Raw genomic sequence first — 70,898 nt, forward strand, 5'->3', positions numbered from 1 at the left:
CCGTTTTGAGCACCCAGGAAATGAGGTTATGGTATGGGCAGGCATAAACTAGGGACAATGAACATGTTATTACTCCAACTTAGTGAAAGTGATACACGTTTTCATTTTCGTCAAAAACAACTATCTCGAATGCGTGGCTTTGATTTGACGGCATGACCTTCAGACCCTGCCGTGTTTGAACGCATGGGGCTCAGCTAGCCCATTTCGCAATGGAATCCCCCAGTGTGATGGGCAGAAACTGCTTCTCCAATAGAAATCCCCCCCCATCTTCATAGGGAACAGATGAGTCATAGTGGGTAGAATAAGCAAGGAGGTGGGGCAGAGATAGGGAGATCCAATTGTCCCGTTGTAGAAAAGATCTGCATATTTCCATTATAATTCAATTCGACTTTGAACTCCTAAATAACGCGCTTTAAAAAAAAACTTAGACAAAGGGGGAAGTTTGGACTTTTATTAAGATTTATTTAACTAGGCAAGTCAGTTAAGAACAAATTCTTATTTTCAATGACGGCCTCGGAACAGTTAACTGCCTTGTTCAGATTTGTACATTGTCAGCTCGGAGACTCGAACTTGCAACCTTTCGGTTACTAGACCAACGCTCTAACCACTAGGCTACCCTGTCGCCACAAATCTTAGTCCACTATATTCATAACAGATTATAGTTTGGGAAACAGAACTGTATTGCGATCAAATGTTTCATCGATGAGAAAATGTGCATAATGTAGGATAAAATCCATCTTCTACCATATTTGGTAGTGAGTGGAAACGCCAAACGGATGCTTCATATTTATACATCCAGTGAAATCTGTCTCATTGTACTGTCTTTGGCCTACTTGCTTGCTGACCAGTCACAACAGGGGTGTATTCATTACGCCAATTATGTTACAAAACGTTCCGTTTACTTCAAAGTGAAAACATTTTCCAACGGGGAAAAAAAAAAAGGTAGGTCTCTCCCCGTTTTACTTTCTTGCTGTTTGGTTCTTACGATAAACGGTTTCCGTTGCAAGACGTAATGAATACACCCCAGATAGCAGGAGAAATTAATACACCCCAGATAGCAGGAAAAATGGCCAATTTCTCCGGAGCGCCACCGCCCTTATGACGGTTGTCAGGGCACTTTGTTGCTAGGGAAAATTGTACAGGAGATGAGGATGAAAGCGGAGGTTAGAAAGGATACAGGTTTTGTCAGATTTAACGTCAGGTGTGACTTTTCGCAGCAGGTTAGAATTTACGCAGCAGGTTAGGAGAATTAAGGTAAGGAAAAGGGTTAAAGTTAGCTAAATTTAAAAACAATAATACCATTTTGCTGTTCATTTGACAAAAGATGGATCCCTTCTAGCCATGACCAGGTTAAGGGGCTTGGCCTTGCTTAATGAGTCAATCCGGAAGTAGTATGGAGCGTGTAAAAATCAGTGGTGTCAAATGAAAAATACCGTCAAGAGCCAGTAAAACACATACTGGCTTGGACGGATTGGTAGGAGAACAGTGGTGAAAAGGACGATGCATAACGCAAGTCTCGGTGAATTCCTATGTTGATAAATAAATCAATTGAACACATCTAGCTAAATGTCGGATCCAAGTAAAAGGTGAGGAAATGTGGACTGGACATGCAGTGAGGCACTGACACCGGTGGGCAAGACGGAGAGGAATTAAAGTGAGAGTGAAGGCGATCAACTGAAACCATTTTTCGACATCCAAGCTGGCTTTCCAGATAGCAAGCAACACGTCCTACCCGGGCAAATTACAAAAGGTGAGGTGGAAATTGTACTCTTGCTTAGCTAACGTTAGCTGTCTGAAGCTAGCTTGATCAATTTGACTTGATTTACCTAGCCGGGAGCTAGGTCGTTATGGAACTAGCTAGCTAACATTTGATTTATGAAAAGCTCAATTGCTTGCTTGGCTAGCTAGGATGTAAACTAACTAACGTCATTACTATGGAGATGTTCAAGTATTGCAATTTCCAAACATTTAACTCAAATTGCAATGGTGTGCAGACAGTCTTGGTCATGCAACAAAATGGTAAAATAGTTGGGTAAGTTGGTCACAACGTTTGTTGTTCAAACTATTGTAGTCATTTTCTAATATTACATTGTTAATTTTGAAATTACATTCGCCAAGGTGCTGTGTAGTTGGCTAAAATGGCTCTTACAGGCAAACGAGAGTCGAACTACAATGTAGCTGTCAAAACAATAGTAGGGTTGTGACACGGATACAGTTCAGTTGTCTTGACTGGCTTCAACTTGCTTTTCTTAAAATACTGATGACCAGTTTTGTTTAGTAGGCAACTCTTCTCTAAGACACATATTTACTTTAATAACAAACCTGATTCCAGCTGGGCTAGTCTTTAGTTGACCTTCGACCTTGTAATTTTAGAGTTTTAACCTACCAGGTAGTTACACGTATCAGTGAGACAGAGGGAGGTTGGCGTTTCAAATGGCTCTGTTCGTGACGGTGAGCAACAACTCCCTGCTTTTCTCCCACCCCGTTAGTCATCTTTTAAACTTTCTGATGTGTTGAAAGAGATACTGGGAGAACTAGACAGCTCTGTTTCAGGTACCGTAGAACAATACTTTTTACACCCTTTGGCACCTCCTTTCAAACCTGACTTTCTGCTTTGGCTTTTGTGTAACTTGTCTCTTACAATGCTACCATAGATTGTCAAGTTACTGCCCTCCATCTTAACTGTTTGTCTACTCATCTGTCCTCGAACCCCAAAACCTCTGGTGCAGTACCTACTTTTTTCTCTTTTGCGTTTTTCCCTAAACTGCTGAATTGCGTCGTTCACTCACCCTATAACTGTGTAGTGTTGCAATCCTACCATGTCTAGACTACGTGTTTAAAGCCATGTGTTTCTGATGTAATGTTAACATTGTTTGTGTGTTCTAGTGAGGATCAACTGGAATAGATTTACTGTAGTTCTTGGTGTCCCATGGTGAGATGGGTAGATTAGCCTCTAACTGTTGAATTTGTTGCCGTTTTGAGCACCCAGGAAATGAGGGGCTCTCCGGTATACATTTCTTTAAAGTCAAAAGTAAATATAGTCCAATTAGCCTAGCTTTTCAACCATGAACATATGGACTACAGATTTAAAGTTGGTGTAGGATTCAGTAACACATTACTCAACCAGATCAGGACATCCACTCAAAGATAGTTTGTACATAGTCTGATTGCAATGCTTACAAGATTATTGTTATCACCGTTAGACACCTTGAAAGGCTCCTGTTAGGATATACAGTGAACTCAACCGACCCCCTTATTCAAGTGGATACCTTTCTCCCCGTGTCTGTCTGATAGACACACGGTTACATTTACATTTTAGTCATTTAGCAGACGCTCTTATCCAGAGCGACTTACAGTAGTGAATGCATACATTTCATACATTTTTTGTTGTTGTTGTCCGTACTGGTCCCCCGTGGGAATCGAACCCACAACCCTGGCGTTGCAAACACCATGCTCTACCAACTGAGCCACACGGGACTGTTCTCGGTAATTGTTCCACGTCATTTCTATCCACGCCAAATTTGGTGTAAAACCACGCCCACGGGTAACCTAGCAACATTCAAAGCCGCGCTGATTGGTCAGAGTTCGGGACGTTCGCTGTGACGAGGTAAATGCGCGTGAACAACGCTAGAGAGAGAAATCCCCGCGAACGGGGCGTTTTCTGTCGCCCGCCGTTCCCTGTTTCATGGACTCGTTTTGAATTGAGTTTACATTTAAAAAGGCAAGTAACTCTGTAGATTAGCTCCATTGAGTCACTATTACTGAGAATCAATGTAACCTTAGCTATATCTTTGCCCATTCATTCAGCTAAAGCTAGTTATACAGCATCTCATTTAGTTACCAGCTACCACAAATGTCATGTAGGTAAGTATCTCAAATCGCTTTAGATAACCACACTAGGCTAACGTTAGACTGCTTCAACTGACACTTTATATATTACACAACTATCCATCTGGTTAGGCTGGCTGAAATTAATTTTATATTTTATTTAACCTTTATTTAATCAGTCACTAAAAAGCGACACAGTTTAATGCAACTTCATAGCGTTTTCCTGAATTTGGTTAAGTATGTATGACAATGTTTTGTTTTGGTGGGGATTCCCTCTGGCCTTCTTCCTCCTCAATCTGACCAATCAGCACGGATTTCAAGGTTGCTAGGTTACCGTGGGCGTGATTTAGCACCAAGTTTGACGTGAATAAAAAAAGGACGCACCTGTTCCCCATGTCTCTCTGTCTGCTAGATGCAGTGTTCTCTGTACCTGTTCCCCATGTCTCTGTCTGCTAGATGCAGTGTTCTCTGTACCTGTTCCCCCATGTCTCTGTCTGCTAGATGCAGTGTTCTCTGTACCTGTTCCCCCATGTCTCTCTGTCTGCTAGATGCAGTGTTCTCTGTACCTGTTCCCCATGTCTCTCTGTCTGCTAGATGCAGTGTTCTCTGTACCTGTTCCCCATGTCTCTGTCTGCTAGATGCAGTGTTCTCTGTACCTGTTCCCCCATGTCTCTGTGTCTGCTAGATGCAGTGTTCTCTGTACCTGTTCCCCCATGTCTGTGTCTGCTAGATGCAGTGTTCTCTGTACCTGTTCCCCCATGTCTCTGTCTGCTAGATGCAGTGTTCTCTGTACCTGTTCCCCCATGTCTCTGTCTGCTAGATGCAGTGTTCTCTGTACCTGTTCCCCCATGTCTCTCTGTCTGCTAGATACAGTGTTCTCAGCACCTGTTCCCCCATGTCTCTCTGTCTGCTAGATACAGTGTTCTCTGTACCTGTTCCCCATGTCTCTGTGTCTGCTAGATGCAGTGTTCTCAATGTCTCTCTGCACTCCAACTGTAGGCCTAGAGCTTGTTGTAAAATATCAGGGCATTTCAGGATGTGGCCTAGGCTAGTCTGATGATCTGGTCAGGACCTAGACCTGTTGAAAGGATTCTCTTAGATGCACTAAATAGTAAAATGTTGTCTGTGATATATCTAGGCCTTATTTGATTGGATTTGACTTTTCAGTCATTGAAAGCTGTCCAAATATGATCCCGGACCTGGTTATGAGGCTTGGATATTATTTGGACAGCTTGTTGCCATTAAAATGCTCACTCCGCAAGTATTTACAACTTTCTAAAACCAAATACAAATGGTGCCATGTTTGTTTGTCTCTTTAAATCTATAGCATATTGATTTTGTGCAATGCTCTTCTCACATTTTTATTAGGTTGATTGTCATAATATTTGACTGAATAATAGTGAATCATGAATCGCCTGTTTCTTCACTTCAATTTATTGAACCTTTTATTTAACTAGGCAAGTCAGTTAAGAACAAATTCTTATTTGCAATGACGGCCTACCCCAGCCATACCCTAACCGGGATGATGTTTGGCCAATTGTACACCGCCCCTTGGGACTCCCAATGATGGCCGGGTTGTGATACAGCCTGGAATCGAACCAGGGTCTGTAGTGACGCATCTCAGTGCCGGAGGCAGTGCCTTAGACCGCTGCGCCACTCAGGAGCCCCCAATAATCTCAGTACCTTTTTTTTATAACAGCTAATATGTACCAGGGGTACGACACATTCTCTGCCTATCATCATTGGTTTATGACCTCATGTGATCAGTTATTGACAACAAACCCTGTTCAAACATAAATACTTTTAAAAAATCTATCTGAATAAAACTTAAAAGTTTTTTTTTTAAATCTATTCCAATAATCTGTGTGATATAGACCCAGTCATCCAGGAGCTCGGTGTTGGTATTTACCATGCTGGGTATTGGGATTCACCATGCTACCTAAGCCTATTGAAATCAATCAAATGTATTTATAAAGCCCTTTTTACATCAGCACATGTCACAACGTGATGTACAGAAACCCAGCCTAAAAGAGATGCACCTCAAGTTGATCTGCTGAAATAGTGCTGATTCTGTCCTGAACTCTGACCCCGCAGACTGACTGCATACGTACGTTTAATATATTGTTAGGGGGATTCTTAGGCAGGAAACTGCTTCCATTTTTGGGGGGGGGAAAATTGGGTGTGCATCCCAAATTGCACCCTATTCCCTATATAATGCACTACTTTTGACCGGAGACCATAGGACTGTGGTCAAAAGCAGTGCCACCTGGGAAATGCACCATCTGGGACCCACACAGTGTTTTTTTTGTCTTTCCCAGAAGGCTGAAACTGCCATCTCTTTCATGTTGTTTGTTTCCAGCAACAAAGACAACATGAGAGGGACCAAAGTGATATTTATTAAGAGCTGTGTATTAGCTTAGAGTGATCTAATGAAATATTATGTCACATGCGCCGAATACAACAGGTGAAGACCTTACGGAGAAAAGCTTTGTCAGCTCCTCAGTCAGGACTACTGTTGCTACGGATGCTGGCTGGTATACACTATATGACTAAAAGTATGTGGACACCTGCTTGTGGAACGTGTCATTGTAAAATCATGGGCATTCATATGGAGTTGGTCCCCCCCCCCCCTTTGCTGCTATAACAGCCTCAATTCTTCTGGGAAGGCTTTCCACTAGATGTTGGAACATTGCTGAGGGGACTTGCTTCTATTCAGCCACATTAGTGAGGTGGGGCACTGATGTTGCCCGATTAGGCCCGCAGTCGGGGTTCCAATTCAACCCAAAGGTGTTCGATGGGGTTGAGGTCAGGGCTCTGTGCAGGCCAGTCAAGTTCTTCCACACCGATCTCAACAAACCATTTTATTTATGGACCTCGCTTTGTGCACAGGGGCATTTGTCATGCTGAAATGGGAAATGGGGATGCCTTGTCAGTTGTACAATTGAAATGTGTCTTCAGCATTTAACCCAACCTCAGAGGTGTGGGGGGCTGCCTTAATCGACATCCACGTCTTCGGCGCCCGGGGAACAGTGGGTTAACTGCCTTGCTCAGGGGCAGAATGACAGATTTTTTTTACCTTGTCAGCTCGGGGATTCGATCCAGAAACCTTTCAGTTACTGGCCCAACGCTCTAACCACTAGGGCCTTCCCCAAACTGTTGCCACAAAGTTGGAAGCTTAGAATCGTCTAGACTGTCATTGTATGATGTAGATTTCCCTTCACTGGAACTAAGAGGCCTGAACCATGAAAAACAGCCCCAGACCATTAGTCCTCCTCCATCAACCTTCACAGTTGGCGCTTTGCATTCGGGCAGATAGTTCTCCTGGCATCCGCCAAACCCAGATTAGTTTATTGGACTGCTAGATGGTGAAACGTGATTCATCACTCCAGAGAACGTGTTTCCACTGCTCCAGAGTCCAACGGCTGCGAGCTTTACACCGCTCCAGCCAACGCTTGGCATTGCGCATGCTTATCTTAGGCTTGTGTGTGGCTGCTTGGCCATGGAAACCCATTTCGTGACGCTCCCGACGAACAGTTCTTGTGCTGACTTTGCTTTCAGAGGCAGTTTGGATTTCAGTAGTGAGTGTTGCTTCAGCAATCGGCATTCCAGTTCATTGAGCTTGTGTGTCCTACCACTTCTCACAGCTGAGCCGTTGTTTCCACTTCACAATAACAGCCCTTTCAGTTGACCGGGGCAGCTCTAGCAAGGCAGAAATTTGACAAACTGACTTGTTGGAAAGGCGGCATCCTATGACGGTGCCACGTTGAAAGTCACTGAGCTCTTCAGTAAGACCATTCTACTGCCAGTGTTTGTCTATGGAGATTGCATGGCTGTGTGCCCGATTTTTATACACCTTCAGCCACACCTGTTTCTGACAATCGCTGAATCCACTTATTTGAGGGGTGTCCATACTTTTGTGTATGTCTGTCCTATATATTTGTGTGTGTGTGTCCTATATATTAGTGTGTGTGTGTGTGTGTGTGTTATCCCATGTTAAAATATTTGAAGAGAAATCCTCTGGTTACTGTTAACAGGCTTTTAAAATCTCCATTGAATAGAAAAGGATGGTATAAGCCTTGGTTTCTGGACATTAGGCTAACAGTTGGGTTCAACACCAAACGCCACGACGACAGTCTGCAGAAGTACTTCAGCTTGAATTTGTGCTGACAGGATGTCCTGTTTTCCCTGTGATACTCGGGCCGACGGGGTCCTGTGATACTCGGGCCGACGGGGTCCTGTGATACTCGGGCCGACGGGGTCCTGTGATACTCGGGCCGACGGGGTCCTGTGATACTCGGGCCGACGGGTACATAATATGGTTAATATATTCAGCTGTGCAGGGATCTTAAGAAGGGTAGTGAAAATGAAGCTGTTCCCGTACTGAACCTCACAGCGTGATTCATTAGCACGGACCCTGAACACAGTTTTACAGCTTGATTCATAGGCTCAACACACCAAATAGTTTTATGGTGACACTGGTGAGAAATAATGAGGCAACAGCCACATGTGGTTGGACCATCCCCTACTGAACAGTTTGGGTCGTGTTCTGATTCTGCTCTATGACAGTCACTCATGTTTTGGATCATATAGTCCTCGTTTATTTCAGACTGTTTCACTGAGAGAAAATTGAAACGTACTGAATTGATGCTAACATATTTATTTCCTCTGTCCTCTGTTTCAGGATGATGGCTGAGGGATAACGTCAAGGCCACTCCACCCCAACGTGACCCTGGTTATCTTATCCAAACACCCCTTTCCTCTTCCCCTGTTTTTCTCAATTTCCTCTTGCCTCTACTCACTCTCCTGTCCCACTGTTTCATGGAGGAGAGCCAAACCGATACAACACCACACTGGGTTAATACTCACGTCTCTACAATAGAGGTTCTGGATCGTTCTCCTGTCATGTTATCGATCAGACTCAATGATTGGATGAGCAGTAAGGATCACGTGATCAGACCACTGTTCTCTCCACCCCTATTGGACGTCTTCTCTTTCTCATCTTTGTGATTGATTTGGACCCTATTGGCTGTTGTCATTTCAACTCTGTCCCCTCTCCACTGTTTTCTTTTCCTCACTGCAGTCTATCCTCTGATGTCATTGGGCCATGGTTCGCAAGAGAGGTTCCCTTATCTTGTGTGGAGCTTTCCTATTCGTCGCCTGCAATGGCTTGCTTCTCCTTTTCCTTTGGGGACGGCCTCCCATTGGTCGATTTGGGGAGGGGGGAGGGGCTGAGCCAGGGGGAAGGGAAGAGTGGGGAGTGGCCAAAAGAAAAGGGGGAGGGACTAATCTGGCTGGTGAGGTGATCCGATTGGCCGAGGAGGTAGAATCGGAACTGGAGACCCAGAAGGAACTTCTGAAGCAGATTCAGAGTCACAGGTCGCTATGGGAAAAGAGGAGAGGGATGGGAAGAAGACGGATGGATGGAGGGAAGGTAGAAAATCAAGAGGAACACAAACCGTCACTACAGTTGCCTCCAGGACCTCCAAAGGACGATTCAGAGAACAAGGACCAAAGTCAACAGGAATTTGTTGCAGCGGTCCCAGACCTTAAAGTAGACACACAACCGGACAATGACCTAAAAGAACTGAACTACACCAAACTGGAAGTAACTGTCACCAGTCCACAAGTTGTCATTCCCATATTGGTCATCGCCTGTGACAGGGTGACGGTGAAAAGGAGTCTTGACAAGTTGATCCAATACCGCCCATCTGCAGAACTCTACCCAATCATAGTTAGCCAGGACTGCGGCCATGCTGAGACAGCCCGTGTGATTGGCTCATATGGCAGTCAGGTGACTCACATTAGCCAACCAGACCTCTCGGACATCCGGGTACGGCCGGAGCACAGGAAGTTCCAGGGCTACTATAAGATTGCCAGACACTACCGCTGGGCCCTCAACCAGGTGTTCAACACACTCTCTCACTCCACCGTAGTGATCGTGGAAGATGACTTGGAGGTAAGTGAACAGTAACTGAAATCTATACACCACTGTCTGCATGCACTGTAATTGAGGAATGGATTTAAAGTGCAGCTTAGTCTGAATGTCTTGGACTCATTGATTTTAGAAATGTATGAGTTTCTGGTGACTTGCATGCAGCTCAATAGAAGTATCTAGTAGCCTTGCGGCTCATAGGAGTCTATGTCCTGTTTCTGTAACATGTACACCCCCTGGACAGAACACTAGTCTATGTCCTGTTTCTGTATGTACAGTACACCCCCTGGACAGAACACTAGTCTATGTCCTGTTTCTGTAACATGTACACCCCCTGGACAGAACACTAGTCTATCTCCTGTTTCTGTAACATGTACACCCCCTGGACAGAACACTAGTCTATGTCCTGTTTCTGTATGTACAGTACACCCCCTGGACAGAACACTAGTCTATGTCCTGTTTCTGTATGTACAGTACACCCCCTGGACAGAACACTAGTCTATGTCCTGTTTCTGTATGTACAGTACACCCCCTGGACAGAACACTAGTCTATGTCCTGTTTCTGTATGTACAGTACACCCCCTGGACAGAACACTAGTCTATGTCCTGTTTCTGTAACATGTACACCCCCTGGACAGAACACTAGTCTATCTCCTGTTTCTGTAACATGTACACCCCCTGGACAGAACACTAGTCTATCTCCTGTTTCTGTAACATGTACACCCCCTGGACAGAACACTAGTCTATGTCCTGTTTCTGTATGTACAGTACACCCCCTGGACAGAACACTAGTCTATCTCCTGTTTCTGTAACATGTACACCCCCTGGACAGAACACTAGTCTATGTCCTGTTTCTGTATGTACAGTACACCCCCTGGACAGAACACTAGTCTATGTCCTGTTTCTGTAACATGTACACCCCCTGGACAGAACACTAGTCTATCTCCTGTTTCTGTAACATGTACACCCCCTGGACAGAACACTAGTGTATCACAGGGCATTGGCTCCCATTTTTACAGCCTTTGGTATGACTCGGCTGGGATTCGAACTCCCAAACTCAGGTGCGGACACTCTAACCACAAAGCCTGTTTGGTCAGTTTAGTATTCGTATAAAGCAGCAGTGGATTAATCAACAAGGCCTAAGTGATGAATCCACTGCTGTATTTTAGTTACACGCCAACATCCAGCCCTGGTGTTATCCCAGAACCGTCATTTCTTTAAGGGAACTACAACCCTGTGGCCTACAACAAAACCCCAAGTGCTCCGTTTGCAGCACTGAGCTTTAAACCCCCCCCCCCCCCCCCCGCTCCCTGTAACAGGGGCATAATATGCCTTCTGTCTGCCTGCTCAGCATGTTCCATAGGTTTCCATGGGAAGGTATTTCATTCCATCTGGCTCACATTGACATTTGGGATGGTGATGATGATGAAAATTGATCCTAAAATGTCTCATTTGCATAACCTAAAACATAGCTTTTGCATTAAACATTTCATAACCTTTCTTTTTATGGCCTCACAACACTAGTTTATTGGTCTAGGGCATGTATTCCCAAACTGGGGTTATGCCAACTTAAAAATGTAAAAAAAAAATACATCTTCACATTTTCAAACAGTACATTTATATTTTCCCACGGAGCTATACATTTTTGGTGAGTTTTTTTTTTCCTCTCACCTGAGTAGCCTTGGTTCACTGCCAAAAATAAAATTAAACCATCTAGTGTTGAGTGAAATAACAACACAATGTAAAATAATTAACATATAAAAGCAACAGATACCATTAATAAGAAGGGGCTAGAAGTGTCTTATATGGTGAGCTACCGAGTGGCTAGGACAGGCAAGCCCCATACGATTGTGGAGGACTTATTTCTTCCTGCTGCCGCGGATATGGCTGGGACAATACTGGGGGGAAAGGCCAAAAATAAATAAAAACTATACAGACAATGACTTCATCAAACACTGTTTCACAACATATCAGTGACGTGGCAGGAGATGTGGAAGCAGTTGCTCCCGACGCCACTTGGGTCCACTGCAGCATCCACTGAGAGGCTCTTGCTGCCAAGGGAATGCCTGACAGCTTGAAAGACGTTTTGGACACTACAGTGAAAATGGTTCACTTTGTTAAACCCCTGAACTCTCGGGTATTTTCTGCACTATGCAATGATACAGTGCCTTGCATATGTATTCACCCCCTTTGCTATGAAGCCTCTGAATAAGATCTGGTGCAACCAATTACCTTCAGAAGTCACATCATTAGTTAGATTGCATGCAGGTGGACTTTAAGTGTCACATGATCTCAGTGTGTGTGCAATTGAGAATCTGTGGTATGACTGAAAGATCGCTGTACACCAGTGGAACCCATCCAACTTGAAGGAGTTGGAGCAGTTTTGCCTTGAAGAATGGGCAAAAATCCCAGTGGCTAGATGTGCCAAGTTTATAGAGACATATCCCAAGAGACTTGCAGCTGTAATTGCTGCAAAAGGTGGCTCTAAAAGTATTGACTTTGGGGGGGTTAATAGTTATGCACGCTCAAGTTCATTTTTTTTTTTTGTCTTATTTCTTGTCTGTTACAAAATATTTTTTAATTGTGAATCTTCAAAGTGGTAGGCATGTTGTGTAAATGAAATGATACAAACCCCTCAAACTATTTTAATTCCAGGTTGTAAGGCAACAAAATAGGAAATGCCAAGGGGGTGAATACTTTCGTAAGCCACTGTAAGAGCTCTTTGTCACTTCCCACGAGCCGGGTTGTGACAAACTCACACTCATTCTTATGTAATTTTTATTTTATTTTTTATCAGGCTTACAATGATGGCAAAAACAACATTTGAGAGTGCGCTGACCCTGGTGCTAGAGGGGGTATGTAGCTGGAGGTTGAATGTTTGAAGGGGTACAGGACTATAAAAGTTTGGGAACCACTGGTCTAGGCTAAGTATTGGTCTAGGGTAATTACTAGTGTGACCAGTGGTTAGCCACAGTAGGTTTGGTTCTGTTTAGGCCCAGTAAAGCCCATCATTAAGAGTCCTCTATAAGCATCTGTGGATCATTTAGCAGGCGCTTTTATCCAAAACTACTTAAGCATGAATACATTTTTTGTATGGCTGGCCTTAGTGGGAATCGAACCCGCAATCCTGGCCGTTTAGAAGTGCCATGCTCTACCATATTTACATCAGTAAACTGACCTCAAGCCAGTAGGTGAATCATGATGAACCAAGATGGACAGAGAATGGTGCACAGTAGGGACAGAGCGAGTGGACATTTGCATTCCCAGATTAGCAGATTTGAACTGATTTAGTGGATTAACTAGGTTGACACCCGGTAGAGTGGGGTGTGAAGACAGACCCCCTCCATCCCCCATCAAATCAGACCCAAGGCTGTGTCCCAAATGGCATCCTATATACTGCAGCACTATCCTTTAAACAGGACCATTAGAGCTCTAGTCAGAAGTAGTGCACTATATAGGGGATAAGGTTCTATTTGAGACGCTAGTCAAATGAAACTGCCAGCTGGCTGAACAAATGGTCTGGAAACAAACTGCATCGGCAGAATTCGTCATGAGTTACAGGAAATGACCAAAACAACAGAGTTGTTACCATGAAAGGGAAAGGGGGGGATACCTAGTTAGTTGTACAACTGAAATGTGTCTTCCACATTTAACCCAACCCCTCTGACTCAGAGGTGCGGGGGGGGCTGCTTTAACCCAACCCCTCTGACTCAGAGAGGTGCGGGGGGCTGCTTTAACCCAACCCCTGACTCAGAGAGGTGCGGGGGGGGCTGCTTTAACCCAACCCCTCTGACTCAGAGAGGTGCGGGGGGCTGCTTTAACCCAACCCCTCTGACTCAGAGAGGTGCGGGGGGGCTGCTTTAACCCAACCCTTCTGAATCAGAGGTGTGGAGGGCTGCTTTAACCCAACCCTTCTGAATCAGAGAGGTGTGGAGGGCTGCTTTAACCCAACCCCTCTGACTCAGAGAGGTGTGGAGGGCTGCTTTAACCCAACCCCTCTGACTCAGAGAGGTGTGGAGGGCTGCTTTAACCCAACCCTTCTGAATCAGAGAGGTGTGGAGGGCTGCTTTAACCCAACCCTTCTGAATCAGAGAGGTGTGGAGGGCTGCTTTAACCCAACCCCTCTGACTCAGAGAGGTGCGGGGGGGGCTGCTTTAACCCAACCCCTCTGACTCAGAGAGGTGCGGGGGGGGCTGCTTTAACCCAACCCCTCTGACTCAGAGAGGTGCGGGGGGGGCTGCTTTAACCCAACCCCTCTGACTCAGAGAGGTGCGGGGGGGCTGCTTTAACCCAACCCCTCTGACTCAGAGAGGTGCGGGGGGGCTGCTTTAACCCAACCCTTCTAAATCAGAGAGGTGCGGGGGGCTGCTTTAACCCAACCCCTCTGACTCAGAGGTGCGGGGGGGCTGCTTTAACCCAACCCCTCTGACTCAGAGAGGTGTGGAGGGCTGCTTTAACCCAACCCTTCTGAATCAGAGAGGTGTGGAGTTCTGCTTTAACCCAACCCTTCTGAATCAGAGAGGTGTGGAGGGCTGCTTTAACCCAACCCTTCTGAATCAGAGAGGTGTGGAGGGCTGCTTTAACCCAACCCTTCTGAATCAGAGAGGTGTGGAGGGCTGCTTTAACCCAACCCTTCTGAATCAGAGAGGTGTGGAGGGCTGCTTTAACCCAACCCTTCTGAATCAGAGAGGTGTGGAGGGCTGCTTTAACCCAACCCTTCTGAATCAGAGAGGTGCGGGGGGCTGCTTTAACCCAACCCTTCTGAATCAGAGAGGTGTGGAGGGCTGCTTTAACCCAACCCTTCTGAATCAGAGAGGTGTGGAGGGCTGCTTTAACCCAACCCTTCTGAATCAGAGAGGTGTGGAGGGCTGCTTTAACCCAACCCTTCTGAATCAGAGAGGTGTGGAGGGCTGCTTTAACCCAACCCTTCTGAATCAGAGAGGTGCGGGGGGGGCTGCTTTAACCCAACCCTTCTGACTCAGAGAGGTGTGGAGGGCTGCTTTAACCCAACCCCTCTGAATCAGAGAGGTGTGGAGGGCTGCTTTAACCCAACCCTTCTGAATCAGAGAGGTGTGGAGGGCTGCTTTAACCCAACCCTTCTGAATCAGAGAGGTGTGGAGGGCTGCTTTAACCCAACCCTTCTGACTCAGAGAGGTGCGGGGGGGGCTGCTTTAACCCAACCCTTCTGACTCAGAGAGGTGCGGGGGGGCTGCTTTAACCCAACCCCTCTGACTCAGAGAGGTGCGGGGGGGCTGCTTTAACCCAACCCTTCTAAATCAGAGAGGTGCGGGGGGCTGCTTTAACCCAACCCCTCTGAATCAGAGAGGTGTGGAGGGCTGCTTTAACCCAACCCCTCTGACTCAGAGAGGTGTGGAGGGCTGCTTTAACCCAACCCTTCTGAATCAGAGAGGTGTGGAGGGCTGCTTTAACCCAACCCTTCTGAATCAGAGAGGTGTGGAGGGCTGCTTTAACCCAACCCTTCTGAATCAGAGAGGTGTGGAGGGCTGCTTTAACCCAACCCTTCTGAATCAGAGAGGTGCGGGGGGGGCTGCTTTAATCCACGTCTTCGGCGCCCAGGGAACAGTGGGTCACCAGTTAAAAGCTTCTAGGCTAAACTTTGCTCCCCTAAATCAAACATTGAGAAACTGAGGGGGGAACTGTCCAATTATGTAACCGTTCCTGCAGTTGCTTTTCTACGTATTGTGACTAGCAACCTAAACACACATGTATCATGTTTGCTTTGGTTAGTCATTTCATGTTGACATACTATTGGCATTGTATTAAATCAGATAGCCCAACATTTTGAACTTCTCATTCATTGAGGCCCCTATTGGGTGTTTATCAAGCCTGCTCAAGTTCTCGTCCTTTTGTTGTCATTGGGCTTGTATTGCATGGATTCATACTGCAGATGCAGTTTCACAGCCAGTTGATTGTTGACGAGCAGAAACAAACATGTTTGGTCGTGTTGGCGTTACAATGAGTGACGCATAGTTGACATGGCAGAAACAGGTCTGGGACCAGACTACAGTTTTCATAATTCCGTAACAAATAGTGGTGCAGGATATATACTGAATAATTCCTTTTATAACTGGAAGGAAAAACATTACTAAGACAAGTTATCCTACTGTAGAACAGATGATCTGATCCAACGCTTCTCTGTCCCGTCCAGGTGGCCCCGGACTTCTTTGAGTACTTCCGCGCCTTGCACCCCATCTTGACCTCTGACCCCACCCTGTGGTGTGTGTCTGCCTGGAACGACAACGGCAGAGATGGCCTGGTGGACCCTGGGAAGGCTGACCTCCTCTACAGGACAGACTTCTTCCCTGGGCTGGGCTGGATGCTGCTGAAGGACGTCTGGGCAGAACTAGAACCCAAGTGGCCCACGGCCTTCTGGGACGATTGGATGCGTCACCCCGAGCAGCGTAAAGAGCGCTCTTGCATCCGCCCAGAGATCTCCAGAACTATGACCTTCGGACGTAAGGGTGTCAGCTTGGGTCAGTTCTTTGACCAGTATCTGCGTTATATTAAACTCAACACTGACTTTGTGCCTTTCACCAAACATGATCTGTCTTACTTGATGAAGGAGAACTTTGACGTGAACTTTGTGAAGGAGGTTTACAGCGCCCCCCTGGTTAAAATAGAAGAGCTACAACAAGGGGGAGGTTTGAAGGCACCGGGTCCATACCGGGTGCAATATTCCAGCCGGGAGAGTTTTAAAGTCATGGCTCGTAACTTAGGGGTTATGGATGACTTGAAATCGGGGGTTCCCCGTGCAGGTTACAGGGGCGTGGTCAGCTTCCTGTCCCGTGGACGACGGGTCTTCTTGACCCCACCTGAAGGATGGACAAAGTACGACGTCAGCTGGAGCTGAGAGGTTCCGACTGGACGTAGTGTGAATGGTATCGAAGGCCGACTTGAGAAACGCCCTCTCAAACCAAAGAAAGCAAGGTCACATGAAGGAACTGAAGCTAAACCAAACAGACAGGCTTGGTGGGTGAAGGGATTTGACATGTGGTAGAAGTAGGTTGGGTAGAGGAGGAGTAAAGACACCTTGTTTTGAGAGTGAATCTGAATGCAGTGTTCAGCTCAGGGGGTGAAACCACAGTCTCTCACAGAAAGTAAGAATCATTAGATTGGTTGTTCTCCTGCTAGAGCTCATCTAGGAAAGGTTTGCTTCAACACAATATCTTAAACTGAATCGAAAGTTCTGGACAACCACAAGTTTGATTTGATTGGGAGGCCTCAGATTAGCTTTTTGTCTTGTTCCCAGTGTCACCAGGTCTTTAAAGGAGAGAACACCTCTCTGGTCACAACCTAAATAGCACCCTTTTCCCTATTTAGTGCACTACTGTTGACCAGGGCCCATAGGGAATAGGGTGCAATTTGGTACAGCCTATGTCTACATTCTACTTTAAAAGAACTTGCAGTATTCTACTCACTTAAAGTGAATGAATGAATGAGGTCAAAATATTAGTTAGACTGGTATTGAGTATTATAAATATGATTGTCTAATTTGGTTTATTCATAAAATGTTTTTTGGGGAAGGGGAAAGGCTATTTGGGGAAATGTATTTTATTTAGCTATCTTGTAAATGGTTTATAAAGATCATTCTTTAAATGGTCCGAGGTTCATACATTGCCATGCAGCGCACCAATTTAACACATTGTAGTTGATGTTGGGTTTATCTCAAACGGTACCTTACTCCCTAAAAAGGGAAGAGAGCCATTTGGGACGCAGATGCTGACTATACTTGAGCCCTTTTCAAACGAAGGGTCAGTTGTAATTCCATGACATTCAAACAGTGGTATTCTACGGTTAGGTTTGTTGAAAAACCAATGATTGATTGTTTTACATGTTTTCTTTACATTAATGTACTGTATTTAGTTCTGGGGTGATTCATATGTCCTTATGGTGGAAAAAAAAATTAAAAACACTGCCTGATGTGTTTAACTTTAATACGTTGCAAATAAAATACTATTTTGATATTTGTCCACATGTCTTTTGAGTGTCAGCAGTGTCAGACTAGTGACCAAACGGATCTTAAGTCTTATTATTCCTGGTCCTTTTCCAACCAAATCTTTTCCCACTTGTGCCTGTAACCTCTGTCTGTGTCACAAATGACACCCTAGTCCCTATATAGTGCACTACTTTTGACCAAAGGGCTATATAGGGTGTCATTTGGAACGCGACCCAGTCTAGGTTATCCGTCCACACTTCCTTTCCCAGTCCACCCATATCCTGTTGACTTCCTGCCCTATCTTGCTTCCTGTTTCATAAACAGTTTGGTCTGATCACTTTACAATCCAGATTAGAAGAGCCTAGAGATCAATTGAGGTGCCTCAGCAAGCAGATTTAGACATGGAGGACAGTATTTTAAAACTATTGGCCGACCAACTGTGTTAACCTGAGAAATATTTATGAGAACTCCAAGGATTATGTCCGTAGTCTCTCTGGGCCATCATTTCAAATCAAACTGGAGTCAGAGGCTAATATGCCCAATACCTTTAGATTAGTACATTTTATATTAAATTATTTTAGCTTTCTTTGTCCGTTACTTATACTATAGGTTGGCAATGGACAGACGGGTAGAATTTTGAGCATCTACCAGTCTATCGTTAACACCACTGAACAGAGTACCTGCCATGAATTGTAAACCAATTTTACATCTAGAAAACGGGAGATCCCTGTAACACACTGCGCTGAAAGCAAGTGTACGAACGGCCCCGCACTGCGCCAACAGTCGGTCTGGTGAGGTTTCTACTTCAGGCTATAAGAGCTACTGTACTTTACCTTGTAGCAGCCAGTGGCGGTTCTAGACCATTTCAACTGGGGCCAGTTGTACTGTTAGAGGGCCCAGTTACATTAGACGTTAATTGTTGTTATATCGTTTTCTTCACTGCATTGCAGATGCATGTGGTACGATACTGTTGTGTTCCGCGTTGCCACTGTCTAATAACGGATGTAAAAAAAGAACCATAGCAAAAATTTGTTATGTAAAAATTATTTCCTACTCCACATTTAGGGGGGCCACAAGGGGGTCCAAAATTGTCACAGGGGTACTGGCCCCCCCCAGAACCGCTAGCAGTCTGGTCTAACGTGTGGCAGTCTGGTCTAACGTGTAGCGGCCGGCGTGACAGTCTGGTCTAACGTGTAGCGGCCGGCGTGACAGTCTGGTCTAACGTGTAGCGGCCGGCGTGACAGTCTGGTCTAACGTGTAGCGGCCGGCGTGACAGTCTGGTCTAACGTGTAGCGGCCGGCGTGACAGTCTGGTCTAACGTGTAGCGGCCGGCGTGACAGTCTGGTCTAACGTGTAGCGGCCGGCGTGACAGTCTGGTCTAACGTGTAGCGGCCGGCGTGACAGTCTGGTCTAACGTGTAGCGGCCGGCGTGACAGTCTGGTCTAACGTGTAGCGGCCGGCGTGACAGTCTGGTCTAACGTGTAGCGGCCGGCGTGACAGTCTGGTCTAACGTGTAGCGGCCGGCGTGACAGTCTGGTCTAACGTGTAACGGCCGGCGTGACAGTCTGGTCTAACGTGTAGCGGCCGGCGTGACAGTCTGGTCTAACGTGTAGCGGCCGGCGTGACAGTCTGGTCTAACGTGTATCGGCCAGCGTGGCGTGACAGTCTGGTCTAACGTGTATCGGCCGGCGTGGCGTGACAGTCTGGTCTAACGTGTAGCGGCCGGCGTGGCGTGACAGTCTGGTCTAACGTGTAGCGGCCGGCGTGGCGTGACAGTCTGGTCTAACGTGTAGCGGCCGGCGTGGCGTGACAGTCTGGTCTAACGTGTAGCGGCCAGCGTGGCGTGACAGTCTGGTCTAACGTGTAGCGGCCAGCGTGGCGTGACAGTCTGGTCTAACGTGTAGCGGACAGCGTGGCGTGACAGTCTGGTCTAATGTGTAGCGGACAGCGTGACAGTCTGGTCTAATGTGTAGTGGCCAGCGTGACAGTCTGGTCTAATGTGTAGCGGCCAGCGTGACAGTCTGGTCTAACGTGTAGCGGCCAGCGTGGCGTGACAGTCTGGTCTAACGTGTAGCGGCCAGCGTGACAGTCTGGTCTAACGTGTAGCGGCCAGCGTGGCGTGACAGTCTGGTCTAATGTGTAGCGGCCAGCGTGACAGTCTGGTCTAATGTGTAGCGGCCAGCGTGACAGTCTGGTCTAACGTGTAGCGGCCAGCGTGACAGTCTGATCTAACGTGTATCGGCCAGCGTGGCGTGACAGTCTGGTCTAACGTGTATCGGCCAGCGTGGCGTGACAGTCTGGTCTAATGTGTAGCGGCCAGCGTGACGTGACAGTCTGGTCTAACGTGTATCGGCCAGCGTGGCGTGACAGTCTGGTCTAACGTGTAGCGGCCAGCGTGGCGTGACAGTCTGGTCTAATGTGTAGCGGCCAGCGTGACAGTCTGGTCTAATGTGTAGCGGCCAGCGTGACAGTCTGGTCTAATGTGTAGCGGCCAGCGTGACAGTCTGGTCTAATGTGTAGCGGCCAGCGTGGCGTGACAGTCTGGTCTAATGTGTAGCGGCCAGCGTGACAGTCTGGTCTAACGTGTAGCGGCCAGCGTGGCGTGACAGTCTGGTCTAACGTGTAGCGGCCAGCGTGACGTGACAGTCTGGTCTAATGTGTAGCGGCCAGCGTGACAGTCTGATCTAACGTGTATCGGCCAGCGTGGCGTGACAGTCTGGTCTAACGTGTATCGGCCAGCGTGGCGTGACAGTCTGGTCTAATGTGTAGCGGCCAGCGTGACAGTCTGGTCTAATGTGTAGCGGCCAGCGTGACAGTCTGGTCTAATGTGTAGCGGCCAGCGTGACAGTCTGATCTAACGTGTATCGGCCAGCGTGGCGTGACAGTCTGGTCTAACGTGTATCGGCCAGCGTGGCGTGACAGTCTGGTCTAATGTGTAGCGGCCAGCGTGACGTGACAGTCTGGTCTAACGTGTATCGGCCAGCGTGGCGTGACAGTCTGGTCTAACGTGTAGCGGCCAGCGTGGCGTGACAGTCTGGTCTAATGTGTAGCGGCCAGCGTGACAGTCTGGTCTAATGTGTAGCGGCCAGCGTGACAGTCTGGTCTAATGTGTAGCGGCCAGCGTGACAGTCTGGTCTAATGTGTAGCGGCCAGCGTGGCGTGACAGTCTGGTCTAATGTGTAGCGGCCAGCGTGACAGTCTGGTCTAACGTGTAGCGGCCAGCGTGGCGTGACAGTCTGGTCTAACGTGTAGCGGCCAGCGTGACGTGACAGTCTGGTCTAATGTGTAGCGGCCAGCGTGACAGTCTGATCTAACGTGTATCGGCCAGCGTGGCGTGACAGTCTGGTCTAACGTGTATCGGCCAGCGTGGCGTGACAGTCTGGTCTAATGTGTAGCGGCCAGCGTGACGTGACAGTCTGGTCTAACGTGTATCGGCCAGCGTGACAGTCTGGTCTAACGTGTAGCGGCCAGCGTGACAGTCTGGTCTAATGTGTAGCGGCCAGCGTGACAGTCTGGTCTAATGTGTAGCGGCCAGCGTGACAGTCTGGTCTAATGTGTAGCGGCCAGCGTGACAGTCTGGTCTAATGTGTAGCGGCCAGCGTGACAGTCTGGTCTAATGTGTAGCGGCCAGCGTGACAGTCTGGTCTAATGTGTAGCGGCCAGCGTGACAGTCTGGTCTAACGTGTAGCGGCCAGCGTGGCGTGACAGTCTGGTCTAACGTGTAGCGGCCAGCGTGACAGTCTGATCTAACGTGTATCGGCCAGCGTGGCGTGACAGTCTGGTCTAACGTGTATCGGCCAGCGTGGCGTGACAGTCTGGTCTAACGTGTATCGGCCAGCGTGGCGTGACAGTCTGGTCTAACGTGTATCGGCCAGCGTGGCGTGACAGTCTGGTCTAACGTGTAGCGGCCAGCGTGGCGTGACAGTCTGGTCTAACGTGTAGCGGCCAGCGTGACAGTCTGGTCTAATGTGTAGCGGCCAGCGTGGCGTGACAGTCTGGTCTAATGTGTAGCGGCCAGCGTGACGTGACAGTCTGGTCTAACGTGTATCGGCCAGCGTGACAGTCTGGTCTAATGTGTTGCGGCCAGCGTGGCGTGACAGTCTGGACTAATGTGTAGCGGCCAGCGTGACAGTCTGGTCTAATGTGTAGCGGCCAGCGTGACAGTCTGGTCTAATCTGTAGCGGCCAGCGTGACAGTCTGGTCTAATGTGTAGCGGCCAGCGTGACAGTCTGGTCTAACGTGTAGCGGCCAGCGTGACAGTCTGGTCTAACGTGTAGCGGCCAGCGTGACAGTCTGGTCTAACGTGTAGCGGCCAGCGTGACAGTCTGGTCTAACGTGTAGCGGCCAGCGTGGCGTGACAGTCTGGTCTAATGTGTAGCGGCCAGCGTGACAGTCTGGTCTAACGTGTAGCGGCCAGCGTGACAGTCTGGTCTAACGTGTATCGGCCAGCGTGGCGTGACAGTCTGGTCTAACGTGTATCGGCCAGCGTGGCGTGACAGTCTGGTCTAACGTGTATCGGCCAGCGTGGCGTGACAGTCTGGTCTAATGTGTAGCGGCCAGCGTGACGTGACAGTCTGGTCTAACGTGTATCGGCCAGCGTGGCGTGACAGTCTGGTCTAACGTGTAGCGGCCAGCGTGGCGTGACAGTCTGGTCTAATGTGTAGCGGCCAGCGTGACAGTCTGGTCTAATGTGTAGCGGCCAGCGTGACAGTCTGGTCTAATGTGTAGCGGCCAGCGTGACAGTCTGGTCTAATGTGTAGCGGCCAGCGTGACAGTCTGGTCTAATGTGTAGCGGCCAGCGTGGCGTGACAGTCTGGTCTAATGTGTAGCGGCCAGCGTGACAGTCTGGTCTAACGTGTAGCGGCCAGCGTGGCGTGACAGTCTGGTCTAACGTGTAGCGGCCAGCGTGACGTGACAGTCTGGTCTAATGTGTAGCGGCCAGCGTGACAGTCTGATCTAACGTGTATCGGCCAGCGTGGCGTGACAGTCTGGTCTAACGTGTATCGGCCAGCGTGGCGTGACAGTCTGGTCTAATGTGTAGCGGCCAGCGTGACAGTCTGGTCTAATGTGTAGCGGCCAGCGTGACAGTCTGGTCTAACGTGTATCGGCCAGCGTGGCGTGACAGTCTGGTCTAATGTGTAGCGGCCAGCGTGACGTGACAGTCTGGTCTAACGTGTATCGGCCAGCGTGGCGTGACAGTCTGGTCTAACGTGTATCGGCCAGCGTGGCGTGACAGTCTGGTCTAACGTGTAGCGGCCAGCGTGGCGTGACAGTCTGGTCTAACGTGTAGCGGCCAGCGTGGCGTGACAGTCTGGTCTAATGTGTAGCGGCCAGCGTGACAGTCTGGTCTAATGTGTAGCGGCCAGCGTGACAGTCTGGTCTAACGTGTAGCGGCCAGCGTGACAGTCTGGTCTAACGTGTAGCGGCCAGCGTGGCGTGACAGTCTGGTCTAACGTGTAGCGGCCAGCGTGACGTGACAGTCTGGTCTAATGTGTAGCGGCCAGCGTGACAGTCTGATCTAACGTGTATCGGCCAGCGTGGCGTGACAGTCTGGTCTAACGTGTATCGGCCAGCGTGGCGTGACAGTCTGGTCTAATGTGTAGCGGCCAGCGTGACGTGACAGTCTGGTCTAACGTGTAGCGGCCAGCGTGACAGTCTGGTCTAACGTGTAGCGGCCAGCGTGACAGTCTGGTCTAACGTGTAGCGGCCAGCGTGACAGTCTGGTCTAATGTGTAGCGGCCAGCGTGACAGTCTGGTCTAATGTGTAGCGGCCAGCGTGACAGTCTGGTCTAATGTGTAGCGGCCAGCGTGACAGTCTGGTCTAATGTGTAGCGGCCAGCGTGACGTGACAGTCTGGTCTAACGTGTAGCGGCCAGCGTGGCGTGACAGTCTGGTCTAACGTGTAGCGGCCAGCGTGGCGTGACAGTCTGGTCTAACGTGTAGCGGCCAGCGTGACGTGACAGTCTGGTCTAATGTGTAGCGGCCAGCGTGACAGTCTGATCTAACGTGTATCGGCCAGCGTGGCGTGACAGTCTGGTCTAACGTGTATCGGCCAGCGTGGCGTGACAGTCTGGTCTAATGTGTAGCGGCCAGCGTGACAGTCTGGTCTAATGTGTAGCGGCCAGCGTGACAGTCTGGTCTAACGTGTATCGGCCAGCGTGGCGTGACAGTCTGGTCTAACGTGTATCGGCCAGCGTGGCGTGACAGTCTGGTCTAATGTGTAGCGGCCAGCGTGACGTGACAGTCTGGTCTAACGTGTATCGGCCAGCGTGGCGTGACAGTCTGGTCTAACGTGTATCGGCCAGCGTGGCGTGACAGTCTGGTCTAACGTGTAGCGGCCAGCGTGGCGTGACAGTCTGGTCTAACGTGTATCGGCCAGCGTGGCGTGACAGTCTGGTCTAATGTGTAGCGGCCAGCGTGACAGTCTGGTCTAATGTGTAGCGGCCAGCGTGACAGTCTGGTCTAACGTGTAGCGGCCAGCGTGACAGTCTGGTCTAACGTGTAGCGGCCAGCGTGGCGTGACAGTCTGGTCTAACGTGTAGCGGCCAGCGTGACGTGACAGTCTGGTCTAATGTGTAGCGGCCAGCGTGACAGTCTGATCTAACGTGTATCGGCCAGCGTGGCGTGACAGTCTGGTCTAACGTGTATCGGCCAGCGTGGCGTGACAGTCTGGTCTAATGTGTAGCGGCCAGCGTGACGTGACAGTCTGGTCTAACGTGTAGCGGCCAGCGTGACAGTCTGGTCTAACGTGTAGCGGCCAGCGTGACAGTCTGGTCTAACGTGTAGCGGCCAGCGTGACAGTCTGGTCTAATGTGTAGCGGCCAGCGTGACAGTCTGGTCTAATGTGTAGCGGCCAGCGTGACAGTCTGGTCTAATGTGTAGCGGCCAGCGTGACGTGACAGTCTGGTCTAACGTGTAGCGGCCAGCGTGGCGTGACAGTCTGGTCTAACGTGTAGCGGCCAGCGTGGCGTGACAGTCTGGTCTAACGTGTAGCGGCCAGCGTGGCGTGACAGTCTGGTCTAACGTGTAGCGGCCAGCGTGACAGTCTGATCTAACGTGTATCGGCCAGCGTGGCGTGACAGTCTGGTCTAACGTGTATCGGCCAGCGTGGCGTGACAGTCTGGTCTAACGTGTATCGGCCAGCGTGGCGTGACAGTCTGGTCTAACGTGTATCGGCCAGCGTGGCGTGACAGTCTGGTCTAACGTGTAGCGGCCAGCGTGACAGGCTGGTCTAATGTGTAGCGGCCAGCGTGGCGTGACAGTCTGGTCTAATGTGTAGCGGCCAGCGTGACGTGACAGTCTGGTCTAACGTGTATCGGCCAGCGTGACAGTCTGGTCTAATGTGTTGCGGCCAGCGTGGCGTGACAGTCTGGTCTAATGTGTAGCGGCCAGCGTGACAGTCTGGTCTAACGTGTAGCGGCCAGCGTGACAGTCTGGTCTAACGTGTAGCGGCCAGCGTGACAGTCTGGTCTAACGTGTAGCGGCCAGCGTGGCGTGACAGTCTGGTCTAACGTGTAGCGGCCAGCGTGACAGTCTGATCTAACGTGTATCGGCCAGCGTGGCGTGACAGTCTGGTCTAACGTGTATCGGCCAGCGTGGCGTGACAGTCTGGTCTAACGTGTATCGGCCAGCGTGGCGTGACAGTCTGGTCTAACGTGTATCGGCCAGCGTGGCGTGACAGTCTGGTCTAACGTGTAGCGGCCAGCGTGACAGGCTGGTCTAATGTGTAGCGGCCAGCGTGGCGTGACAGTCTGGTCTAATGTGTAGCGGCCAGCGTGACGTGACAGTCTGGTCTAACGTGTATCGGCCAGCGTGACAGTCTGGTCTAATGTGTTGCGGCCAGCGTGGCGTGACAGTCTGGTCTAATGTGTAGCGGCCAGCGTGACAGTCTGGTCTAACGTGTAGCGGCCAGCGTGACAGTCTGGTCTAACGTGTAGCGGCCAGCGTGACAGTCTGGTCTAACGTGTAGCGGCCAGCGTGACAGTCTGGTCTAACGTGTAGCGGCCAGCGTGACAGTCTGGTCTAACGTGTAGCGGCCAGCGTGACAGTCTGGTCTAACGTGTAGCGGCCAGCGTGACAGTCTGGTCTAACGTGTAGCGGCCAGCGTGACAGTCTGGTCTAACGTGTAGCGGCCAGCGTGACAGTCTGGTCTAACGTGTAGCGGCCAGCGTGACAGTCTGATCTAACGTGTAGCGGCCAGCGTGGCGTGACAGTCTGGTCTAACGTGTAGCGGCCAGCGTGACGTGACAGTCTGGTCTAACGTGTAGCGGCCGGCGTGACAGTCTGATCTAACGTGTAGCGGCCGGCGTGACAGTCTGGTCTAACGTGTAGCGGCCGGCGTGACAGTCTGGTCTAACGTGTAGCGGCCAGCGTGACAGTCTGGTCTAACGTGTAGCGGCCAGCGTGACAGTCTGGTCTAATGTGTAGCGGCCAGCGTGGCGTGACAGTCTGGTCTAATGTGTAGCGGCCAGCGTGACAGTCTGGTCTAACGTGTAGCGGCCAGCGTGACAGTCTGGTCTAACGTGTATCGGCCAGCGTGGCGTGACAGTCTGGTCTAACGTGTAGCGGCCAGCGTGGCGTGACAGTCTGGTCTAATGTGTAGCGGCCAGCGTGACGTGACAGTCTGGTCTAACGTGTAGCGGCCAGCGTGGCGTGACAGTCTGGTCTAACGTGTAGCGGCCAGCGTGGCGTGACAGTCTGGTCTAATGTGTAGCGGCCAGCGTGACAGTCTGGTCTAATGTGTAGCGGCCAGCGTGACAGTCTGGTCTAATGTGTAGCGGCCAGCGTGACAGTCTGGTCTAATGTGTAGCGGCCAGCGTGACAGTCTGGTCTAATGTGTAGCGGCCAGCGTGGCGTGACAGTCTGGTCTAATGTGTAGCGGCCAGCGTGACAGTCTGGTCTAACGTGTAGCGGCCAGCGTGGCGTGACAGTCTGGTCTAACGTGTAGCGGCCAGCGTGACGTGACAGTCTGGTCTAATGTGTAGCGGCCAGCGTGACAGTCTGATCTAACGTGTATCGGCCAGCGTGGCGTGACAGTCTGGTCTAACGTGTATCGGCCAGCGTGGCGTGACAGTCTGGTCTAATGTGTAGCGGCCAGCGTGACAGTCTGGTCTAATGTGTAGCGGCCAGCGTGACAGTCTGGTCTAACGTGTATCGGCCAGCGTGGCGTGACAGTCTGGTCTAACGTGTATCGGCCAGCGTGGCGTGACAGTCTGGTCTAATGTGTAGCGGCCAGCGTGACGTGACAGTCTGGTCTAACGTGTAGCGGCCAGCGTGGCGTGACAGTCTGGTCTAACGTGTAGCGGCCAGCGTGGCGTGACAGTCTGGTCTAACGTGTAGCGGCCAGCGTGGCGTGACAGTCTGGTCTAACGTGTAGCGGCCAGCGTGGCGTGACAGTCTGGTCTAATGTGTAGCGGCCAGCGTGACAGTCTGGTCTAATGTGTAGCGGCCAGCGTGACAGTCTGGTCTAACGTGTAGCGGCCAGCGTGACAGTCTGGTCTAACGTGTAGCGGCCAGCGTGGCGTGACAGTCTGGTCTAACGTGTAGCGGCCAGCGTGACGTGACAGTCTGGTCTAATGTGTAGCGGCCAGCGTGACAGTCTGATCTAACGTGTATCGGCCAGCGTGGCGTGACAGTCTGGTCTAACGTGTAGCGGCCAGCGTGGCGTGACAGTCTGGTCTAATGTGTAGCGGCCAGCGTGACGTGACAGTCTGGTCTAACGTGTAGCGGCCAGCGTGACAGTCTGGTCTATCGTGTAGCGGCCAGCGTGACAGTCTGGTCTAACGTGTAGCGGCCAGCGTGACAGTCTGGTCTAATGTGTAGCGGCCAGCGTGACAGTCTGGTCTAATGTGTAGCGGCCAGCGTGACAGTCTGGTCTAATGTGTAGCGGCCAGCGTGACAGTCTGGTCTAATGTGTAGCGGCCAGCGTGACGTGACAGTCTGGTCTAACGTGTAGCGGCCAGCGTGGCGTGACAGTCTGGTCTAACGTGTAGCGGCCAGCGTGGCGTGACAGTCTGGTCTAACGTGTAGCGGCCAGCGTGACGTGACAGTCTGGTCTAATGTGTAGCGGCCAGCGTGACAGTCTGATCTAACGTGTATCGGCCAGCGTGGCGTGACAGTCTGGTCTAACGTGTATCGGCCAGCGTGGCGTGACAGTCTGGTCTAATGTGTAGCGGCCAGCGTGACAGTCTGGTCTAATGTGTAGCGGCCAGCGTGACAGTCTGGTCTAACGTGTATCGGCCAGCGTGGCGTGACAGTCTGGTCTAACGTGTATCGGCCAGCGTGGCGTGACAGTCTGGTCTAATGTGTAGCGGCCAGCGTGACGTGACAGTCTGGTCTAACGTGTAGCGGCCAGCGTGACAGTCTGGTCTAACGTGTAGCGGCCAGCGTGACAGTCTGGTCTAACGTGTAGCGGCCAGCGTGACAGTCTGGTCTAATGTGTAGCGGCCAGCGTGACAGTCTGGTCTAATGTGTAGCGGCCAGCGTGACAGTCTGGTCTAATGTGTAGCGGCCAGCGTGACAGTCTGGTCTAATGTGTAGCGGCCAGCGTGACGTGACAGTCTGGTCTAACGTGTAGCGGCCAGCGTGGCGTGACAGTCTGGTCTAACGTGTAGCGGCCAGCGTGGCGTGACAGTCTGGTCTAACGTGTAGCGGCCAGCGTGACGTGACAGTCTGGTCTAATGTGTAGCGGCCAGCGTGACAGTCTGATCTAACGTGTATCGGCCAGCGTGGCGTGACAGTCTGGTCTAACGTGTATCGGCCAGCGTGGCGTGACAGTCTGGTCTAATGTGTAGCGGCCAGCGTGACAGTCTGGTCTAATGTGTAGCGGCCAGCGTGACAGTCTGGTCTAACGTGTATCGGCCAGCGTGGCGTGACAGTCTGGTCTAACGTGTATCGGCCAGCGTGGCGTGACAGTCTGGTCTAATGTGTAGCGGCCAGCGTGACGTGACAGTCTGGTCTAACGTGTATCGGCCAGCGTGGCGTGACAGTCTGGTCTAACGTGTATCGGCCAGCGTGGCGTGACAGTCTGGTCTAACGTGTAGCGGCCAGCGTGGCGTGACAGTCTGGTCTAACGTGTAGCGGCCAGCGTGGCGTGACAGTCTGGTCTAATGTGTAGCGGCCAGCGTGACAGTCTGGTCTAATGTGTAGCGGCCAGCGTGACAGTCTGGTCTAACGTGTAGCGGCCAGCGTGACAGTCTGGTCTAACGTGTAGCGGCCAGCGTGGCGTGACAGTCTGGTCTAACGTGTAGCGGCCAGCGTGACGTGACAGTCTGGTCTAATGTGTAGCGGCCAGCGTGACAGTCTGATCTAACGTGTATCGGCCAGCGTGGCGTGACAGTCTGGTCTAACGTGTATCGGCCAGCGTGGCGTGACAGTCTGGTCTAACGTGTAGCGGCCAGCGTGACGTGACAGTCTGGTCTAACGTGTAGCGGCCAGCGTGACAGTCTGGTCTAACGTGTAGCGGCCAGCGTGACAGTCTGGTCTAACGTGTAGCGGCCAGCGTGACAGTCTGGTCTAATGTGTAGCGGCCAGCGTGACAGTCTGGTCTAATGTGTAGCGGCCAGCGTGACAGTCTGGTCTAATGTGTAGCGGCCAGCGTGACAGTCTGGTCTAACGTGTAGCGGCCAGCGTGACGTGACAGTCTGGTCTAACGTGTAGCGGCCAGCGTGGCGTGACAGTCTGGTCTAACGTGTAGCGGCCAGCGTGGCGTGACAGTCTGGTCTAACGTGTAGCGGCCAGCGTGGCGTGACAGTCTGGTCTAACGTGTAGCGGCCAGCGTGGCGTGACAGTCTGGTCTAACGTGTAGCGGCCAGCGTGACAGTCTGATCTAACGTGTATCGGCCAGCGTGGCGTGACAGTCTGGTCTAACGTGTATCGGCCAGCGTGGCGTGACAGTCTGGTCTAACGTGTATCGGCCAGCGTGGCGTGACAGTCTGGTCTAACGTGTATCGGCCAGCGTGGCGTGACAGTCTGGTCTAACGTGTAGCGGCCAGCGTGACAGGCTGGTCTAATGTGTAGCGGCCAGCGTGGCGTGACAGTCTGGTCTAATGTGTAGCGGCCAGCGTGACGTGACAGTCTGGTCTAACGTGTATCGGCCAGCGTGACAGTCTGGTCTAATGTGTTGCGGCCAGCGTGGCGTGACAGTCTGGTCTAATGTGTAGCGGCCAGCGTGACAGTCTGGTCTAACGTGTAGCGGCCAGCGTGACAGTCTGGTCTAACGTGTAGCGGCCAGCGTGACAGTCTGGTCTAACGTGTAGCGGCCAGCGTGGCGTGACAGTCTGGTCTAACGTGTAGCGGCCAGCGTGACAGTCTGATCTAACGTGTATCGGCCAGCGTGGCGTGACAGTCTGGTCTAACGTGTATCGGCCAGCGTGGCGTGACAGTCTGGTCTAACGTGTAGCGGCCAGCGTGACAGGCTGGTCTAATGTGTAGCGGCCAGCGTGGCGTGACAGTCTGGTCTAATGTGTAGCGGCCAGCGTGACGTGACAGTCTGGTCTAACGTGTATCGGCCAGCGTGACAGTCTGGTCTAATGTGTTGCGGCCAGCGTGGCGTGACAGTCTGGTCTAATGTGTAGCGGCCAGCGTGACAGTCTGGTCTAACGTGTAGCGGCCAGCGTGACAGTCTGGTCTAACGTGTAGCGGCCAGCGTGACAGTCTGGTCTAACGTGTAGCGGCCAGCGTGGCGTGACAGTCTGGTCTAACGTGTAGCGGCCAGCGTGACAGTCTGATCTAACGTGTATCGGCCAGCGTGGCGTGACAGTCTGGTCTAACGTGTATCGGCCAGCGTGGCGTGACAGTCTGGTCTAACGTGTAGCGGCCAGCGTGACAGGCTGGTCTAATGTGTAGCGGCCAGCGTGGCGTGACAGTCTGGTCTAATGTGTAGCGGCCAGCGTGACGTGACAGTCTGGTCTAACGTGTAGCGGCCAGCGTGACAGTCTGGTCTAATGTGTTGCGGCCAGCGTGGCGTGACAGTCTGGTCTAATGTGTAGCGGCCAGCGTGACAGTCTGATCTAACGTGTAGCGGCCAGCGTGCGTGACAGTCTGGTCTAACGTGTAGCGGCCAGCGTGACAGTCTGGTCTAACGTGTAGCGGCCAGCGTGACAGTCTGGTCTAACGTGTAGCGGCCAGCGTGACAGTCTGGTCTAACGTGTAGCGGCCAGCGTGACAGTCTGGTCTAACGTGTAGCGGCCAGCGTGACAGTCTGGTCTAACGTGTAGCGGCCAGCGTGACAGTCTGGTCTAACGTGTAGCGGCCAGCGTGACAGTCTGGTCTAACGTGTAGCGGCCAGCGTGACAGTCTGGTCTAACGTGTAGCGGCCAGCGTGACAGTCTGGTCTAACGTGTAGCGGCCAGCGTGACAGTCTGGTCTAACGTGTAGCGGCCAGGCGTGACAGTCTGGTCTAACGTGTAGCGGCCAGCGTGCGTGACAGTCTGGTCTAACGTGTAGCGGCCAGCGTGGCGTGACAGTCTGGTCTAACGTGTAGCGGCCAGCGTGGCGTGACAGTCTGGTCTAACGTGTAGCGGCCAGCGTGGCGTGACAGTCTGGTCTAACGTGTAGCGGCCAGCGTGGCGTGACAGTCTGGTCTAACGTGTAGCGGCCAGCGTGGCGTGACAGTCTGGTCTAACGTGTAGCGGCCAGCGTGGCGTGACAGTCTGGTCTAACGTGTAGCGGCCAGCGTGGCGTGACAGTCTGGTCTAACGTGTAGCGGCCAGCGTGGCGTGACAGTCTGGTCTAACGTGTAGCGGCCAGCGTGGCGTGACAGTCTGGTCTAACGTGTAGCGGCCAGCGTGGCGTGACAGTCTGGTCTAACGTGTAGCGGCCAGCGTGGCGTGACAGTCTGGTCTAACGTGTAGCGGCCAGCGTGGCGTGACAGTCTGGTCTAACGTGTAGCGGCCAGCGTGGCGTGACAGTCTGGTCTAACGTGTAGCGGCCAGCGTGGCGTGACAGTCTGGTCTAACGTGTAGCGGCCAGCGTGGCGTGACAGTCTGGTCTAACGTGTAGCGGCCAGCGTGGCGTGACAGTCTGGTCTAACGTGTAGCGGCCAGCGTGACAGTCTGGTCTAACGTGTAGCGGCCAGCGTGACAGTCTGGTCTAACGTGTAGCGGCCAGCGTGACAGTCTGGTCTAACGTGTAGCGGCCAGCGTGACAGTCTGGTCTAACGTGTAGCGGCCAGCGTGACAGTCTGGTCTAACGTGTAGCGGCCAGCGTGACAGTCTGGTCTAACGTGTAGCGGCCAGCGTGACAGTCTGGTCTAACGTGTAGCGGCCAGGCGTGACAGTCTGGTCTAACGTGTAGCGGCCAGCGTGACAGTCTGGTCTAACGTGTAGCGGCCAGCGTGGGTGACAGTCTGGTCTAACGTGTAGCGGCCAGCGTGGCGTGACAGTCTGGTCTAACGTGTAGCGGCCAGCGTGGCGTGACAGTCTGGTCTAACGTGTAGCGGCCAGCGTGGCGTGACAGTCTGGTCTAACGTGTAGCGGCCAGCGTGGCGTGACAGTCTGGTCTAACGTGTAGCGGCCAGCGTGGCGTGACAGTCTGGTCTAACGTGTAGCGGCCAGCGTGGCGTGACAGTCTGGTCTAACGTGTAGCGGCCAGCGTGGCGTGACAGTCTGGTCTAACGTGTAGCGGCCAGCGTGACAGTCTGGTCTAACGTGTAGCGGCCAGCGTGACAGTCTGGTCTAACGTGTAGCGGCCAGCGTGACAGTCTGGTCTAACGTGTAGCGGCCAGCGTGACAGTCTGGTCTAACGTGTAGCGGCCAGCGTGACAGTCTGGTCTAACGTGTAGCGGCCAGCGTGACAGTCTGGTCTAACGTGTAGCGGCCAGCGTGACAGTCTGGTCTAACGTGTAGCGGCCAGCGTGACAGTCTGGTCTAACGTGTAGCGGCCAGCGTGACAGTCTGGTCTAACGTGTAGCGGCCAGCGTGACAGTCTGGTCTAACGTGTAGCGGCCAGCGTGACAGTCTGGTCTAACGTGTAGCGGCCAGGCGTGACAGTCTGGTCTAACGTGTAGCGGCCAGCGTGACAGTCTGGTCTAACGTGTAGCGGCCAGCGTGACAGTCTGGTCTAACGTGTAGCGGCCAGCGTGACAGTCTGGTCTAACGTGTAGCGGCCAGCGTGACAGTCTGGTCTAACGTGTAGCGGCCAGCGTGACAGTCTGGTCTAACGTGTAGCGGCCAGCGTGACAGTCTGGTCTAACGTGTAGCGGCCAGCGTGACAGTCTGGTCTAACGTGTAGCGGCCAGCGTGACAGTCTGGTCTAACGTGTAGCGGCCAGCGTGACAGTCTGGTCTAATGTGTAGCGGCCAGGCGTGACAGTCTGGTCTAACGTGTAGCGGCCAGCGTGGCGTGACAGTCTGGTCTAACGTGTAGCGGCCAGCGTGACAGTCTGGTCTAATGTGTAGCGGCCAGCGTGGCGTGACAGTCTGGTCTAACGTGTAGCGGCCAGCGTGGCGTGACAGTCTGGTCTAACGTGTAGCGGCCAGCGTGACAGTCTGGTCTAACGTGTAGCGGCCAGCGTGGCGTGACAGTCTGGTCTAACGTGTAGCGGCCAGCGTGGCGTGACAGTCTGGTCTAATGTGTAGCGGCCAGCGTGACGTGACAGTCTGGTCTAACGTGTATCGGCCAGCGTGGCGTGACAGTCTGGTCTAACGTGTAGCGGCCAGCGTGGCGTGACAGTCTGGTCTAATGTGTAGCGGCCAGCGTGACAGTCTGGTCTAATGTGTAGCGGCCAGCGTGACAGTCTGGTCTAATGTGTAGCGGCCAGCGTGACAGTCTGGTCTAATGTGTAGCGGCCAGCGTGGCGTGACAGTCTGGTCTAATGTGTAGCGGCCAGCGTGACAGTCTGGTCTAACGTGTAGCGGCCAGCGTGGCGTGACAGTCTGGTCTAACGTGTAGCGGCCAGCGTGACGTGACAGTCTGGTCTAATGTGTAGCGGCCAGCGTGACAGTCTGATCTAACGTGTATCGGCCAGCGTGGCGTGACAGTCTGGTCTAACGTGTATCGGCCAGCGTGGCGTGACAGTCTGGTCTAATGTGTAGCGGCCAGCGTGACAGTCTGGTCTAATGTGTAGCGGCCAGCGTGACAGTCTGGTCTAATGTGTAGCGGCCAGCGTGACAGTCTGATCTAACGTGTATCGGCCAGCGTGGCGTGACAGTCTGGTCTAACGTGTATCGGCCAGCGTGGCGTGACAGTCTGGTCTAATGTGTAGCGGCCAGCGTGACGTGACAGTCTGGTCTAACGTGTATCGGCCAGCGTGGCGTGACAGTCTGGTCTAACGTGTATCGGCCAGCGTGGCGTGACAGTCTGGTCTAACGTGTAGCGGCCAGCGTGGCGTGACAGTCTGGTCTAATGTGTAGCGGCCAGCGTGACAGTCTGGTCTAATGTGTAGCGGCCAGCGTGACAGTCTGGTCTAACGTGTAGCGGCCAGCGTGACAGTCTGGTCTAACGTGTAGCGGCCAGCGTGGCGTGACAGTCTGGTCTAACGTGTAGCGGCCAGCGTGACGTGACAGTCTGGTCTAATGTGTAGCGGCCAGCGTGACAGTCTGATCTAACGTGTATCGGCCAGCGTGGCGTGACAGTCTGGTCTAACGTGTATCGGCCAGCGTGGCGTGACAGTCTGGTCTAACGTGTAGCGGCCAGCGTGACGTGACAGTCTGGTCTAACGTGTATCGGCCAGCGTGACAGTCTGGTCTAACGTGTAGCGGCCAGCGTGACAGTCTGGTCTAATGTGTAGCGGCCAGCGTGACAGTCTGGTCTAATGTGTAGCGGCCAGCGTGACAGTCTGGTCTAATGTGTAGCGGCCAGCGTGACAGTCTGGTCTAATGTGTAGCGGCCAGCGTGACAGTCTGGTCTAACGTGTAGCGGCCAGCGTGACAGTCTGGTCTAACGTGTAGCGGCCAGCGTGACGTGACAGTCTGGTCTAACGTGTAGCGGCCAGCGTGGCGTGACAGTCTGGTCTAACGTGTAGCGGCCAGCGTGGCGTGACAGTCTGGTCTAACGTGTAGCGGCCAGCGTGACAGTCTGATCTAACGTGTATCGGCCAGCGTGGCGTGACAGTCTGGTCTAACGTGTATCGGCCAGCGTGGCGTGACAGTCTGGTCTAACGTGTATCGGCCAGAGTGGCGTGACAGTCTGGTCTAACGTGTATCGGCCAGCGTGGCGTGACAGTCTGGTCTAACGTGTAGCGGCCAGCGTGGCGTGACAGTCTGGTCTAACGTGTAGCGGCCAGCGTGACAGTCTGGTCTAATGTGTAGCGGCCAGCGTGGCGTGACAGTCTGGTCTAACGTGTAGCGGCCAGCGTGACGTGACAGTCTGGTCTAACGTGTATCGGCCAGCGTGACAGTCTGGTCTAACGTGTAGCGGCCAGCGTGACAGTCTGATCTAACGTGTAGCGGCCAGCGTGGCGTGACAGTCTGGTCTAACGTGTATCGGCCAGCGTGGCGTGACAGTCTGGTCTAACGTGTATCGGCCAGCGTGGCGTGACAGTCTGGTCTAACGTGTATCGGCCAGCGTGGCGTGACAGTCTGGTCTAACGTGTAGCGGCCAGCGTGACAGTCTGGTCTAATGTGTAGCGGCCAGCGTGGCGTGACAGTCTGGTCTAACGTGTAGCGGCCAGCGTGACGTGACAGTCTGGTCTAACGTGTAGCGGCCAGCGTGACGTGACAGTCTGGTCTAACGTGTAGCGGCCAGCGTGACAGTCTGGTCTAATGTGTAGCGGCCAGCGTGACAGTCTGGTCTAACGTGTAGCGGCCAGCGTGACAGTCTGGTCTAACGTGTAGCGGCCAGCGTGACAGTCTGGTCTAACGTGTAGCGGCCAGCGTGACAGTCTGGTCTAACGTGTAGCGGCCAGCGTGACAGTCTGGTCTAATGTGTAGCGGCCAGCGTGGCGTGACAGTCTGGTCTAATGTGTAGCGGCCAGCGTGACAGTCTGGTCTAACGTGTAGCGGCCAGCGTGACAGTCTGGTCTAACGTGTATCGGCCAGCGTGGCGTGACAGTCTGGTCTAACGTGTATCGGCCAGCGTGGCGTGACAGTCTGGTCTAACGTGTAGCGGCCAGCGTGACGTGACAGTCTGGTCTAACGTGTATCGGCCAGCGTGGCGTGACAGTCTGGTCTAACGTGTAGCGGCCAGCGTGACAGTCTGATCTAACGTGTATCGGCCAGCGTGGCGTGACAGTCTGGTCTAACGTGTATCGGCCAGCGTGGCGTGACAGTCTGGTCTAATGTGTAGCGGCCAGCGTGACGTGACAGTCTGGTCTAACGTGTATCGGCCAGCGTGACAGTCTGGTCTAACGTGTAGCGGCCAGCGTGACAGTCTGGTCTAACGTGTAGCGGCCAGCGTGACAGTCTGGTCTAACGTGTAGCGGCCAGCGTGACAGTCTGGTCTAACGCGTAGCGGCCAGCGTGACAGTCTGGTCTAACGTGTAGCGGCCAGCGTGACAGTCTGGTCTAACGTGTAGCGGCCAGCGTGACAGTCTGGTCTAACGTGTAGCGGCCAGCGTGACAGTCTGGTCTAACGTGTAGCGGCCAGCGTGACAGTCTGATCTAACGTGTAGCGGCCAGCGTGGCGTGACAGTCTGATCTAACGTGTAGCGGCCGGCGTGGCGTGACAGTCTGATCTAACGTGTAGCGGCCGGCGTGACAGTCTGGTCTAACGTGTAGCGGCCAGCGTGGCGTGACAGTCTGGTCTAACGTGTAGCGGCCAGCGTGGCGTGACAGTCTGGTCTAACGTGTAGCGGCCAGCGTGGCGTGACAGTCTGGTCTAACGTGTAGCGGCCAGCGTGGCGTGACAGTCTGGTCTAACGTGTAGCGGCCAGCGTGACAGTCTGGTCTAACGTGTAGCGGCCAGCGTGGCGTGACAGTCTGGTCTAACGTGTAGCGGCCAGCGTGGCGTGACAGTCTGGTCTAACGTGTAGCGGCCAGCGTGGCGTGACAGTCTGGTCTAACGTGTAGCGGCCAGCGTGGCGTGACAGTCTGGTCTAACGTGTAGCGGCCAGCGTGGCGTGACAGTCTGGTCTAACGTGTAGCGGCCAGCGTGGCGTGACAGTCTGGTCTAACGTGTAGCGGCCAGCGTGGCGTGACAGTCTGGTCTAACGTGTAGCGGCCAGCGTGGCGTGACAGTCTGGTCTAACGTGTAGCGGCCAGCGTGGCGTGACAGTCTGGTCTAACGTGTAGCGGCCAGCGTGGCGTGACAGTCTGGTCTAACGTGTAGCGGCCAGCGTGGCGTGACAGTCTGGTCTAACGTGTAGCGGCCAGCGTGGCGTGACAGTCTGGTCTAACGTGTAGCGGCCAGCGTGGCGTGACAGTCTGGTCTAACGTGTAGCGGCCAGCGTGGCGTGACAGTCTGGTCTAACGTGTAGCGGCCAGCGTGGCGTGACAGTCTGGTCTAACGTGTAGCGGCCAGCGTGGCGTGACAGTCTGGTCTAACGTGTAGCGGCCAGCGTGGCGTGACAGTCTGGTCTAACGTGTAGCGGCCAGCGTGGCGTGACAGTCTGGTCTAACGTGTAGCGGCCAGCGTGGCGTGACAGTCTGGTCTAACGTGTAGCGGCCAGCGTGGCGTGACAGTCTGGTCTAACGTGTAGCGGCCAGCGTGGCGTGACAGTCTGGTCTAACGTGTAGCGGCCAGCGTGGCGTGACAGTCTGGTCTAACGTGTAGCGGCCAGCGTGGCGTGACAGTCTGGTCTAACGTGTAGCGGCCAGCGTGGCGTGACAGTCTGGTCTAACGTGTAGCGGCCAGCGGCGTGACAGTCTGGTCTAACGTGTAGCGGCCAGCGTGACAGTCTGGTCTAACGTGTAGCGGCCAGCGTGACAGTCTGGTCTAACGTGTAGCGGCCAGCGTGACAGTCTGGTCTAACGTGTAGCGGCCAGCGTGACAGTCTGGTCTAACGTGTAGCGGCCAGCGTGACAGTCTGGTCTAACGTGTAGCGGCCAGCGTGACAGTCTGGTCTAACGTGTAGCGGCCAGCGTGACAGTCTGGTCTAACGTGTAGCGGCCAGCGTGACAGTCTGGTCTAACGTGTAGCGGCCAGCGTGACAGTCTGGTCTAACGTGTAGCGGCCAGCGTGGCAGTCTGGTCTAACGTGTAGCGGCCAGCGTGGCAGTCTGGTCTAACGTGTAGCGGCCAGCGTGGCGTGACAGTCTGGTCTAACGTGTAGCGGCCAGCGTGGCGTGACAGTCTGGTCTAACGTGTAGCGGCCAGCGTGGCGTGACAGTCTGGTCTAACGTGTAGCGGCCAGCGTGGCGTGACAGTCTGGTCTAACGTGTAGCGGCCAGCGTGACAGTCTGGTCTAACGTGTAGCGGCCAGCGTGACAGTCTGGTCTAACGTGTAGCGGCCAGCGTGACAGTCTGGTCTAACGTGTAGCGGCCAGCGTGACAGTCTGGTCTAACGTGTAGCGGCCAGCGTGACAGTCTGGTCTAACGTGTAGCGGCCAGCGTGACAGTCTGGTCTAACGTGTAGCGGCCAGCGTGACAGTCTGGTCTAACGTGTAGCGGCCAGCGTGACAGTCTGGTCTAACGTGTAGCGGCCAGCGTGACAGTCTGGTCTAACGTGTAGCGGCCAGCGTGACAGTCTGGTCTAACGTGTAGCGGCCAGCGTGACAGTCTGGTCTAACGTGTAGCGGCCAGCGTGACAGTCTGGTCTAACGTGTAGCGGCCAGCGTGACAGTCTGGTCTAATGTGTAGCGGCCGGCGTGACAGTCTGGTCTAACGTGTAGCGGCCAGCGTGGCGTGACAGTCTGGTCTAATGTGTAGCGGCCAGCGTGACAGTCTGGTCTGTCATGAGGCAGATGAGGCTGTTTCTATATTCAGTCAGTTGTAAGCCTTGGCAGGTAGTTTGTCCATCGGTATATTTTCTGACTGTGGCATACACCTCAACACAGACAATGACAGGACAAGATTAGCTGTTGAGACAAGAAGAAGCAGCAAGTCTGTATAGAGAGTCAAACATATTTATGAATCCACACTGAGCGCAGAATAGCGCTTGTTTAGAGTCTCTCTACAAGTCCTTCCATGTAACATCCTCTTCCTGTCCTTCACACTAGAAACTACCGCTTGGTAACTGGTCGACTATTTTCACAGGCTATAAAATGCAGCATTCACAATCCAAATGACAGAGGTAAAATAAAATTCTAAAAAAATAAATAACTCAAATATTCAGTGACAGCTACCTAGTCTTTATAAATACAACCAAACAATATTAACATCATTAAACAAATGGCATGGGAAAAGGCCTGACAATGTAACCAAACCTTTCTATCCACAGAAGGTGCTATTCCACAGTATAATTTATTCATTCTAGTGGGCAAATGAATGAATGCCAGCAGATTAAAGAAATCATTCTTACTCTATTGTACTGTTTGATTGGATAATAGTTGATTTGACCTTAGTTATCAGTGTTAAAAGGTCAAATATAAGTCACAATTCTGATGCAATGTCTGCTGGGTAACAGATCTCGTCTTCTTTACCGGGTTGGTTCAACTGAGAAGACAGGAGGTAAAACAGGACAAGTTTAAAGGAAAAACATTTCACTTGATAATCTTCTATACTCCACTGATAAAATACAGATGTTTCTAACATAATCCATTGCCTAATAAGTTAACAGATTACTGCGACAGGTAGTCTAGTGGTTAGAGCGTTGGGCCAGTAACCGAAAGGTTGCTGGATCGAATCCCCGAGCTGACTAGTTAAATAAAGGATAAAGAAATAAAATATTCTAGATCCACTGATAACCAAGGCTGATTTGGAACTAAGCAGCACTTACTGTAAGATGAGATGTCGATCTCGTCGGGCAGCTCACTGATGTTCACCTCGAATCGGTCCTGGACGTCGTTAAGTGTACGGGCATCCGTCTCATCAGACACAAATGTGATGGCCAGGCCTTTGGTGCCAAACCTGCCCGCCCTGGCAACCTGATGAGTAAGACGCACACAAACAACTTCAAAAACTGCTTTATAACGAAGTAACCTTATAATGATGCTGCTACTGGTAAGACGGACAGACGAGGCTTTAACAAAACAACCTGTATCAGCGTGTTTGAGGGGATACAGCTGAGCAAGGCGAGGCTCAGAATTACTCATCTACATCACGTCATGAGTCGTAGACAGTCTTTAATAGTCTACGGGACAGTCTTTAGGGTAGGGGGCAGAATTCGGGAATTTTGGATGAAAAGCGTGCCCAAATTAAAACTGCCTGCTACTCAGGCCCAGAAGCTAGGATATGCATATAATTAGTAGATTTGGATAGAAAAAAAACTCGAAAGTTTCCAAAATTGTTAAAATAATGTCTGAGTTTAACAGAACTGATATGGCAGGTGAAAACCTGAGGAAAATCCATCCAGGAAGTACTATTATTTTGAAAGGCTGTTTTTTCATTGAAAGCCTATCCACCATACAAAGTATGATCATCAGTTCATGATCTCTATGGCTTCTTCTACATGTGGCCAGTCTTTAGGCATTGTTTCAGGCTTTTACTCTGAAAAATGAGGGAGATACAGCACTTTCAATGAGAGGACAGTGGACATTTCCAGACTTGAGTCCTGCGTGTGACCGGGAGCGTGCCTTTGTTTCTCCTTTTCTATTGACGAAGCTATTGTCCGGTTGAAATATGATCGATTATTTATTACAAAAAACAACCTGAGGATGAATTTTAAACATCGTTTGACATGTTTCTACTAACTTTTATTGTACTTTTTTGACTTTTCATCTTGATGTTGAGAGTGCGCATTGTGCCTTTGGATTACTGAACTAAATGCACCAAGGTTTTTGGACATAAAGAGGGACATTATCGAACAAAACAAACATTTATTGTCTAACATGGAGACCTGGGAGTGCCACCAGATGAAGATCAAAGGTAAATGATTAATTTTAACGCTATTTCTGACTTTTGTGAGCCCTATCCTTGGCTGGAAAATGGCTGTATGGTTTTCTGTGACTAGGCGCTGACCTAACATAATCGCATGGTGTGCTTTCTCCGTAAAGCCTTTTTGAAATCGGACACTGTGGTTGGATTAACAAGAAGTTTATCTTTAAAATGGTGTATAATACTTGTATGTTTGAGGAATTTTAATTATGGGATTTCTGTTGTTTTGAATTAGGCGCCCTGCAATTTCACTGGCTGTTGTTGAGGTGGGACGCTAGGTTAATAGTCTACGGGACTTACCCTGTGCAGGTACGTGTCAGAGTCTTCTGGCATGTCGTAGTTGAAGGCGATGTTGACCCTCTCGATATCCATCCCTCTGCCAAACAGGTTGGTTGCCACCAGGATACGTCTCTGGAAGTCTTTAAATTGTTGGTAACGAGAGAGACTGGGGAAGGACATCGGGGAGAAAGAGGGGGTGGAATTAGTTTAGATAGTATTCATGTTGAATATAATACAGACAAAACAGAACCACACACCAACCATCTACGTACCGTTCCTCCTGAGGCATCCCGCGGTGGATGGCAATAGCCGGGAAGTTCTGCTCAACCAACAGCTGGGCCAGAGCAACACAGCGCTGAACGGACTTCACAAAGATCACCACCTATAATAACACATAATATCACTACACACACACACTGGGCCAGACCAACACACCACACACTGGGCCAGACCAACACACCACACACTGGGCCAGACCATCACACCACACACTGGGCCAGACCAACACAGCGCTGAACGGACTTCACAAAGATCACCACCTATAATAACACATAATATCACTACACACACACACTGGGCCAGACCAACACACCACACACTGGGCCAGACCAACACAGCGCTGCACGGACATCACAACACTACATTTGACTACAGTCATTTGCATTTTTATATTCAAAATTTGACTTGTCTAGTCAGCGTTTTTTGCTTTCCCTGAATGTCCTGCCATTATGTACCACGGTGGAACACGAAACACAGTACCAGGTTGAACTAAGACATTGACTACACACACTATTTACATACAAAAACTTGCCCCAGCTAGCAATTACTTTGTTCCTGTTTCTCCTGCCAATGTGCCTCTGTGGAATATCATAATTCATTCCAGTATCTGGTTTAACATCATAATTCATTCCAGTATCTGGTTTAACATCATAATTCATTCCAGTACCTGGTTTAACATCATAATTCATTCCAGTACCTGGTTTAACATCATAATTCATTCCGACCGGCCTCACCGCTGGTTTAACATCATAATTCATTCCAGTACCTGGTTGAATTCCAGCACGTCGAGGAGATCAAAGAGCTTCCTATTCTTCTCATTGTCCTTCAGTTTGACGTAGTACTGCTGCAGCCCGTGGAGAGTCAGCTTGGTCTCATCATCAACAAAGATTTCCATCGGCTGGGTGGAGCAAGCGGTGGGACAGGGTTAGGGTGAGGGAAGGAGGGTTGGAGAGGGAGAGTGGAGGGGTGAGGCGTGTGGAGGGAAGGTAGGGGAATGAGGCACATGAGAGAGTTAACGGGGGGGGGGGGGGGGGGGGGGGGAGGTGAGGAGAGTTAACGGGGGGGTTGGGTTGATAGGAGGAAAGGGGGGAATGTTTGAGGAGAGTTAATGGGGGGAGGTGAGGAGAGTTAACGGGGGGGGGGGTGAGGAGAGTTAATGGGGGGGGTTGGGTTGGTTGGAGGAAAGGGGGGGGGGTGTTTGAGGAGAGTTAACGGGGGGGGGGGGGGGGGGGGGGGGGGTTGGGTTGGTTGGAGGAAAGGGGGGGGGGGGGGGGGGGTTTGAGGAGAGTTAACAGGGGGGGTTGACAGAGTATTTGACATGTTGTGAAGGGTTTTGAATGGTTGTTCCAGGTTTGTGAGGGACAGGTTTGTGAGGGACAGAGGAGTTGTATGTACATATAGTAATACGGTAGATTGATACACGTTCAGGAGAGGGAAGGGAAAGTAAACAGGAAGTGAAAAGGTTCCCAGAGAGCAGTGGTTAAAGTGACCAGGAAGAGGTGAATCAGAGAGACTTGAAATCCAGGGAAATAGAGAGAGAGGGGATGGGGAGTTAGAGGGACACCAAAGGATTGACGTTCACACCCACATACCCCCAGACAGACCCACATACCCACATACCCCCAGACAGACCCACATACCCCCAGACAGACCCACATACCCACATACCCCCAGACAGACCCACATACCCACATACCCCCAGACAGACCCACATACCCCCAGACATACCCACATACCCCCAGACAGACCCACATACCCACATACCCCCAGACAGACAGACAGACCCACATACCCCCAGACAGACCCACATACCCCCAGACATACCCACATACCCCCAGACAGACCCACATACCCCCATACCCCCAGACAGACCCACATACCCACATACCCCCAGACAGACCCACATACCCCCAGACATACCCACATACCCCCAGACAGACCCACATACCCACATACCCCCAGACAGACAGACAGACAGACCCACATACCCCCAGACAGACCCACATACCCCCAGACAGACCCACATACCCACATACCCCCAGACAGACCCACATACCCACATACCCCCAGACAGACCCACATACCCCCAGACAGACCCACATACCCCCAGACAGACAGACAGACCCACATACCCCCAGACAGACCCACATACCCACATACCCCCAGACAGACCCACATACCCCCAGACAGACCCACATAGCCCCAGACAGACAGACAGACAGACCCACATACCCCCAGACAGACCCACATACCCCCAGACAGACCCACATACCCCCAGACAGACAGACAGACCCACATACCCCCAGACAGACCCACATACCCACATACCCCCAGACAGACCCACATACCCACATACCCCCAGACAGACAGACAGACCCACATACCCCCAGACAGACCCACATACCCACATACCCCCAGACAGACAGACAGACCCACATACCCCAGACAGACAGACAGACCCACATACCCCCAGACAGACAGACAGACAGACAGACAGACAGACAGACAGACAGACACAGACAGGCGAGCGAGCGCCACACACACAGGACACCAATTCACATACTGATGCAACAGACAGACAGACAGACAGACAGACAGACAGACAGACAGACAGACAGACAGACAGACACAGGCGAGCGCGCACCACACACACAGGACACCAATTCACATACGATGCAACAAACATACAGACGGACATCGCTCACCCTCACTAGTCACTACTATCCACACAACCCTTGCAAAAAACAAACAAATGTCAAACGAAAAGGCATAGTGATCAGATGAAATGGCAAGTTATTGTAAACCGTAACCACAAGTAATACATTAATGCTGTAATGTCCATTAAAACAAAAAGCCTGGCCCGCATTGGAATAACTACGGCTGCTCCGCTTGACGTGAGATCGATTCATCTTCACAACACAATCATCTACACACCACTTTGACTCGGTCTCCCTGGCAGCAGCTGTGTCTAACTAAACAATGAGGAAACAGTCTGTCCATTAGATGTTCTACACGATCAATCAGGGACATCATTTACTGTGAGGATGTACATCACAGATGAATAACTCATCAATCCAATTATATCAATGACATTTAATATGTCATCTAACATTCACTCTGTCCTCTCAATCACTGTCATCTAACATTCACTCACTCTGTCCTCTCAATCACTGTCATCTAACGTTCACTGTGTGTCCTCTCAATCACTGTCATCTAACATTAACCCAGTCTGTCCTCTCAATCACTGTCATCTAACATGCACTCAGTCTGTCCTCTCAATCACTGTCATCTAACATTCACCCAGTCTGTCCTCTCAATCACTGTCATCTAACATTCACCCAGTCTGTCCTCTCAATCACTGTCATCTAACATTCACCCAGTCTGTCCTCTCAATCACTGTCATCTAACATTCACCCAGTCTGTCCTCTCAATCACTGTCATCTAACATTCACCCAGTCTGTCCTCTCAATCACTGTCATCTAACATTCACCCAGTCTGTCCTCTCAATCACTGTCATCTAACATTCACCCAGTCTGTCCTCTCAATCACTGTCATCTAATATTCACCCAGTCTGTCCTCTCAATCACTGTCATCTAACATTCACCCAGTCTGTCCTCTCAATCACTGTCATCTAACATTCACTCAGTCTGTCCTCTCAATCACTGTCATCTAACATTCACCCAGTCTGTCCTCTCAATCACTGTCATCTAACATTCACTCAGTCTGTCCTCTCAATCACTGTCATCTAACATTCACCCAGTCTGTCCTCTCAATCACTGTCATCTAACATTCACCCAGTCTGTCCTCTCAATCACTGTCATCTAACATTCACTCAGTCTGTCCTCTCAATCACTGTCATCTAACATTCACTCAGTCTGTCCTCTCAATCACTGTCATCTAACATTTCACCCAGTGTGTCCTCTCAATCACTGTCATCTAACATTCACCCAGTCTGTCCTCTCAATCACTGTCATCTAACATTCACTCAGTCTGTCCTCTCAATCACTGTCATCTAACATTCACTCAGTCTGTCCTCTCAATCACTGTCATCTAACATTCACTCAGTCTGTCCTCTCAATCACTGTCATCTAACATTTCACCCAGTGTGTCCTCTCAATCACTGTCATCTAACATTCACTCAGTCTGTCCTCTCAATCACTGTCATCTAACATTTCACCCAGTGTGTCCTCTCAATCACTGTCATCTAACATTCACCCAGTGTGTCCTCTCAATCCTAGTCGCCCTGTTACCAGGCGAAGGGTTTTAGCTGGATTGTCTTCTCTTTTCTGTTCATAGTCTATTTTTCATATGACCACAGGGCTCTTCTACCCTTAGCTACCTCTTCAAGTATTTCAGAGTTACCTCATCGATTGTAGATTCATGGCAGCTCTGTGTACTGTCTAGATTCACGTTAACACCAGACAGCTCTGTATACCGTCTAGATTCACGTCAACACCAGACAGCTCTGTATACCGTCTAGATTCACGTCAACACCAGACAGCTCTGTATACCGTCTAGATTCACGTCAACACCAGACAGCTCTGTGTACCGTCTAGATTCACGTCAACACCAGACAGCTCTGTGTACCGTCTAGATTCACGTCAACACCAGACAGCTCTGTATACCGTCTAGATTCACGTCAACACCAGACAGCTCTGTATACCGTCTAGATTCACGTCAACACCAGACAGCTCTGTATACCGTCTAGATTCACGTCAACACCAGACAGCTCTGTATACCGTCTAGATTCACGTCAACACCAGACAGCTCTGTGTACCATGTAGATTCACGTCAACACCAGACAGCTCTGTATACCGTCTAGATTCACGTTAACACCAGACAGCTCTGTATACCGTCTAGATTCACGTCAACACCAGACAGCTCTGTATACCGTCTAGATTCACGTCAACACCAGACAGCTCTGTGTACCGTCTAGATTCACGTCAACACCAGACAGCTCTGTGTACCGTCTAGATTCACGTCAACACCAGACAGCTCTGTATACCGTCTAGATTCACGTCAACACCAGACAGCTCTGTGTACCGTCTAGATTCACGTCAACACCAGACAGCTCTGTGTACCGTCTAGATTCACGTCAACACCAGACAGCTCTGTGTACCGTCTAGATTCACGTCAACACCAGACAGCTCTGTGTATCGTCTAGATTCACGTCAACACCAGACAGCTCTGTGTACCGTCTAGATTCACGTCAACACCAGACAGCTCTGTGTACCGTCTAGATTCACGTCAACACCAGACAGCTCTGTATACCGTCTAGATTCACGTCAACACCAGACAGCTCTGTGTACCATGTAGATTCACGTCAACACCAGACAGCTCTGTGTACCGTCTAGATTCACGTCAACACCAGACAGCTCTGTGTACCGTGTAGATTCACGTCAACACCAGACAGCTCTGTATACCGTGTAGATTCACGTCAACACCAGACAGCTCTGTATACCGTGTAGATTCACGTCAACACCAGACAGCTCTGTATACCGTCTAGATTCACGTCAACACCAGACAGCTCTGTGTACCGTCTAGATTCACGTCAACACCAGACAGCTCTGTGTACCGTCTAGATTCACGTCAACACCAGACAGCTCTGTATACCGTCTAGATTCACGTCAACACCAGACAGCTCTGTGTACCGTGTAGATTCACGTCAACACCAGACAGCTCTGTGTACCGTCACCTCTCCCTCCTCTTTTCTCTCTTCCATCCACATTACCTCCCTACCATTACCTCCAACTCCCTCTCTCTCCCCCCTTTCTTCACGTCCGGGCAGTGGGTGGTCACTCCCTCAGTCCGGGCAGTGGGTGGTCACTCCCTCAGTCCGGACAGTGGGTGGTCACTCCCTCAGACAGTGGGTGGTCACTCCCTCAGACAGTGGGTGGTCACTCCCTCAGACAGTGGGTGGTCACTCCCTCAGACAGTGGGTGGTCACTCCCTCTGACAGTGGGTGGTCACTCCCTCTGACAGTGGGTGGTCACTCCCTCTGACAGTGGGTGGTCACTCCCTCTGACAGTGGGTGGTCACTCCCTCTGACAGTGGGTGGTCACTCCCTCTGTCTGGGCAGTGGGTTAGACAAGGTTCACGTCTGTGATTTATTACCAAGGCGTCCTGATGCTTGGGTAACAGCTTACGGACAGAATAGCGGCCATTTCCCCTCGTGAAACGGGCGTCATGTTCTACAGGGTTAATAGTCCATCTCCAGCCAGTTACTTCAATTCCATTTAAAAGCAAACTGGCTGACAGAGGTAATGGGGACATTTTTGCTCGGCTCAGCGGACCTAGGCAATTTCACTGCGCTTTCTTTCCGCTTTGTTAGGAAACTAATGAACTACAGCGACCCAGAGAACCAAGGCGTCCACATAATGAACTACAGCGACCCAGAGAGCCAGGCGGCGTCCACATAATGAACTACAGCGACCCAGAGAGCCAGGCGGCGTCCACATAATGAACTACAGCGACCCAGAGAGCCAGGCGGCGTCCACATAATGAACTACAGCGACCCAGAGAGCCAGGCAACGTCCACATAATGAACTACAGCGACCCAGAGAGCCAGGCGGCGTCCACATAATGAACTACAGCGACCCAGAGAGCCAGGCACGTCCACATAATAAACTACAGCGACCCAGAGAGCCAGGCGGCGTCCACATAATGAACTACAGCGACCCAGAGAGCCAGGCAACGTCCACATAATGAACTACAGCGACCCAGAGAGCCAGGCGGCGTCCCCTTCTTTCACTCTCCAGAGCTTGGCTCGTCAGTCTTCCTCCTCATTTCTCTATGCTTGTGTTATTTGTTTGACTGAGGTTCTTTGGGATACTTCGTCTTTACATTTAATTAGGCTCCCTCTCTCTCCTCTGACAATTGTACCCGTCGTTTGCCAAATGAGTGGTTACAGGTCGAGGGAGAGCCCTCTCGCTCTCAACTAGAGGTCGACCGATTAATCGGAATGGCCGATTAATTAGGTCCGATTTTAAGTTTTCATAACAATCGGTAATCTGTATTTTTGGCCACCGATTTGCCGATTTCTTGACACCTTTATTTAACTAGGCAAGTCAGATTAAGAACACATTCTTATTTTCAATGACGGCCTAGGAACGGGGGTTAACTGCCTTGTTCAGGGGGGATTCGGGGATTCGTTTTTGCAACCTTCCGGTTACTAGTCCAACGCTCTAACCACCTGCCTTACATGGCAGGCTGACTACCTGTTACGCGAGGGCAGCAAGAAGCCAAGGTAAGTTGCTAGCTAGCATTAAACTTATCTTATAAAAAACGATCAATCTTAACATAATCACTAGTTAACTACACATGGTTGATGATATTACTAGTTTATCTAACGTGTCCTGCGTTGCATATAATCGATGCGGTGCCTGTTAATTTCTCATTGAATCACAGCCGACTTCGCCAAACGGGTGATTTAACAAGTGCATTTGCGAAAAAAGCACTGTTGTTGCACCAATGTACCTAACCATAAACATCAATGCCTTTCTTAAAATCAATACACATGTAGATATTTTTAAACCTGCATATTTAGTTAATATTGCCTGCTAACATGAATTTGTGTCACTTCTCTTGCGTTCCGTGCAAGCAGTCAGGGTATATGCAGCAGTTTGGGCCGCCTGGCTCATTACGAACTGTGTGAAGTCCATTTATTCCTAACAAAGGCCGTAATTAATTTGCCAGAATTGTACATAATTATGACGTAACATTGAAGGTTGTGCAATGTAACAGGAATATTTAGACTTAGGGATGCCACCCGTTAGATAAAATACGGAACGGTTCCGTATTTCACTGAAATAATAAACGTTTAGTTTTCGAAATGATAGTTTCCGGATTCGACCATATTAATGACCTAAGGCTCGTATTTCTGTGTGTTATTATGTTATAATTAAGTCTATGATTTGATATTTGATAGAGCAGTCTGACTGAGCGGTGGTAGGCAGCAGCAGGCTCATAAGCATTCATTCAAACAGCACCTTTGTGCGTTTTGCCAGCAGCTCTTCGCAATTCTTCAAGCATTGAGCTGTTTATGACTTCAAGCCTATCAACCCCCGAGATTAGGCTGGTGTAACCGATGTGAAATGGCTAGCTAGTTAGTGGGGTGCGCGTTAATAGCGTTTCAAACGTCACTCGCTCTGAGACTTGGGAGTGGTTGTTCCCCTTGCTCTACATGGGTAACGCTGCTTCGAGGGTGGCTGTTGTCGATGTGTTCCTGGTTCAAGCCCAGGTAGGAGCGAGGAGAGGGACGGAAGCTATACTGTTACACTGGCAATACTAAAGTGCCTATAAGAACATCCAATAGTCATAGGTATATGAAATACAAACGGTATAGAGAGAAATAGTCCTATAATTCCTATAAAAACTACAACCTAAAACTTCTTACCTGGGAATGTTGAAGACTCATGTTAAAAGGAACCACCAGCTTTCATATGTTCTCATGTTCTGAGCAAGGAACTTAAACGTTAGCTTTTTTACATAGAACATATTGCACTTTTACTTTCTTCTCCAACACTGTGTTTTTGCATTATTTAAACCAAATTGAACATGTTTCATAATTTATTTCAGGCTAAATTGATTTTATTGATGTATTATATTAAGTTAAAATAAGTGTTCATTCAGTATTGTTGTAATTGTCATTATTACAAATAAAGAAAGAAAAAAAAGTAACAATTTTAAAAAACTGCCGATTAATCGGTAGCGGCTTTTTTTGGTCCTCCAGTAATCGGTATTGGCGTTGAAAAATCATAAATCGGTCGACCTCTACTCTCAACTACAGGGCAGTGAACCGGGGGGTTTTACGAGCTTAGAGCAGAGCGTACACACTCATGCCAACCTGGGAAAACAGTTCCCTTCATAAATAAAAGGTGAAAAGTTAGTCGAGACAAATTGTTTTTGCTTGGCTAGATTACAAGATTATTTAACTTGCTTTTGGTACGAAAGCATCGTTAAACAAACGCTGCATAGGCTGGGCAGCATAGTGACATCAGGGAGGTCAGATTCGTAACGTACAGACTGGAAACTGGACCTATTTGCACATGGATGACCGTGTTAAACTTCATGAAGAAGAAAGACTGCGTACATTTCAGTTGGAACAGCACAAGCTAGTCTATAAAGGAGACTCCATTAATTAACTCCATGACATTCTGGTGAAAGGTGAGCCACTGCACTACTAGCGTAAAGTGTTACTGTACCGAGTTAGTGACCAAGCATAGGCCAGCCGCATAGAACTAAGGCCTTCCTATGTCAGTGGGCTGTCACTTCCCTTATAGAGGTGGGACTGATCAGCGTCTAGAAAGACATCGCTGCCTCTCTCATTTCAGACTCAGGGGGCCGTGGGCTTACTCCTCCACCCCCCTTTACCCCCGTTTCCGCCAGGCAAGCCAGAGCAGGGGATGGGTGGAGGTGTGGAGGAAGGAGAGGCGTGGTGGACGCAGGAGGAGAGGAGGTGTAATTACATCTTGCATGAACTTTCGGCAGACGGGGCGAATCTCTTTGCTCAGGGTGGCGCTGAACATCATGACCTGTTTCTCATGGGGGGTCAGACGGAATATCTCCTGGACGTCTCTGCGCATGTCTGAGGGAGAAAGGGAGGGGTTTTGTTTTTTTGTTTGTAAATGTCGTTAGATCTCCTAGAATGTAAATAAGAGTAGATGATTCATCTGTAGTGTTGTGCTGTCCAATCTTCAATGATTCAGACTCACCAAGTTGTTCTAACATTTTGTCACACTCATCCAGGATGAAGTGTTTGATGTGTCGCAGGTTGAGGGTCTTGTTGCGGATCAGGGCCAGGATTCGCCCCGGCGTCCCCACCACCACATGGGGACACTCCTTCTTCAACACCTCCTCATCCTTCTTTATAGACAGGCCACCAAAGAACACTGCCACCTGGTGGGAGAGATGGGGAGAAAACCAGCAGTGGAAGAACTGTGAACTGTGTCGTTATTATCCAGACTGGAGGTTAAGAGGGTCAGGGTGGCAATAGCATTTATGTACCTTGATAGTCGGCATGTACTTGGAGAATCTCTCATACTCCTTGCTGATCTGAAACGCCAGCTCTCGGGTGTGGCACATCACCAGCACTGACACCTAAACAAAGAGAGAAGGGTGGCCAGGGTGGGTAGTTTAATGCATTAGAAAGCTTAGTACTTCACAGATTGATGGACCACGACAACAACAACAACGCTAGCTCTATAAACAGTCCAGAAGACAACGAGTGACAGACTGACAGAGGCGGAGAGAGAGAAGAGAAAAAGAGAGGAGAAAGGGAGAGAGAGAGTGGGAGGGAGGGAGGGTGAGAAAGCAAATGAGAGGGAGGGTGAGAGAGAGTGAGAGGGAGGGTGAGAGAGAGAGTGAGTGAGAGGGAGTGTGATACAGAGAGAGAGAGAGAGAGAGAGAGAGAGAGAGGTAGGGAGGGAGGGTGAGAGAGAGAGAGCGAGAGGGAGGGAGGGTGAGAGAGAGAGTGAGAGTGAGAGGGAGGGCGAGAGAGTGAGAGTGAGAGGGAGGGCGAGAGAGTGAGAGTGAGAGGGAGGGCGAGAGAGAGAGAGTGAGATTACTTGTCCAGTGACAGGCTCCAGCTGCTGTAGGGTGGCCAGGACAAACACGGCCGTCTTGCCCATACCAGACTTAGCCTGGCACAGCACATCCATACCCAGGATCGCCTGAGGGATGCACTCATGTTGAACTGAAAGGAAAATAGTCATACAAAATGATGAATGAATATTAGTGGTAATAAATGGTATAGTAATTACTTCAGAATCAACTAAATCAAAAACACAATGTACCAAATCATGATGCTATTACTTCCTGATTATAGTTTGAAAGTAGATACAGTACTTTGACACGATTAATCGTGGCACTTTGTCTTGAAGATGGGATGTATTCACTAGGAACCAAACAGGCCGAAACAGAAAGGGACTTACCTGAACTACATGACCAATAAGAAACCCTCAGTTTCGTGTGAAGCGTTTTCCGTTGCAAACCATTTTGCTACAGTGTGCACTAATGAATACGACCCAGATCTGTGATCTCTGTGATGTGGTGTGCAGCCCCTGGTTATAACCTAACTTGTACTACTCACCCTCAGAGGGATGCTCAAAGCCACAGTCCACGATCGCCCTCAGCAGCTCAGGCTTCAACAGGAAGTCTCTAAACCCAGACGAATGGATGGACACATAGGAGCCCTTCACACGCTCCTTTTTAATGGACAGAATATCCCCTCCTGATAGATCTCCCACCACATCATCCTCCTCGTAGTCCAAGAGCTCATTCTCCACATCCTGCTCAGTCATCCTGGTAGGTAGGTGGGTAGGGAGACAGAGAGACAGAGAGAAATAGTCATAAGCACGTCCCATCAACCTGTCAGTACATAACAAGGAGACACTTTCAACCTACAGTGCATTCGGGAAGTATTCAGAACCCTTTACTCTTTCCACATTGTTACTTTACAGCCTTATTCTAAAATTGATTTTATCGTTTTTTTCCACCCTCATCAATCTACACACAATACCCCATAATGACAAGGCAAAAACAGGTTTAAGAAATTTAAAATAAACTGAAATATCACATTTACGTAAGTATTCAGACCCTTTACTCAGTACTTTGTTGAAGCATCTTTGGCAGCGATTACAGCCGAGTCTTCTTGGGTATGAGGCTACAAGCTTGGCACATCTGTATTTGGGGAGTTTCTCCCATTCTTCTCTGCAGATCCTCTCAAGCTCTGTCAGGTTGGATGCGGAGCTTTGCTGCACAGCTATTTTCAGTTCTCTCCAGAGATGTTCGATCGGGTTCAAGTCCGGGCTCTGGCTGGGCCACTGAAGGACATTGAGACTTGTCCCAAAGCCACTCCTGCGTTGTCTTGTCTGTGTGCTTAGGGTTGTTGTCCTGTTGGAAGGTGAACCTTCACTCCAGTCTGAGGTCCTGAGCGCTCTGGAGCAGGTTTTCATCAAGGACTATACTTCGTTCATCTTTGCCTCAATCCTGACTAGTCTCCCAGTCCCTGCCACTGAAAAACATCCCCACAGCATGATTCTGTCACCACCATGCTTCACCGTAAGGATGGTGCCAAGTTTCTTCCAGACGTGACGCTTGGCATTCATGCCAAAGAGTTCAATGTTGGTTTCATCAGACCAGAGAATCTTGTTTCTCATGGTCTGAGAGTCCTTTAGGGGCCTTTTGGCAAACTCCAAGCGGGCTGTCATGTGCCTTTTACTGAGGAGTGGCTTCCATCTGGCCACTCTACCATAATGGCCTGATTGGTGGAGTGCTGCAGAGGTGGTTGTCCTTCTGGAAGGTTCTCCCATCTCCACAGAGCTCTAGAGCTCTGTCAGAGTGACCATCGGGTTCTTGGACCAAGTCCCTTCTCCCCCGATTGCTCAGTTTGGCCGGGCGGCCAGCTCTAGGAAGAGTCTTGGTGGTTCTAAACTTCTTCCATTTAAGAATTTGAGGCCACTGTGTTCTTGGGGACCTTCAATGCAGCAAAATAAATGTTTTGGTACCCTTCCCCAGATCTGTGCCTTGACACAATCCTGTCTCGAAGCTCGACAGACAATTCCTTCGACCTCATGGCTTGGTTTTTGCTCTGACATGCACTGTCAACTGTGTGACCTTATATAGACAGATGTGTGCCTTTCCAAATCATGTCCAATCAATTGAATTTACCACAGGTGGACTGCAATACAGTTGTTGAAACATCTCAAGGATGATCAATGGAATTTTATTTAACCTTTATTTAACTAGGCAAGTCAGTTAAAGAACCAATTCTTATTTACAATCACGGCCTGCCCCAGGAAAACCCGAACCCGAACGACGCTGGGCCAATTCTGCGCTGCCCTATGGGACTCCCAATCACGGCCGGTTGATACAGCCTGGAATCGAACCAGGGTCTGTAGTGATGCTTCTCGCACTGAGATGCAGTGCCTTAGACCGCTGCGCCACTTGGGAAACAGGATGCACTTGAGCTCAATTTCGAGTCTCCTAGCAAAGGGTCTGAATATTTATGTAAATACAATATTTCAGATATTTTTTTGTTATATATTTGCAAAAATGTATAAAAAACTGTTTTCACATTGTCATTATGGGTTATTGTGTGCAGATTGATGAGGAAAAATACTATTTTAATCCCTTTTAGAATAAGGCTGTAACGTAACAAAATTTGGAAAATTGGAAGGGGTCTGAATACTTTCCGAATGCACTGTATGTGGACATGAAATGCGCCCATCAAATCAAATTGTATGTCACATGTGGCGAATATAACAGGTGTAATGTTAGACCTTACCATGAAATGCATAGTTAACTGCATGTTTCAGAAAATACAGCATGAAGCACTATATATGTTTATACTGTATTGTAGTCATGGCTCATCCTATATAACTATTGTTGTACACACCTTTTCTATTCATATCCTGTCCATACACACATATATACATACACATATAGTTTAATTTATTTAACTAGGCAAGTCAGTTAACAAATTCCTATGTACAATGACGGCCTACCCTGGCCAAACCCGGACAACTGTGCGCCGCCCTATGGGACTCCCAATCACGGCCGGAACCAGGGTCTGTAGTGACGCCTCTTGCACTGAGACGCAGTGCCTTAGACCGCTGCGCCACTCGGGAGCCCCTATGTATATATATTTATATACATCATATCTATACTCCGGACCCTGATATTTATTAGGATTATGTGTGCATTTGTTTTTTTATTGCTAGGTATTATTACTGCACTGTTGGAGCTAGAAACAAACATTTCGCTGCACCTGCAAATCTGTGTAGCTAACGTTACGCGGCCATAACTTTCATTTGATGCTAAACTGTGTGGTGATGGTGCTGATAATGATGAGAGGGTTAGAAAAACAAGTTTAATTTTATGTTATCTTCGTTTCTATTTATGACAAGTTGTGGAATGAAATAAGTAAATGTAGTCGTAATTAACGCTGTTAATTAGGGCTGTTAGCTTATCACGTGTGTCAACAGGACTAAAGGTTGGCTAGCTGGCTAACAAACACGACCCATGAGTTGGCTGGTCTAGCTAGCTAGCTAGCTAGCTTCTTAAGCTTGACAAGCTTTCTAGCTAGCTATTCTACACGATGTGCAACATGGAAAATGTACAGACAATAAATACATATTAAATAAATATTCCGAGTGAGCAATTGTTTACCTTATTCGTTGTGAAGAAATGTAACTACAAGCGTTTGCAAATGAGAGTTATCGTTTTTTTTGTAAACGTCATCAACGTGCGACTGTGAGCATGCGTTGAACATCCACGAACTGCGACCTGCACATTTGGCTAGGAAGTCTTTCACCAAAAACAACAACACTTCGAAAACCTTCTCTAACGTCGAGGTTTACAAAGAAGGTGAGATTGGGAACTGCGCTGAAATTGGTATCGGGATACATTTTTGTTTGACAGCTCGTGATGTGTACACATTTTTTTTAAATAAGTATAGTATTAGCTAAACACGTGTTGACTGGCTAGCTAAATAAGTGGCCAGCTAGCAAGCAACGTGACTAACTAACCTAGCTGTATCTTATTGCCAACCCCCAAAAGGTTGCTGACATTGTTCACTGAAATACTCCCCCCCCCCCCCCCCCCCCCCCCCCCCCCCATAGCCAGTGATGTCGTGTTTCAGTGGAGATCCCAACTTCTGTCCTGAGTGTGGGAACGTACTGCCTCTACCTGGGCTGCAGGACACAGTCTCCTGTCCCCGCTGTGCATTCAGTTTACCTGTCACCGGTGAGGATGGGTTGTTTGTTGTCATCAGTCAAATGTCCCAGTTATAAATAATGTTGTAGCCTACTAACAGACAGAATCGTTATCCAAAGGGGGCTACAACTAGCCTGAGTGCCAATTGCTTGTCACATCGGGGGCTGCCGAGTGGCGCAGCGGTCTAAGGCACAGCATCTCAGTGCTCGAGGAGTCACAACAGACCCCGGTTTGATTCCAGGCTGTATCACAACCGGCCGTGATTGGGAGACCCATAGGGCGGCGCACAATTGGCCTAGCGTTGTCCGGGTATGGCCGGTGTAGACCGTCATTGTACATTTTTTATTTTATTTTATTTCACCTTTATTTAACCAGGTAGGCTAGTTGAGAGCAAGTTCTCATTTACAACTGCGACCTGGCCACGATAAAGCAAAGCAGTGCGACATAAACAACAGAGTTACACATGGAATAAACAAACATACAGTCAATAACACAATAGAAAAAAAGTCTATATACAGTGTGTGCAAATGACGTGAGGAGGTAAGGCAATAAATAGACAATAGTAGCAAAGTAATTAAAATTGATCAAATTAATACTGGAGTGATAGATGAGCAGATGGTGATGTGCACGTAGAAATACTGGTGCAAATAAGAATTTGTTCTTAACTGACCTTCCTAGTTAAATAAAGGTTAAATCAAATAAATATCATCATGCCAAGCATGTTTGGCTTGACAATGACGAGCAATGGAGTTGGCAAGAGCACAAACAGATCTGGGACCAGACAGTTTCCTTTATCAATTTGATATTTTCATAAGTATGTGACGCATGATGTAACTTACGTTTTTGTGTCGTCGTTTTCAGAATTTTCAGGTCAAGAGATCAGGTCTTCTGTTGTCTTTAATCCTCTCGAAGGGTCCTCTGTTGCTGTGGAGGAGGAGGACTCAGAACTCAAGGGGGCTGTGGTAGGAATTCATTGCAATGCAGTTCCTGTTCATAAATTATCAATGGTCCCATTTAAAACTAGGGAAATCAAATTGAAACATGGAGTAACATGTTTCTGTTCAATACTCAAGAAACTCCATTTAGGCAATGTTCTGTCTGTAACCTCTAGAAATCTACACAACATAAGCGTGTAATAATACTACTGTTATATATCAATGTATGTTCTCTAGAACCTCCTCAAACTCTTGCATTCTAGATTGACAGACGTTGCTCTCGCTGCAATAAAGAAGGGATGGTTTATCACACCAGACAAATGAGATCTGCAGATGAAGGACAGACTGTCTTCTTCACCTGTATGCACTGCAGGTACATCTCACTCAAACACCAATTCACCAAGGCTATTCTGAGCCGTTCTCACCACCAGATTCATCAATCTATTCCATTTTATGTTGTTCTGCACCACACACACAAGCACTTTACCCCACAAACTGTATGTAGTCCACATGTTTACTTATGACTGGATATGTTACTTATTATGATTTAATTTATGCATTCAGATATCAGGAGAAAGAGGACTCCTGAGAAGAGATGGAGATGCTTCCCCATTCCCCTGGACCGCCATCAATATTCTTCTCTTCTCCTCTCTTTTGTCTGTAAACAAGAATGTGTTTGATCTATGTAATGCAAACTTGAGATCTTATTGGAGAAAGCACAATTGGTATGCTATTCCTTGCTCTTCATTACTTGTAATGATGCTTAGGATAGTCGCTCCGGGGTGCTAAGCATTTCAATGGCTTGCCTTTGCTGCATCAGTTAGATTGCAGCTGCAGCATTTTGAATGAGGTTTGAATACTGATGTCTGATGTTTGTCTGCAGAGATTTTCAAGTGTGATTTGTGTGATTAAAATATTTGTCTTTATAACATGTTTGGTTGCTTTTCTCCTTTCTACCTTTTCTCAACAATGTCAGATAATGACAGTGAATTTGCCTCAACATACATAATGTTTACAAATGTGTATATTAACAATTTATCATTTTGTTCGTCTTTATTTAAGTAAAAATACTACACTTACATTCACTGTGATGTTGAGTGCGGCACAAGTAGTTGCTCCAATCTGAAGACTCCCCTTGTACAGGTCTGAATCACCTGGCCATCCAACATGGCGTCAATTACCTTTTTGTAAACTTGGAAGATGCTGAATTTGTTGGGACTTTATAGATTTCTAGGAATGATTTAGGCCATTTCTGATCACCCTCAGGTAAAACATTCTCCTTGATATTTTTTTTGGGGGGGGATGTAAATGCTTGTTTGAACCACAAAATCCCGTGTAAACACACTTTCATCCTTGCATTAGGTAGCTAACGTTCTATAGCTATGCTAAAGGAGGAGCAACTACCAATCATCTCCCGCTTCTTCTTGTCCTCTGCAGAAGATGAAGCTGTGCGTGCAGTTGCAATGCAAGAACCTCCATGAGTATCTACAAGAGTTGAGCCCTGAGATGATGGACCGGTTGTACCATCCGGCCACATGTTTGGCTGTCTACATGTGCAGGATCAGTCCATTTAACAATCCTATTAAAGGTACTTTAAAATATGACAACGTTTTTTATTTTATTTAACTAGGCAAGTCAGTTCGGAACAAATTATTATTTACAAAGACGGCCTACCGGGGAACAGTGAACACTGCCTTGTTCAGGGGCAGAACGACATATTTATACCTTGTCAGCTCGGGGATTCGATCCAGCAACCTTTCAGTTACTAGTCCAACGCTTTAACCACTAGGCTACATACAATTGCATCTGTAATGCGCGTATTACCATGCATTATTACTTATAACACGTATGGAGCAGAACACAGACTGTCTACACATTTAGCACGATGATCTGTATTTTGGAAATACACTTGAAACAAATAGCCAAACTGAAAAATGCTTTCTGCTGATAAAATCAGTGAAATGTAGGCTAAACTGACAACGGAGTGAAGAGCAGAAAGGGGGGGATTCTATCATCCAGAAGGCGAGGTCAGTGCAGGTGCAACAAAGCTGGGACCGAGAGACTGAAAAACAGCTTCTATCTCAAGGCCATCAGACTGTTAAACAGCCATCAATAACACAGAGAGGCTGCTGCCAACATACTGACTCAAATCTCTAGCCACTTTAATAATTAAAAATTGGATGTAATAAATGTATCACTAGTCACTTTAATAATGTCTACATGTCCTACACTACTCATTTCATATGGATATACTGCACTCTATACCATCTACTGCATCTTGTTTTTGCCGTTTGGCCATCGCTCATCCATATATGTATATGTACATATTCTTATTCATTCCTTTACACTTGTGTGTAAAAGATAGTAGTTGTGAAATTGATTATATTACTTGTTAGATATTACTGCATGGTCGGAACTAGAAGCACAAGCATTTCGCTACACTCGCACTAACATCTGCTAACCATGTGTACGTGACCAATACAATTTGATTTGGTTCTTGATAGGTATATGCCAGGGTTTACCTTAGCCGTTATTAGCTGGCTTTTGTCCAATGCATTTTTTTGGAAAAGCAGATAAATAAAATTGGTGCCAGCCAATTGTCCAGGAGAACAAGCAATCCCAGTGTGAAATAATGCATTTTAGCCTCTTCATTCATGGAAATACATTACACTGGTCATGCTTATCGGTCTGTAGGTTAATTTGCATAATTCTATGTACTTAAGCTGGGGCATGTGTACACTATATTCGTTATGTATTTTATCACACGCGTACAGCATACAGATTACAGAGCCTTTGTGTAGAAATCTGCCAGACAGGCAAGAGCTGCTTGCTACAGCATCTTGTGGTGCTTTAAAACAACTGGGAACTCTGAGAAAATACACCAGGTCAAATCATGGCGTCAGTGATCGTCAGGTCAGAAAGTTGGAGCTCCAGAAAGAGTCCCGAGTTGGAATTCCGGTTTGGTTCACCGTTCAAAATGATTTTTACCAGTCGGAGGTCGTTTTTTCCCACAGTTCCCAGTTGTTTTGAACGCGGAATCAAACGGCAACGGAAGACGGGCTTTATCAGCGCGTCCCACATCACTTTGCAATGAGCTGGAGGCAGTGTGCATGTTGAAAACATATACGGAATTGTTTGAAACCTGAACGTTTTAAAACATTATGGGGCATGTCTTGGTTTGCTTCAAAGTAGCCTATTATATCTCCTCTCGACATCTTTCTAACTGATATTTTCATCTCTGTCACATGAAATCGCTCGCATGTTCTTTCCGCTAATTGCGTTATGGAAAAGCGTAGCCTACTGCCTTGTGTGCGTTGCTGTGCTTATAATGTGAAGAAATAATCAGTTGTATCACCATTTTAAGCTAAACGTTCTTATCTGTTGCATTAGACACATTGCTTTTTAATGTTTTTTTTATGTAGCCTTGGCCTACTGGTTGTATGAATTTGGGATCTATCGTCCCACAACTGTCCCAGAGTCAGTTTGGAATAGGCTTATTTCTTTCTTGACAAGCTGACCAATAGAATAGGTTGGCTAAACGTTTCTACTATAGTAGATTGACATAGGCTGGTGATTTTGCTGTTTCGTTAGTCGTGTTGTTGGCTGAGGAAAAGGAAATATGGACAGTTATTCTAACATGTTGAAAGAGCACATCGTTGCATCCTCGAATTGCCATAATCTAAACGGGTGGACATCCTAATCAGGTGACGCACCCAAAGCACATGGGTCAGGTAAACACACACATAACGCTTCCCTTCTCTAATGTGCTTGCCCTTCGTAGAATATTATCTTCCTTCAGACTCGGCGAAATCCTATCGTTCTTATTCCAACCAGTGTTGCCAACTCATTTTCAGGGTAAGTTGTTAGATACAGGTTGACTTGTTGCTAAATGACGTTGTGATGTCATTACGTAGAATAAACAATAACGTTACTCAAATTGACTGACCATCTCGGCAAAAAATAGGATTTGACATTTGTTCAGGTACAGACTCCCACTCTTTTCTGTACTTCTGGCTGTACAATTTTGGATTGAGACATGTTGATTGATGTTGTAAGTTCTGTTCAAGATCAAACATTCGTGACCAACTATATTCATTGGGTTTGGCTCGTCTAAACCGTGCTGCAGCAATCAGCCAACAATGATTTGCAATTTACTGAAATTGCTGCTGGCTGTGCACGAGCTGAGCGCCTGCTGCCGACGTCACTCACCATGCACTTCTGCAGCCAGGCGCGTGTGTTGTGACTGAGTGTGTGACAGAGAAAATCGATGTTGTATCATTTAGAGGGAAAATGCATTTTGGCGTTTGAGTCACTTTTCAAAAGTTGCTAAAAGTTCCAAATACATTTTTAAAAGTAGCTAAATTTGTTGCTAGGTTCTGTTTGAAAAAAGAGTTGCCTGGGTACCCTGAAAAGTTGCTAAATTGGCATCACTGATTCCAACTCAGTTTCTCCCCACTTGGCAGGGTGTTTTAACACTGACATATCAGCGGATTTACATGCATTAATGTAGAACATTCAACTTTTACCATTAATTGATACAGTTGTATTTTTTATTAAATTTTTATTTAACTAGGCAAGTAATTTAAGATCAAACCCTCCCCTAACCCGGACGACGCTGGGCCAATTGTGCGCTCTATGGGACTCCCGAACCACGTCTGGTTGTGATACAGCCCAGGATCGACCCAGGGTCTGTAGTGACATCTCTAGCACTGATGTGCAGTGCCTTAGACCACTGCGCCACTCGGGAGCCTCAACATGCTGTGTTGTTATGCAAAGAGTAACATCTCCAAATCATGGTCTGGATTAGTTGACTACTGAATATTCTGCTCACAGTCTAACTAACCACTAACTATATGTCACTGCTGTAGCACAGGGCTACTCAGTGGAGGGGATGAGTGAACCTCTGCTCACCTTCCTACAGCACCTGAGAGAGTTTGGCCTCGTCTTCCAGAGGAAGGTGCGATATGGTGGAGGAGCCAGATTAGATACGGTGGAGGAGCCAGATTAGATACGGTGGAGGAACCAGATTAGATACGGTGGAGGAGCCAGATTAGATACGGTGGAGGAACCAGATTAGATACGGTGGAGGAGCCAGATTAGATACGGTGGAGGGGCCAGATTAGATACGGTGGAGGAGCCAGATTAGATACGGTGGAGGAGCCAGATTAGATACGGTGGAGGAGCCAGATTAGATACGGTGGAGGAACCAGATTAGATACGGTGGAGGAGCCAGATTAGACCTAAAGAAAAAGCAGAGTTTAGATTGAATAGCACACTATCTACTGTCCCTGTCTTTATCACCCCTGCTCCTGTACCCCTTCCATCTCTCTGTGGTCTCCTCAGAGGAAGTCTAGAAGGTACTACCCCACCAGGCTGGTCATCACCCTGTCTGCTGGCGTCTCCGCCAACTCTTCCTCCACCGCTATGGGCGCAGCCCCAGGGACTGGAGATTCAGGTTTCATCGTAGTGGAAATTAACTATCACCTCTATCCCTATACAATTATGAACCAACTATCACCTCTATACTTTTACAAGTGTGAACCAACTATGACCTTTATCCGTATACAAGTATGAGCAAACTACACTACATGACCAAAAGTATGTGGACACTTGCTCTTCGAACATCTCTTTCCAAACTTATGGGCATTAATATGGAGTTGGTCCCCCCCCTTGCTGCTATAACAGCCTCCACTCTTCTGGGAAGGCTTTCCACTAGATGTTGGAACATTTCTGCGGGGACTTGTTTCCATTCAGCCACAAGAGCATTAGTGAGGACGGGCACAGATGTTGGGCGATTAAGCCTAGCTCACAGTCGGCGTTCCAATTCATCCCAAAGGTGTTCGATGGGGTTGAGGTCAGGGCTATTTGCAGGCCAGTCAAGTTCTTCCACACTGATCTCGACAAACTGTTGCCACAAAGTTGGAAGCACAGAATCGTCTAGAATGTCATTGTATGCTGTAGCGTTAAGATTTCCCTTCACTGGAACTAAGGGGCCTAGCCCAAACCATGAAAAACAGCCCCAAACCATTATTCCTCCTCCACCAAACTTTACAGTTGGCACTATGCATTGGGGCACGTAGCGTTCTCCTGGCATCCGTCAAACCCAGATTCGTCCGTCGGACTGCCAGATGGTGAAGCGTGATTCATCACTCCAGCGAACACATTTAACACTACTCCAGAGTCCAATGGCAGCGAGCTTTTACACCACTCCAGCCGACGCTTGGTATTGCACATGGTGATTTTAGGCTTGTATGCGGCTGCTCGTCCATGGAAACCCATTTCATTCAGCTCCCGACAAACAGTTCTTGTGCTGGCATTGCTTCCAGAGGCAGTTTGAAACTCTATAGTGTAAGTTGCAACCAAGGACAGACAATTTTTACACGCTGCGTTCTGTGAGCTTGTGTGGCCTACCACTTCGCGGGCTGAGCTGTTGTTGCTCCTAGACATTTCCACTTCACAATAACAGCACTTACAGTTGACCGGGACAGCTCTAGCAGGGCAGAAACTTGTTGCAAAAGATGGCATCCTATGACGGTGCCATGTTGAAAGTCACTGAGCTCTTTGGGGGTGTCCACATACTTTTGTATATACAGTGCCTTCGGAAAGTATTCAGACCCCTTGACCTTTTCCACATTTTGGTAGGTTACAGCCTTGTTATAACATTTATTAAATTGTTTCTCCCCCCTCATCAATCTACACACAATACCCCATAATGACAAAGCAAAAACAGGATTTTATAGATTTTTGGCAATTTATTAAAAATGAAAAACTGAAATATCACGTTTCCATAAGTATTCAGACCCTTTACTCAATACTTTGTTGAAGCATCTTTGGCAGCGATTACAGCCTTGTGTCTTCTTGGGAATGACGCTACAAGCTTGGCACACCTATATTTGGGGACTTTCTCCCATTCTTCTCTGCAGTTCCTCTCAAGTTCTGTCAGGTTGGATGGGGAGTGTTGATGCACAGCTATTTTCAAATCTCTCCAGAGATGTTCAAGTCTGGGCTCTGGCTGGGCCACTGAAGGACATTGAGACTTGTCCCAAAGCCACTCCTGCGTTGTCTTGTCTGTGTGCTTAGGGTTGTTGTCCTGTTGGAAGGTGAACCTTCACTCCAGTCTGAGGTCCTGAGCGCTCTGGAGCAGGTTTTCATCAAGGATCTCTCTGTACTTTGCTCCCTTCATCTTTGTCTCGAACCTGACTTGTCTCCCAGTCCCTGCCGCTGAAAAACATCCTCACAGCATGATGCTTCCACCACCATGCTTCACAGTAGGGATGATTCCAGGTTTCCTCCAGATGTGATGCTTGGCATTCAGCCCAAATAGTTCAATCTTGGTTTCATCAGACCAGAGAATCTTGTTTCTCATGGTCTGAGAGTCTTTAGGTGCCTTTTGGCAAACTGCAAGCGGGCTGTCATGTGCCTTTTACTGAGGAGTTGCTGCCATCTGGCCACTCTAACATAAAGGCCTGATTGGTGGAGTGCTGCAGAGATGGTTGTCCTTCTGGAAGGTTCTCCCGTCTCCACAGAGGAACTCTAGAGCTCTGTCAGAGTGACTATCGGGTTCTTGGTCACCTCAGTCTTCAGTTTATTTGTGTTTTAGTTTTCACTGTTATACATGGTTGTTCTGTGTGGGAAAGTATTTATGTTTGTGTCTCTCTCTTTATTCTGTGTTTTAGTTGATTGTGATACTGCACACAAAATGGTGGTCTGTTGCTTCTAATCTTGTGTCCCCCCTTCCACTTCTCTTTCTCTATACTTCTCTCTCTTGTCCCCCCTTCCGCCTCTCTTTCTCCACACCTCTTTCTCTTGTCCCCCCTTCAACCTCTTTCTCCCCACCTCTCTCTCTCTCGTCCCCCCTTCCACTTCTCTTTCTCCTCACCTCCCACCATGTTTTTACTTGTCTCTTCCTCCTCTCAGTCCTCAGCCCTCTTTACCGTGTTGATTACATTAATAGCTGACTGACCAGTCTGGGGCTACTCCCACACTAGAGGCACATCCTTACATTACCATGCTAGACTAGTGTGTTCCAAATGGCATCCTATTACTTATATAGTGCAGTAATTTACACCAGAGCCCTATGGTCCCTGGTCAAAAGTAGTGCACTACATAGGAAATAGGGTGCCATTTCGGACGAAGCTTAACTTCTACCTACTCTCTCTGTGTCTCTCAGAACCAAGTGCTGACCCCCCCACCATCACAGACCAGATCAGACTATGGGAGCTGGAGAGAGATTGACTACCGTTCACTGAGGGTGAGGCCGTGTGTGTGTGTGTGTTTAATACAAGCTTTCACGAGCAGGTGTCTCTTTTTTTACTGTGATGAATTATGTCCGTCCCACCTAATGGTTGGTGAGATCATGCTCTCTCACCCAGGGGCAACCAATGTCTTTTATGTCTGGTAATAACCATATAAGACATGCCGTTAATAGGAATTCAGAATCAGTTGTTGGGAAAAACAGGCCGTAAGACTTCAGTTCTTTGAAATGAAACCAGTTTGTATCAAGTATGTCAGAGTAGGAGTGCTGATCTGGGATCAGGTCCCTTCTATCCATGTTAATACTATTCATTGTGATCTAAAATAGTTTTTTTTTCTGTGTAGAAAAGTCTTGGTGGCCTTAGTGTTTTTTCGGGCCACCTAGGGTGTAAATGTAAATTATTTATTTATTAATGAAAATAATTAAAATGTTTTCATTTTCATTGTAAACTTAAACGACTAAAACCAGATATAAAGTAGAAAAGATAATGGACCTATATATATTTTAACAAGATCATCTTTGAGAACTAACAATCACCAAGAAGAAAAGAGAAGCCCGCACATTGCTCTTGCTAGTGCCATTGGCCAAGCCCACCACCTAAGCCCCACTTTGATCCATAAAAAATCCTGACTCCTACTCTGAGGCACTTTCTAAATACAGGCCCCAGGCCTGTATTTTCTCATGCATTGTCAAAGGAATCTCTAGCTACTCCCTGAGGACTTACAAAGCTGATTGATTTCTTTGGGCTTCATTTTCTTCCCCCAGTAGGTTATGACTGACATAAGGTGACCTGTCCCTGTTGGATAGCACTCAGTCAATACAGGCTGTGTTTTTATGTGTGTTGTGAGTTGTAACCCCTGCTCTCAGATGTGCTGTAAACTGGAGAGTGACGAGTGGTCTCTGCCAGCACCGCGCTGTCACCCGGTCCCGTCCTCCCGTCCTATCTCATCTGTCCATCTCAGGAGTGCTGTATAACCAGTTCCTCTCCCAGGCTGACTTTGAGGTGTTAAGGGACAGAGCTCAGGTCAGATATCTTGTTGTTTTATTTTCTCTCACTCTCTCTGGCTGTCAATGAACTCACCAATGAACGTTAGGGAGGACCTTGAGGTCTGAGGCGTAATTCCAACCTATGACGTCGTCTCTAGCTCTAGAGACATTACCGCTGCTTTCTTATGGGGAGCAGTGATTAACTGTGCATAATAAAATATACTCTTAAATTAATTAGCCTGGCTACCGTCTTCTACCCATCCTCTGACGTTTTTTAACTATTAAAACGGGTTGTAGATCAACAAATGTTAGAATTCCATTACCATTATTAGCCTAACACGTAGCAATATGTCTGACCTTCCTGGTCAAAAGTAGTGCACTACATAGGGAATAGGGTGCTATTTTGGGGCGCAGGCTCTGTCTTCTTATCACTTTTAACACCCTCTCTCTGTCTGTATCTGTTCTCCAGGGCCTGGGCTGTCTGGTGTGGCAGAACGTGGCTCACAGAGTGATTGTGGTTTCTCCGCAGGGACACAGCGAAGTCAAGGGGTTCTGGAAACAACAGAAGAGTCACACTTGATAACACAGAAGGGGCATGAAAAAGGGATTAAGAGAGGAAAAGGAATAAGGATATATATCATTTTTTTTTACATTAAATTATATTTTTCCAGAAGGAGTTGGCTAGGAAAGACTGGTATTGGGAAAGACAAAATGGAGTAAGCAACTGCAAGTGCTTTGTTTATGTTTTTGATATTGTCCATTGTCTCCTTTTGGGTTGGTGGGCAAATAAAATGATATGAAGAAATGTATGACAGCCTGCAATACCTGTAATTTTATGCATTACCAGCAAACCTTTCAGACATGAGTTGTATGCATTTCCTGAGTGGGCTCCCGAGTGGGGCAGTGGTCTAAGGCACTGCATCTCAGTACTAGAGGCTTAACTACAGACACTCTGGTTCAATTCCACGCTGTATCACAACCGGCAGTGATTGGGAGTCCCCATATGGCGTTGTCTGGGTTTGGCTGGTGTAGGCCGTCATTGTGAATAAGAATTTGTTCTTAACTGACTTGCCTAGTTAAATAAAGTTTCAGTAAATGAAATTGCAGAAGAGCCATGCATAAAAATGTGGGGATTTAACATGCAAGTCTGCTATGAAATGCATTTAATGTTTTCTCAATGTTTTTTTTATTTTTTTAAATACCGTATAATATGATTAAATTTAACATATCAATGAAACCATTAAAAAAAATGTTCACAGCTGATACACTCGACACCAAGTGCTGTCAACACAGGGCAGGGGAGTGATACAAAGCTTGTTTGACAGCCACATACATGTTTAATGCCTTCAATCTTGTTTTTTTTTTGTTGCTGATTTATCGGAAAGTCATGTTATGACAAGAAGTCAGAAGGACCGGTTTGTCTAAAGCAACTGTTACTGGTTCAAGCTACAGGACAGATCATGTAATGGTGTAATCTGGTGTAAGTGGAACTACATCTTGAGCTAGTTAGCCGCGTACCTGCAAATTCAGCGCTACCAGCTAATAGCTAGCTAACCTTAGCTAGTTAGCCAGCTAATTAAAACAATGGCTTGATTACAGCATTTAGCTAGCTAACAACAGAGACGCGAGCTGCTAGTTTTAGCTTGGAATAGTTGCTCATTGCAAACGTGAATTTCCGACATGTGGTGCACGTAGCACGTATTTGAACATTTCTACGACTTGCATAAATTGACGCTTCACCTCTCCGGCGAGCGAACCCCGAGTCGGCCACAAATGGAACCAGGGAGCTCGCTTGAAAGTCCATTCGGTTCTGGGGGTCCCGAACCGTCGGACATACGCGAAGAGACCCCCGGCGAAGAGGCTGAGGATGGGGACAACAGCATCCTGAGAGAAGGGGGAGGAGGGAACGAAAACACTCTGGACAACATGAAAACACAATGTGAGGATGATGATGGTGTCACTGGGAAAAAGATTGAGGCTGCTAATGAAGAAGGCAAATATGAAGAGGAATTGGACCCTAGAATTCAGGCAAGTGTCTGTAGTACAGCAGCCTGTACAGTATCTGACTTCTTTCATGTTTTTAATTGCAAACCCATGCTCCATACTGCTTATATTCCACTCTCACTATAGCTACATTAGCTGTAAATAATCATAGGCAAAACTAAATGTCAGTATGGCAGACGCTTGCATCATTTAGCTTAAACGCAATTTTAAATCCCACATCTGCATTGCAAATGGCTTCCACAATTTCACAGGGATTTCTTTCATACTTATTGTAGTGAAGTTTATGGCCAGGCCAAACCCAATATGAAACATTCTCTCTTATTGTGATGAAGGCCAGTCCCAATACTAAACCTTTACCTTCTCTCTCTCTCTCTCTCTCTCTCTCTCTCTCTCTTTCTCTCAGGAGGAGCTAGAACACCTGAATCAGGCCAGTGATGAAATCAACAAGCTGGAACTGAAACTGGATGTGAGTAAGCTCTTTGTCAGCTAGCCTCATAACCCAGAATCAAATCTAACATGTCTGGGGAGACTAGGCCTATCTGTCCCAGAACAGACTATCAGCCACACAACCCAACACGGTACGGCATCTGTATGACTGATAGTCATATACACTGAGTATATAAAAACATTAAGAACACCTGCTCTTTCCATGACCGACTGACCAGGTGAATCCAGCTGAAAGCTATGATCCCTTATTGATGTTATCGACAATTCAATCAGTGTAGATAAAGGGAAGGAGAAAAGTTAAAGAATGATTTTTAAGCCTTGAGACAATAGAGACATGGGTTGTGTATGCCATTCAGAAGGCCACACATACAAGAACTGCAACGCTGCTGGGTTTTTCATGCTTAACAGTTTCCCGTTTTATTTCAAGAATGGTCCACCACCCATAGGACATCCAGCCAACTTGACACAACTGTGGGAAGCGTTGGAATCAACATGGGCCAGCACGCTTTCCACATGCCCCGACAGGGGAAAAAGGGAAGGTGTTCCTAATGTTTGGTATACCCAGTGTATGCTAGCGCTATACTTTTATAAGCTGTCTTTCTTGGGGCGTAGCCTACTCACACTTTCTCTTGGTGTTGACATAGATAATGTCATGTGATTCAGGTCTCACTAAGCCGCAAGGTCAACACACTGTTAATTCACTGCACACAGTAATGTAAAGGTTTACAGTTTCATATGTTGTTGTTGAGCAGAGGTCAGAGAAGCGGTGTGCAGGAGATGACTTACTTCCCTTGCCTCAAGGTCTATTGTGAAGACCTCTTGAGGATGTTATTGGAGTGATATCATTTGATGGTAGCCTATCAATTACAGTACTGAGCTATGAGGTTAACTGGTGAATGTCTCTCTCTCCTTCAGGATGCTAGGTCCAGCTACAGGAGGATCCTCACTGACTCAGCCAGGAAGCTCAATGCTCAGGGCTCCCAGCTAGGGACCTGCATCGAGAAGGCCAGGCCCTACTACGAAGCCCGCAGACTAGCCAAAGAGGTTGGTGGTTGTGTGTTGGACTGGATGTGTGTTTTGAGTGGTGTGTGTGGGTGCTCATCGAAAGGTTTTTAATATTATCTCTGGTGTGACAAAATAGCCATTTAGTTACCCAGCCTCTGTCAACCTACAGTGCCTTCGGAAAGTATTCAGACCCCTTGACTTTTTTCAAAATTTGGTTAGGTCACAGCCTTGTTCTAAAATTGATTAAATTGTTTCCCCCCCCCCCTCAATCTACACACCACATAATGACAAAGCAAAAACAGGTTTTTGGAAAAAATGGCGCCGAAGAACATGGCTGACATTTTACATTCTCCCAACCAATTGTGCCATTTTATATTTTTTGCGTTTTGTGTAACTTTATTTTTTAACTTATTGTGTACATAATGTTGCTGCTACCGTCTCTTATGACCGAAAATGACTTCAGAAAAGCGATTACTCACCACGGACTGTAAGAAACTTTTTCCTTTAACGAGTCCGACGAGAAGGATATCCTGCTTTCACTGGAACATGCCCAGATCCGCACCTTTTTGCGTGACGAAAAGACGCCTGAAAAGAGGACGCAGATCGGGGATCCTTCTGAGAATCCGGAGGCGAGCGAGTAAACTCCCAGTGCCTTCCATTCTTCTTGCTAACGTGCAGTCATTGGGAAATAAAGTTGATGACCTACTGTTAAGATTATCCTACCAACGGGACATTAAAAACTGTAACATCTTATGTTTCACAGAGAAGTGTCTGAACGAAAATACGGACAATATAGAGCTAGCGGGATTTTCCATACCCCGGCAGAACAGAGACGCTACTTCTGGTAAGACGATGGGTGGGGGTGTGTGTCTTTCTGTCAATAACAGCTGGTGCGCGATGTCTAATATTTAAAGAAGTCTCGAGGTATTGCTCGCCTGAGGTAGAGTACCGTATGATAATGTGTAGTCCACATTATCTACCAAGAGAGTTCTCATCTAAGGGACTTTAATGTAGGCAAACTTAAATCAGTTTTGCCAATTTTTTTCCGGCATGTCACATATGCAACCAGGGGGGGAAAAAATCCTAGACCACCTTTACTCCACACACAGAGATGCATACAAAGCTCTCCCCCGCCCTCCATTTGGTAAATCTGACCAATTCTATCCTCCTGATTCCTGCTTACAAGCAAAAAAATAAAGCAGGAAGTAACGTTGACTCGCTCAATACGGAAGTGGTCAGATGACGCGGATGTTACACTACAGGACTGTTTGCTAGCACAGACTGGAATATGTTCCGGGATTCATCCAATGGCATTGAGGAATACACCACCTCAGTCATCGGCTTCATCAATAAGTGCATCGATGACATCGCCCCCACAGTGACTGAACATACATATCCCAACCAGAAGCCATGGATTACAGGCAACA

At 48.8% G+C, this 70,898-nt stretch overlaps 4 protein-coding genes across 9 annotated transcripts in view; 3 read left to right on the forward strand and 1 right to left on the reverse strand.

Moving 5' to 3' along the window:
- Positions 1-1,380: 1,380 nt before the first annotated feature.
- Positions 1,381-17,743, forward strand: mgat1b (alpha-1,3-mannosyl-glycoprotein 2-beta-N-acetylglucosaminyltransferase b). Of its 6 annotated transcripts, none has more exons than XM_014178718.3 (3): positions 1,381-1,750; positions 8,510-9,784; positions 15,930-17,743. In XM_014178718.3, exons 2-3 carry the CDS (start codon positions 8,933-8,935, stop codon positions 16,629-16,631), a joined length of 1,554 nt encoding a protein of 517 aa, XP_014034193.2. In that variant the 5' UTR covers positions 1,381-1,750; positions 8,510-8,932; the 3' UTR covers positions 16,632-17,743. The 6 variants fall into 6 exon arrangements, with proteins under 6 accessions (XP_014034193.2, XP_014034194.2, XP_014034192.2 ...); XM_014178719.3 differs by lacking the exon at positions 1,381-1,750 and adding an exon at positions 2,221-2,451; XM_014178717.3 differs by lacking the exon at positions 1,381-1,750 and adding an exon at positions 2,406-2,553.
- A 20,898-nt stretch (positions 17,744-38,641) lies between these two features.
- Positions 38,642-55,353, reverse strand: ddx39b (DEAD (Asp-Glu-Ala-Asp) box polypeptide 39B). The gene is given in 11 exon segments (NM_001139926.1): positions 38,642-39,186; positions 39,470-39,617; positions 40,867-41,011; positions 41,118-41,227; positions 41,891-42,022; positions 50,592-50,710; positions 50,838-51,021; positions 51,130-51,222; positions 51,690-51,817; positions 52,214-52,425; positions 55,294-55,353. Coding segments are annotated over 10 exon segments (1,287 nt in total). The 5' UTR covers position 52,425; positions 55,294-55,353; the 3' UTR covers positions 38,642-39,169.
- Positions 55,354-55,414: 61 nt separating this feature from the next.
- On the forward strand, positions 55,415-57,701 carry polr1h (RNA polymerase I subunit H). Its single transcript, NM_001140927.2, is given in 5 exon segments — positions 55,415-55,491; positions 55,746-55,869; positions 56,701-56,801; positions 57,038-57,147; positions 57,339-57,701. Coding segments are annotated over 4 exon segments (354 nt in total). The 5' UTR covers positions 55,415-55,491; positions 55,746-55,751; the 3' UTR covers positions 57,364-57,701.
- Positions 57,702-67,057: 9,356 nt separating this feature from the next.
- Positions 67,058-70,898, forward strand: part of LOC106589051 (SH3 domain-binding protein 5-like) — a 25,708-nt gene continuing 21,867 nt past the window's right edge. The window contains exons 1-3 of the mRNA XM_045709616.2: positions 67,058-68,043; positions 68,423-68,485; positions 69,382-69,510. Coding sequence (XP_045565572.1) covers positions 67,789-68,043; positions 68,423-68,485; positions 69,382-69,510 — 447 coding nt within the window. The 5' untranslated portion in view covers positions 67,058-67,788. The remainder of the gene's footprint in view (positions 68,044-68,422; positions 68,486-69,381; positions 69,511-70,898) is intronic.

The sequence above is a fragment of the Salmo salar genome, chromosome 27 (assembly GCF_965601325.2).
Source record: "Salmo salar chromosome 27, fSalSal1, whole genome shotgun sequence".
Classification (NCBI taxonomy): domain Eukaryota; kingdom Metazoa; phylum Chordata; class Actinopteri; order Salmoniformes; family Salmonidae; genus Salmo; species Salmo salar.

Excerpts from the sequence above, each read along its gene's own strand:
- mgat1b (XM_014178718.3), top strand. The coding sequence starts at position 8,933 with ATGGTTCGCAAGAGAGGTTCCCTTATCTTGTGTGGAGCTTTCCTATTC. Across the intron at positions 9,785-15,929 it reads TCGTGGAAGATGACTTGGAG|GTGGCCCCGGACTTCTTTGA; the intron begins GTAAGTGAACAG and ends TGTCCCGTCCAG.